The sequence below is a fragment of the Rhopalosiphum maidis genome, chromosome 1, assembly GCF_003676215.2.
Source record: "Rhopalosiphum maidis isolate BTI-1 chromosome 1, ASM367621v3, whole genome shotgun sequence".
NCBI classification, from domain to species: domain Eukaryota; kingdom Metazoa; phylum Arthropoda; class Insecta; order Hemiptera; family Aphididae; genus Rhopalosiphum; species Rhopalosiphum maidis.
In genome coordinates, this window is record NC_040877.1 from 73,921,394 (window position 1) to 73,984,130 (window position 62,737).

The 62,737-nt window shown below is 32.4% G+C and overlaps 1 protein-coding gene across 1 annotated transcript; it reads left to right on the forward strand.

Moving 5' to 3' along the window:
• The first annotated feature begins 6,021 nt into the window (after positions 1-6,021).
• Positions 6,022-43,464, forward strand: LOC113560279 (LIM/homeobox protein Lhx5-like). Its single transcript, XM_026966047.1, has 8 exons — positions 6,022-7,180; positions 13,277-13,475; positions 26,217-26,422; positions 36,432-36,662; positions 36,817-37,034; positions 39,942-40,224; positions 42,016-42,174; positions 43,200-43,464. Exons 1-8 carry the CDS (start codon positions 6,874-6,876, stop codon positions 43,259-43,261), a joined length of 1,665 nt encoding a protein of 554 aa, XP_026821848.1. The 5' UTR covers positions 6,022-6,873; the 3' UTR covers positions 43,262-43,464.
• Positions 43,465-62,737: the final 19,273 nt, after the last annotated feature.

Here is a 62,737-nt window from a genome sequence, read left to right on the forward strand (position 1 = left end):
TTTAAAACAATTCTAAAGAGTAAACTACTTTGCCAATCATTTAAATCAAATTTTATTTTTTTATTTTCTCTACTAAAAAATAAACATAAAAAAAAATGTAATTATACGAGTACATGTAGCGGTAGGGACTCTAAATAGTCTAAATTATAAATAAAAAAAAAATTGAAAATATTAATTAGAACAAAAGTTATTCCAAAAGTCAGTTCTATCTGTTACACTCTGTATATTATAAATACATTTAGAAGTCTATATAGGTTTCTGTTCATGTGTGTTCATTTTTTAAGGTAGTGCAAGTCGACCGCAGTGGTGGCATATAAAAGAACACCAAATCGGCAACCTAATGCCAACAAACATCCTGCAGACATTACTGACTAGAACCAGTCCATATCGCGGAGACAAGCTACAAACTTACATACGCGCTAATTAAACTATTATATATTATGAAAATGTGAAGAAGTATCAAGTAATATTTAAATTGATACATTTTGATACATTAAATAATATAATGCATATGAATTTTACCGACATGTATATTACAAAAAAAAAAAACAATCATAAAAATTATTCTTATATATATATAATAACACGATAACACTTTAATAACATATGTCGAATAAGGATGCTGGATGGCGATGTACTCAAAATAACTGAGTTTTTTTTTTAATAGAATTTAAAAATGGATTTAAACATTTTTAGAAACGAATCATCATCATTATTATATACATATAGGTGTATTGATAACAAATCATTTAACTTTTTTTCGCTTGTTTAACCGTTACCTGTGGTTACATAGTATAGGACGTCTGGACGTATCTAGATAATATATAGATGCGCTTATTATTATAAAACATTAAAACCTACTATCGCTTATGCTGTTGAATTTCGTGCACTCTATAAATTAACGTCTATTTCCATTCCTTATAAGCCAGCTAGCATTGCAATTTGCAGTTAACTTATATAATATTATATAATACGGAGTACGATGGTGATTGGTGACGTTTATCAATTTAACGTTCGCATCTTTTATACACCAAATTGACTATCTTACATTATATAATTAACAATTAACACCGTATTTAACACTAGCACTTTTTAGTCATAAATACGTATAAAGGTCGAACGTCAAACGATTGCAAGAAAAGTACAATATTATATAGTTTACAGGTAGGAAACACTTAAGTGTACAGAATTCTGTAATAGAAGTTTTGAATGTAATATTAAAAACAACACAAGATATTTCACTGAAGTCCGTATACGATAGCCGTTCGCATATCTGCAGTGTACGATCGTCAAACCTATTATATACACTCCTATGACAATAAATTTATATTTGACGCAGAAACAGTATTACTCTCTTCACCCACATAGGTGTGACGCACGATGGTGGAGTTAAATAACAAAATATCATGTCACTTCAGCACGATTTGTATCTCATATCAGTGACTTACGTACTAAAATATAATACATGATAATATCGTGCATTCGTGCCTCGACGCAAGTACGCAACATATTTTATAATTTATGTTATAATATTATAACGTCAATGGCCGTTTATTCTATATAATATATAGCATATACGTAAGTATAGAGTACAGCCAGTACATGTAAATTGGTATTGGATATATATAGCTATAATTATATGCTATACGTAAAACGGTACTCAATGTTTTTAGCATATAATAAATTGTCTACCATCTGATTATGACGGACTACGACAGATCAGATCGTTACTGTAAACAGCAGATATTTTATCACCGTTTATTTCATTCATAAATACATTAATAAATTGAAAAATAAATACATTATAAATATAAAAAATATTATTTAATGCTTTAATGCTTGTTTACCGTTTAGCTGTAGCGGGGAGAAATAAACGATAATTTTACTGTTTCGTGTTCAGTACTATTATTTAAATCAAATTTATAATGACTGTAACTTATAAACAATACTTTTTGTGGAACGGGTATGGAGTGACTGACGGAACAGTGTATTGTTAGCGATAAACATAAGACATGTTTTTTTATGTCACATTATTGCACAATCTAATAATATGAACCCCATAACAAGGGTGACATTCACCACATATAGCAGGCGAACATTATTGCTAAAATATCATAAAAAATATAAAATCCACCACTTTAATTTTTAGTTGTTTTATTTATAGTTGAGCCACAATAATTTGTCCCTTTTTTATTATATGTATAAATATGGCCACCTCTCAAGTTAGAAAACTATATTGTATTTTAGAGTTATAATTATAGTGAATAAGTACTATAGACAATATTAATATTTTATTATTATTTGTTTTGCTAATTTTTATCACGTTGCGGATGCAATATGTATAAGTGACATAACAATTACCTGCAGCATGTACGCGTCATAGGCGCAAATTATTATTATAAGTTATTGGTGCATGTAGACCGAACCGCTTGCGTCACCAACCCTACGCAGGTTATATAACCTCGGGCGAATTTAGCCGAGAGACCTTTGAAGATAAAATCGCGGGGCTCCTTCCCTGCGATGATTGATAAACTCTAAGGGTTATATTTTCGCGTCCTTTCCAATAGACCCGTATAATACGTATATAGGTAAAATGTGGCAATTATATATACAGAAGTTTAATGCATAAAACGTTTACGGTACGAACCCTATATTTATATGATTATAGTAGGTATCTAATCTATATAGTTTAGGTACGGTGGTTAAACATCATCCCATATTCACCCTTATTTTCACCTACACGCTACCGCAGCATTTGCAGAAATATATACCGGTTTATTATTTTAAACCGAAAATCAACCCAAATAATGCTGCTATACAGACTACGATACGATGATGTTAAAATTATATTCTTCTGACGGAAGAAAAAAATGTTTATAGCTACTTTGATTAATGTTGTATTTTATATTTATATTAAAATACCATGTATGGTATATTTAAATATACTGCTACAGTATTATAAGTAAATAATATGTTTAAAATATGGATCTATCGAGATTTTCAGCTATAATACCTATACGAGAATCATTTAAACTAAATTAAAAAAAAATATGTACCGTTAGCTATAGGTCCTAATGAAAACAATATTGCAATATTGTATACTTGTTAAGTTATTTAAAAAAATGTATTTTGTGTTTACCTATAGGTACCTTTATATAGTCTATGATAACTGCAGAAATGACATTATAGTATAGTAATATGCTCGACGCTCGTATATTATAAGTCGACATGAGTATTAGTTATTCACTATTATTACTATTACTTTATAACTATATACTGATCTATATGTAATATGACCAATGCACATACAAATATAATATTCATAATATTATATATTATATTATTATTAGTTGTCGTTCATGAATTGATGATAATATAAAAACAATTTATATAATTTTTATATGGGGACATATGTACATACAAATATATTATATAGTCTTAAGTTTATACAGGAACTTTACTCTATATATTACATTTATAGACTATAGTCATATAGATCGTATTATTAAAATATATTATTAAATAAATAAGTTGAAATATTGAAACAATAATTAAATCTTTTATTTAGAAAATGAATTTTCTTAAACACATGTGTTATTGGTCTTTAATTCCTAATTAGGTAAATAAATAAATAAATAAATATATATATATTCATATATACATATGAATCACAGAAACACGTGTTATATTTAAATAAATTATAAAATAATATATACGCTCTAGTAATATTATTGTTTACATATGTGTTATGTATATTTCTATATTTAATCAGCCAAAGATTAATTACATAATCAACAGTAACTTGTGAATATTAATAGTGTAAAATAAATACCTATAATATATTATTAATAATTCAAATACATTTCTGAATAGGAATTTACAATTTCGAGATAAATTACCCAATTTAATTTAACTGAATTTCACTTTTAACACCAGCGTGATATTTACAAATATATATCTATATAATAGTTAAAAATATATCAGCCACGCATATATATATATATATATATATATATATATATATATATATATATATATAAATAATATATAAAAGAGATTCTTTGAAGATTATAACCGACAACCACGTATACAATAAATTAGTCGAATAAATCAAATTCACGTTTGTATAATATTTGTGTAATACATTTTGTAAGTACCTACACTAAATATATATATATACTAAATACTCGCGATTACGCTTAATTCAAATATTTAAACTAGAAAAAAATCTTCGAATCCTTTATATTATATGTTATATTATACCACTACTCATCCACATACTGTAAAAGTGTTAACATCACACATTTGTGTAACTTATATAATATTTATTATCCATCGCATTATAAAAAATGGAACTCTTTTTCATGAAATAATTTTATTCGTATAAAATATTATAAAATAAAGTATACTTATAAAATGTAATATAATGATGGTTGTCCGGATAACAGGCAACGGACATCACACTGCACTGTTGCGATTAGGTAATATAATATAACATAATGTATCATATTATAAATTATATTTTATTTATTTATATACGACGTGTCTTTATAGTTTATACAAACGTAAACATTGGCGATGAACTTGTGAATATCTTGATTCCGCGAAATGTGTACCTATATGCGCTATGCTTACTCGCTACCGAATATCATAATATTATTCGTAATACGGATTCCGTATAAATGTTTAATTCATGTGTAGGAATATAAGTGATAATACACCTATATATTCTATACCAATATTAATAAATAAGTACAACAAGAATATTTAAAACGCACAATCGAGACGAACTATATAGCTGCAGTATACCTTGCTGGTGCACGTGTACGCCATCATTACGACGTAGTGTAATAGACTTTTTTTACTTATATTGTATAAGTTTAAATAAAGACAAACCCTAATATCAATAATAATGTAATGTTGGCACTTACTAAATTAGAAAGTGTGTACGACAATTCATAAAATATTATATTTATTATAAATAGCTCTATATTATTATAAAAAACCAATATTTTTATTTTATTTTTATTCTATATATATACCTATAATAATACATGATATAATTATACAAAAAATTTAATAGAACAATATTTTTGCAGAATATAAATGTATGATAGGTATTCTAATATAAATAATAAGCTACGCAGAGTGTGATAATTTATTATTTTGACAATATGTTGGAAAAGGGACAGCGGATACTGGAGGAAAATGCGGTGAAAATTCTTCCACTTTAAATATGCACATTTCATTTTCATAGAACAAAAAAAAAAAAATTAACAGTTAGCAACTTTATAACACTTATATAATATATACGCTGCAGGTATGTTAAACGATTATAGTATATTTGTTTATATCTAATAATATATACACAATAATACCCAATTAACATCAGTAATACTGCGATAGACATTGTCAATACTTGAAAAAAAATTACCGAAACAATAACACCAATATTATAATAAATATATTATATAGGTATGAGTACAAACGTAATCTTTGGTCGCGGTATAGAGAAAATATAAGAGACGGACGCGAACGGTCCGTCGGCGTTGCCGTCGTGGCGCAGAGTGGAACGGTCCGTCGTCTTTCGGGGAGGGGAGAAAAAAACGGTAACGAAACGGAGCGAAAAAAAAAACGGAACGAAGAAGACGGCGGCGACGACTACTAAGAAGAAGAAGGAGGAAAAGGAGTAGGAGCCAGTGTGGATAATGATGATGAGGCGGCGGCGGGAGGAGGTGGAGGAAAAAACTGCGGCGGCGATGGGGTCTTCGTCACCGGCCGCTGCCGTCGCCGTGACGACCGCGGCGGTGGCACCGCACGCCACTCCGTCTGGAGGAGAAGGCGGACCGACCGAGAGGCGTCGCGACGCCCGTGCCGACCAACGGCGGCCGCGCTACCTTGCCGCACGGCCGCGCCTCCCACCGTCCCACTGCTGCGGATGCCACCACCACCACCATAGACGCCGCGCCGCCGCGACTGAACCCAGGCGGCGACACGTACGCGCACAGGCAAACCGAGCACGGCACACCGCGACAGTGTTCGGTTTCCGGCTTTTCGCATCGGTCGATTGTTGCTGTTGTCCTCGCTGCCGTAACTGGTGTGCTACTGGCCGCTGCCGTTGAGTTCGGCGATCGCGCGCGCGCGCGATTATAATTTTTATAAAAACACGCATATCATTACTGTAAACCGGCTCGGTTATCTTATTTTTTACCGCGTACAATAATCGTATCGCTTTCTTACGTCGTCACGTCCAAACACGATATTATAATATTAATTTTTCGCGGTCGTGTCTTATATTGTTACTCGCAACCGCTTACATCACGTGTCCGCCGTCAGTATACATATACGCGTGGGTGTTTTCGTCGATAGTTTTACGTGCACGAGTGGCTTGTCCATCTACTGTAGTATAGTATTTACGAGACGGGTGGATAAGAAAAACGCTGCAAATCTGTTTGTGCGACAATTGCAGTTTGATTCAATACATATATAATAAGTATATACCTACGAGCGCTGTATTTTTACAAGAGTGCGTGCCGCGTATGAGACGTCGCATCGTCAGGTGGTCACAGTCATCGCAGCGCTATTACCGTGCTAGCAGTTCTACCGGCCGCCGCTGCTGCCGCCGCCGTTGCAGAGGATTGTGGTCGGCAGTCGCGGCGGACGGAAACACGTCTCGGCGGGCTGCATCACCGCCAACCGGTGTCCATCGTCGGACGGCCGCGCATTGATCATTCCCGGCACCGGTTGACCACAGCCATCACGACGCCAGTGGGTCAGGACGCCGCCGGGGCGGTGCACCAGCCGCCTTATGCCAGGGGTTGCCGGATCCGCACGACAGCTGTCGGCGGTCCACAGCACCACGGCGGTGGCCACATGGCCACGTCGTCGCTGGCCACCACGTTCGGCCTACAGTTCTACCCGGACGAGACGACCACCACCGCCACCTGCGCCACTACAGCAGGTGGTGGTGGCGCGGTGGACCCGCTGGCCGCCCGGCCGCCCGTGGCCGGTCTGCCCGTCCAGTCGTCGAACGCCACCGGAAACTCGTCGTCCGCGGCCGGCCAACAACAACCGATGTACGCGACGTCCGCTAACCGGAGCACGTCGCCGTTGAACCCGCAAAACCATTTGGCACATCCGTTTCACATGTCTTTTCCGGTCACGCAGACCCACAACATAAGTGAGTACCTTTGTAGAATATATAATACTTTTAATATTATCAATTATGCTGTACATACTATAATATGCGTTTATTAGAGTTGCTGTAGTCGAATCATTTTTCTCTCTCCGTGCGTATGTGAAATCGGTGGAAAAACATATTCATAATATATATATATATTATATATAGGTGCCTCTACCTACATCATTATAATTTGATAATATATTATTGTGATTATGCGTGCCATGTTCTTTACATAGAATTTTTATTTTTTATTTTATCCCACGATGTGTTGTCTGTATAGAAGACACGTCGTCGCGTATAAAGTCGTCGTCGCCGTTGTCGTCCCGGCAACCCGAAATCTTTATAGAATCATAATAAAATATAAGAGAGAGACGACCTCTAAAGAGAAGGAGAGATAGAGAGGACGTCATCGTCATAGGCACGATACGTCGAATTGTCAGTCATGCATGTCAAAAGAGAATCTCTTAACGTAAAGTGACGTTTATACCAACACGCACTATATATATGATACCCACAATACGTATATACCTCTGCTGCATTGCGTTCGTCGGACAGTATATATACGTATATTAGTATCTTGTATACTACCTAAGTATAGAGAGGTACCTATTACCTATCTATGTATTCTATGAGCCTGATGTTACGTTTTTGTTGTGTGTACGTATATATACATGTGTCCGAAGGACAGATATATAGACGGTGCGACACGACGAACGGCAACCGCATAACGTAATAATATACGTATACACATACGCACGTACGGCTCACGAAAACTCAGTGTCCCGCGTGTGTAGGCATATATATACGTATACTCACCTATATAGTATGTGTGTTTATGATACCTGAAAATAGGTTACACGTTCGTCGCGATTGGTTATGCACCTGCAGCATACGGTATAATAGAAGCTGATTTATTAAATTTATAAGTTGCACGAGGTTCCTCGCATTATGGCTATAGGTTGCTTCTCCCACATGTAAAATTGAAAATTTTCAAAATATGTCTAGGCCCTTATATCGTGCGAAATTATTCTTTAATATATTACAAAAGTATAACAAACTGCATATTTTACTATTAACAAATCTAACTATATGGATGACATATACTAACATCGACGGCTAAAGCAATAATAATTTAATTTGACTCGAAACAATATAAAAATGTATTTAAAACATATATATAAATAATAGGATTTTTATTCCAACCCCAAACCAATTCCAAATTTAAGCTATAATAGGGAAAATAAGTCTACAAACCCTGCGGTTGGTGCTCTTAAATAAGCCTCCAAAGCATCACTAATCAAAATCCGATTATTATTATTATTTTCTCGTATTTGATGATATAGCTATAGAGGAGTATAGAATATATATAAATATTATATTGAATTCAACAAGGTGGTATATATATATATTTCAATACCACGATTCACGCATTATTCAAAAAAAAAAAAATATTTTAAAAACAATAATAATTGCAGTGATGATGCTTACTATACTATATACAATAAAATGAATATTAATAACTATTTAAAACTAAATAAATTATGTAGATGAAGTTCAAACTTAAATCTATAACTTTAATTTATCTTGTAGGCATAAGGTAAATATTTTAAGCTTATTCTATATTTCGTCCATATAGGGTGTTTTCTGTAAACTGTGGTGAATTTCTATAGATGTATAGAGGAACCTATATAAATATATGTATTATTAAATTATAAACTTAAACCGATACCACTGAAATTACCAGTCAGTGTACACTATATTATATTGAAAGCGTTAATTTGAATTTCTGAAATTAATATATTAAAAGAAACTATACTTACTCTATTGAGAAAATATACTTATCTCATCATATTTTACCGAAAAACTTATCTCAGATATTGTATATGTATATATTTATTATATTTACCTATATAATTAAATTATTTTGTTTAAGTAGGTTCTCAGATAGGTCCTATATAGTATATGAATATGTATACATATGTATCGAAACGCAATTGAAATATTCTTCGTAATTTGTTTTTATAAATTCAATTTTATCTTTCACATATTATTGCTGAGAAATATATATTATATATTTTAGTCAGTTACTCAGTTCATACTGCATGTCATGTTCAATACATTTAAAATTTTTAAGCGTGTGATTTTTCCGTGTATTATTTACTATAAATTATACATTATACATATCTATATGGATGTAGGTACTCATGAGTTTAAAAATTAAATCTACTATAAATTATAAAAAGAAAACCCACCGTATATTTTTATTTTTTTTTAGATCATTATTTACACAATTAATGATCCAATAGAAGATAATTTTCAACCACATGTATAAAATATATATTGCTGTATTAGCTGTAGCTATGGATGTTATTATATTTTTTCGCTCATAAAAAAGAAAAACACGGTCATTAATACAGCTATAACTATCACTCAACAATCGCATTATATCGGTAAACCGCGCGCCGGAAATATAATATTTATACTATAACTACCAATTTATATTAATACATTCTCTAAATATCATACATATTATACAAGCTAGCTAATGTAAAATTAATATATTCAATTTATTTATAGCGTTTGAAATGTTTTCCGCGTTTTCTTGAGCCTTCCTTGTCCGGCGCGGCTTCTACAGTTTCGCGGTCACAAACATCACTCGAATCTCTCGCGCGTGTATGGACAATTTTTTTTCTCCGAACACGTTATATTATTATATTATAATATACAATCGGCGCATTCCAAAAGACACACCGTAACATGACGACGGATAATTTTCCGAGTATTTTTTCTTCCATCGTCCATTTTATTATACACATAGTATGTATGTATATATATATATACATTCGTTTTGTCTGTATGTGTGTATACGTTTTTCTGATTTTTGTCGCTGGCCAAGACTACGACGGCGGCGGGTTAACGACGGCAACTCGTGCGTAACTCGACTTATAGCGTACGGTGTCAAAAAATAGTGGTCATCGGGCAGCTGATGGCGACGGACAGTTTGTTTTTTCATTCTCGCGCGGTACGTCTATAACGATATGTCATGTATATAGACAGAGAAAAAAAAATATGTATAGTCTATCTGGCCGAAGCACGCGTAGCCCGGGCTCGTGGCGTCTTCGTTACGGATGATCGACTTATAACTCGACGCGTACAACAACAGGCACAGTCCTTCATGTACAACTACAAGCGTTTTTTTTCAACCACTACACCATCCACCCCTCTGCTAACGACTGCGGTATATAGGTAATAATCATAGGTATATAAGGTATATTACTATGTATATATAGCTAAGTACAAGTATATAAATATACTTATAAATTATGATGATGATACATATAATATTAGAATCCAAAAGCTGTAGGTACTCCCTACACAATTTTCAGTCATAACATAATAGTATGATAGTATAGCTGATATCTATATAATATATACGTAGGTATATATAAATAAAAAATAAAAATATTTATTTCTTTTATGCACACTGTATATTGTATTGAATTGTGTTTTGAAACCGTCTAAGTACGCCTTTTTACAGGTTATTGCTATTTATTTACGAAAATAATCATAATTTTTTGTTTTATTAGATTTATTTTATAATTATTATTGTATACTTACATCACAGTATACATATATTTTTTTCAATTTTAATAGTTTGCTTTATAATAATAATCTCTTTAATGTAAACAAATGCATATGTTTATATGTTTATATGTATTTAAAAATTAAATACATATAAACACTAAAATTCTAAAATACAGGAACTTATTTTTTATGTTCTCACGCCTATATAATCAAGATGCATTTAACCTTACCATTTATGGAACAAAAATTATCAATTTTTATTTTTATTTACACCTGTTCAATTGCGGTTGACATAATGTACCCTTATGTATTAGGTAACATCATAATAAATACAGTAGGTATATATTAAGCATATCATTAAAAAAGCGTATAAATATTAAGTATAATATGTGTGTATGATCTATATAGTAAAAGAAGGGGAGAATATTGTCGTATATTGAATTTTACGTTTACACCCAACATTTTCACATTGCGATAAGCACTTGATTACATAATGGGTGTTTATTGACACGACGATGTTCGATACATTCATTCGTGCGAATTAATTTCCCGCAATAACATATATATATATATAGGAATACTTATTTGTATATACTTATAATATGGTATGTACCTTCAACTTTTATTATAATACACGATTTCCGGAATGCGTTGAAAAATGCGCACGCAAAATATTAAACCAATTTTATTGTGTTATATATACCAGCTGCACGATAGTGTAATATGTGTCATATGTGGTTATTAAAATGCGGTATAAAATAGGGACGCAAGCATATAGGTATAGTTTACGTATATATATATACATATATTTATAATATGGTATCGAGTGTGCAATGTGTGCAGAATAGGAAATTATCGCCCGCGGTGATTATATACACTTTTTGCGCACGCGCATGCATGTAATTTGTGAATATATCTATACTTTAAACATACATACGTATATATGTATATAATATAATATTACTATAATGGCTGACATTAATAATATATATTTTTCTTAAAACACTCGTTTGTTTAATAGGCATCGCGAGTCGCAGCGGTTTTCTAATATATATATATATATAATACTAAATACATACGCGATCGTAAAACCGCCGATTCTTACAGGTATAGATATATATATATATAATTGAGTACTACAACGTAGTTCGTCTATACATAAACGACACCTATACAATACATATTATAATATATATATATATATATATTGATTTTCTGCTGTTTTTATAATATTTATATTTTATGAATACAACACATAATGATCGTATTTTCCGAATTGCCGATGTGTAACATACACAGGAAATTCATTTATACAGTATATATAATGTATCATCGCCGTGAGCACCATAAATATATAATCATATTATATTTCATGTGCATCATCGGTCGAGATTTTCGTTGTGCAACCGTCAAGCGGCGGTGCGTACATGATATGATAGCATGCTGCAAGAGGTTTTATGTTTATATTTTTTTTTGATAAAATTCCCCTCGATCCATGTCATTATGAACTGTTTTATCCCGCCATCACACTCTACTAATCGATATTGCAATATATATGATATATTATTATTATTATTATCGTACTTAGACAAAGCAGTGTCGGTATTATAGATATTATTCGGCACATTGCACAGCATCATATAAACAAAACGTCTAATATGTATACACTCGCTCGTGTGCGTGTGTGTCTGTACATAAATACATGTACTCACGCCAAAAAAGATTTCTCAGAAATAACGCATAAAATAATACATGATATATTATATATATATATATATATATTGGATCAAAAATTAGAGCATGACGAACGTGTCCCGGTCGCGTATGATGTATATACGCGTTATTGTATAATATTATACCTACATATTTCATTTGAGTGTTTTATTTTTTCTCGTATATTTATTGGAATACGTGTGAATCTCTTCGAGTGTTTAGTTTTTACACTTTCCGCATATTCTTGGACCAGCTAATCTCACACTTTTTTTAAAACTCAACCCCTGCAGTTCATACGCTTTTACGCATACAGCCAACTAACTATACTATTCGTATACAATATTTATTTATTTATCAATAAATTCAAAAGCATAATTATTTTATATTTTTACTCTTTTAAGTCATAGTTAATAATAATAACCTATCACCTGTGCTCAATAAACTCATATGTTATCATTATTTAATATAATTGTTTAAATGAGTTATGTAATATTATACATACTCTATTCATATTATACTCAAAAAAATTAATATACATATATTATTATATAGCGATCAAAAATTCTTGAAACCAAAAATACCGTCAGAAACTATTTGTATACCTTTAATATGCATAAAACGTGTGTCTATAATAGTCTGTAGTTTTGTACTTGCTTGGATTCTCTCTATTTGCACTCATATGATAATGATGAACACTGACCGGTGATAATATTTATAGTGATACTTAAGGTTTGGTTTGTGATGTGTATGTACCCATTTATAACACGTTTCTCAACATTTTATCTGTGTTTCCAGGCAGAGGCGGTGGCCGGTGCAGCAGTCTGATGATGAGTTGCGCGGGTTGCGACAAACCCATTATGGATAAGTTCCTTTTGAATGTGCTGGACAGGGCGTGGCACGCTGAATGCGTGAAATGTGCTGACTGTCACGGCACGCTGTCCGACAAATGCTACAGCAGGGACGGCAAGATACTGTGCAAGCCTGACTTTTACAGGTGAGAAGATTTTTCCGCTTTGCGGCTACCTTTATAACATAATAATAATAATACATAAATAATCAACTATTGAATAGATCATATTATATACCCACAATCGATACGTAATGTTTCATTATACTATAATGTGCTATGTGGGAGGAATTAAATCCAAAATATAAATGTATACAGTACATCATCATATTGACAATAAAAATAATTATTATATTATATAGTATTATTATGGGCGCGCGTTGACGACATCGTTTTATTAATTTTTTTTTTTTTTCATAACTATCATAAAAAAAAATACGCCTACGATTCGCGTACCCGGTAATTCATATCTTGCGAACTTTAGGGAGGGATATTATTCGTGAGTGGATATATATCTAGGTATATATTAGTAGTTATGATACATATAGCACCGTACGCGTGCCAAAAATGGTAGCATTACATAGGAGCGGTTATGTTATTGGCACGCGGCCAATAAATTTCTTGTACAAAAAGAATAAATGGTTAAAAAAAGAAACCCTCGGTGTGATTTATAATATATAACACATCCGTTTTTGTATTTTTTTTTTTTATAAAATTCTTTTTAATATTACTAAATATTAAATACCAAACTATATTATTATACAACCGGTATATATATATATGCATATTATATAACATACCATCAAATGAAATAGAGTACGATATGCTTATTTGGAGTAGCTATCTTATATATGTATATAATATACTCATGGGCATCTCGCTTACTTTTTTATACTATATATATATATATATATGCATATCTTTCTATTAAACAAAAAAGTTTTGAAAAATAGTTTCGTTGAATAATAATAATAATAATAATAATGGTATAGGTATCCAGGATTAGTGCTATTCTTTTATAAATTTTAAAATAGATAGAAAGAGGCTTCAGATATCAGATATACGAAGAGTGCGTGTTATGAAAATAAGAACAATACCAAAAAAATAAACGAAAACGGTGCGACTTACATTTGCCAGATATTAAGATGTTTACAAACCAATTATTATCCTAAAAAACTAACTTATTTAAATTTGTACAATCGTTATATATATTGGAATAAGTGTCATCTGACTATATTACCTATATTATTAGATAATATTTTTCCTCTAACCTAATATATATTATATTTTGATTTTTGATTTTTGATACCTAACTTTTAACTTATAGGTTCCTAGCTTAATTTTCTAAACATTATAACTTCATTAACTCAAGATAATTTTTTTATTTACTTGCCCACTTTTGACTAATAATTTTAATAAATATAATAATATACATATAATATTAAATTGTCGGGGATATATTATATTATGTATAATATACATCTATATAGCCAGGCGTTTGCGTCGTACAGTGGTAATATACTTTATATAACCGCATTCGGGTAATATACAATATGATAGAAAAAGCACGGTTATCTACTGGTAGATAACCGTGATAAAAACACAGTGGACGAGTGGAAGACATGGTATATACTTATATTATTACGACGAGCGTAAACGCGCGCGCAATCAATTCGGACGGAGGCACTCTCGACGGCGAGCGGCTCGGGACAAAATGGCGCCCGGCTGCGCGTATATAATAATAATATAATACAATATATCCGCCGTGTACGGCGGCTGTTTTCTCTTTCTCCCTCGCACGCGCTTCGTCGTCGTCGTCGAGAATCCGTGATCCGCAACCATAAAAACCCTATACACAATGCCGCTGCCGCTGTCGTTTCGGTTTTTATTACACTACGTTCAATTTTTCTGTACATGCGTACACCGCGTATCCGTATATATTAGGTATACATACATATACATATATATATTTGTATGTGTATTTGCTAGAAAATACAAAAGGGGGAAAATTCGCGTGTGTGTATGAGTATATCTATATATAATATGAATGGGCTCAATAAAAACAATCGCTATACATATACATAATATAACTATGGTTTGTACGGGCTGATACCATATATGTATATATATATATATATATTATTATTATATCGTATATTTAAAAAGTCGCGTGCTCGTCGACTTTTTAAATGTTGAGAATCTATTATTGCATATTATGATGTATATGATACGACTATTTTATTATTCGATCATTCGTGTCGATGAGACGCTTGGGTGTTAAAAACGAACAACACGCGTGTACATACAAATAGAAAAAAAGTGTATTTATATTTTATATTTATGCACACTGCTAGTGCAACATAACAAAATATACTATAGTTATTAAAATATATATTCCTCCTGATTACATTTTATTATAAGAACTTCAGTGATGTGATCGTTTTTTTTGAAAGGAGAGGGGGTTATGATTTTTTGACTTTTCTTGGACTCAACTATTATAAAATATATACATACTTAGGTTTATATCTGAATATCTGATCTAGTTAATTATAATAATATGTCATTAATCGTGTTAAGAATAATTTGTTTATAATACCCATGTAGTATGTAGGTATTATTACTTATTACTTATTAGTAACATCTTGACATAAATCATACCCCATGATGGCAGTAAATATATGATTTCATTAATTTTTAACCTATATATTATTAGTTATTACCTATATAATTTTTCTTAACCTATGGTTTATGTTGTTATAAATCGAAAAATGATATAAAAAATTAAAAATCGCATGAAACAAAAAAATAATATTAATCAATTTGTTTTAAACTACTGCAGGTTTTATTATCTGTATATAAGCCTATCTGATTTTAACTCGACATTTTATTTTTCAAATTAGTTGGAAAAATCTGAGTTGTTATAGTACGACTGATTCTTTAAATATATATATATATAATATACGAGTAGTAATTAAATTAGAAAATGAACTAAGTAGTAATAATGTCTCTAATAGTCTATAATCTTTGCATTTAGATAAAATACTATAAAATGTGCGTTGAAATGTACATTTTGTAGCGTATCTATGACCTCTGTATATAATAAAACTAATATTATAATATCGGTATACCCTTAGTCCCTTACCCATATAATAATAATAATAATAACTATAACCGACGTTTGTCACGTTGTTGCAGTGTAGGTATATCATTATATGATTATATTGTGTGGAACTGCGGAGTTGACGATTTGACGAGACCCCGTTTTTTGACATTAGTCTTTAGGTATATATATATTATATACTATATAATATTGTACAGGAGATCTACCGCGAGTTTACCAATACCGCGCATGTATATATATATATATATATCATATTATATATTATTATACCCTTCGCGATTTCTCATATGGGTATAAGCTCTCTTTCGATGTTATTTTAAAGAGGGCTCAGCTACACGTATCGGTTGCATCTGCCCCCAAACAATATACTACGACCGATACACTGACACTGTATAATAATAATAATACGTACACGTAAAAACCTCGTGTTTGTGTTCGCGCGCCTTTTCCATCCGACCGTCCATCCGTCAGTGGTTTTGTGTATACAAACGCCCGACGTTTTCGCGGGTTGTCGCTTCCCGTTCGCATACAATACGAACGATAGCCGATGATCCTTTTATTATTACCTACGCGCGCGTTTGTGTATGTGTGTGTGTGCGTGTAATAATAATATTGTGTACATAGTCGTTTTCATCGTAGACATTGTTAGGTATATATAACATATTATATATACCTATGTATTTATGTTATTATATTGTTATTTACTGCATATATGTATATATATATAAATGTATATTATTCATAGCACACGTAGAGAAAAAAAACGGAAAACTTCTCGGGATTGTTTTTTTTTTCGCCACACTACCCTCTGTATTGTGCGATGTACACACCGTTCGCGCTGCATATACATGTATTATATCTTCTCTGTATACATTCGTGCATATTGGTATTATGCGTGATGTGGTATATATATATATATATATAACATCGTTGAAAATTCGTTCTCCGCGTGTGGTAATATTTCACTAGCGCAGTATAGTGCTGCGTATTAAAATAGTATATATGCATATAGGTATGTTAAACCCGTCATCGACTTATATAATATATAATATATACCTATTGTATTAATGTTATTTTTTGTGCGCAAGGGATAAATATAGAGATCTAGCCTACGTCGGAAACGTTATAGCCGGTATAAATGCTGGAAAACTTAGAATCAGAACTTCAATTTTTAGACACATAAAGTATAAACTATCAGTCAAAAATTAGCCGCTATTGTGTTTATATGGTGAATCCTCATTGTTGGTCCGTTTCAACTAATTCGAATACGAAAATACAATTATAATCAACTTAAATTGCATATGCGGTACATTGTATACATTCAGTTGGTCATGATTATTCTTATTATTAACATTTCAATATGTTGTAAAGAAAAATAGCTTCTTGTGTTTTTGCAATCCAAAAGGAACTCTAACCTTTTAAAAATGTTTAAATGTTTTATATAATATATAATTATATAGATAAAAATTCAGTGTACCCCTTTTCACCAAGGGGTCACCACGACCTCGTAAATTCTATGAGCGCAGGTACTATAATAATAATAATAAATTTGTATTTTCTTCGCACGCATAAATACTTATTATTTATTCCGCAGCATACGCCGGCGAATCAATTTCAACGGATAAGCGTCGTGCTTTATCTGCGCTACAGCCGCAGTCGACGCACACAATGAGGGCGTAGTGAGCTATATATAGGGAGAACACACACACATACATAAATATATACAGGGAAATTCCGAGCTCGGCATTTTATGTATATACATATACCGACTGTGCATACTAATGCCGCGCTCTCGCATTTTAAACCGTTTTCCAAACATATATATTATAATATATATATATATATATATGTCTACTCTTTTTGCGCTTGCCGTCAGCCTAGAGACCGCTCTCTCCTCGCCGCCACTACGGTCCTAATATATACAAGCGCGTATCGTCTCGACGTTAAACTTTTTCCTGTACTCTTCTACAGACCCTTTCCACGTATTCAACCATCCAAGAATGGAAAAATAAAACAATAATAATATATATATATATATACGTACAATATTATACACAGTGTAGTAGGTATTATATTATATATACGGAGATAGTATTATTATAAATGGAAAAAATATATTAAACGAAAAAGTTTTTTTGTTTTTCGTCGACAGACTTTCATGGCGCTAATCCCATCCTAAATCATTAATAATTCAAATTTCCTATTCCGCCCGCTCACGTATACGCATCTATAATATACAGGGAGTTCTATAAGTTTGGAAATGGTCATTAAACTAATTGCAAGACTGATAAACGATAATGTGATATAATTAATGAGATTATTAAATAGTCTACATTATAAATTGGTATACAACAGCTACAAGCTATAGTGTTATCTGTAATTGCTACATGTAGGTATTAAAATATGCATACAGTCATTAAGTTTACACAATTAGGAGATATATTATAATATAATATACAAATTTAAATTTTATATATTATTTTTTTTCCTATATATGTAAAATTGTAACAATATTGTTTCGGACGACGATACATTAATATCAAAAACCGTATGAATCGGAAATATTACATAAAAATCATTGTAGACTAAAAAATATTATGGTTTTTCAATCATCAAGTATACAATATAATAATTGGCGTTTTTCACCACACTCACACACGCGATTATCATACATGAGCCACTATATAATACATAATGTAATTATTTTTTATTTTATTATTATTAATACACGCATAGGGAAAACAAAAGAACAACCGTAACGTTTAGTGTAGGACGTGAACGTCTATGTTTATATATTATATGAGTATATTATAAATGCAGCAGTGCACCGCGCGTGTTTGTGAAATAAAATGTGATAAAATCGATTTTTATAGGAAATAACAACGTTGTGGTAACTGATTAGTATATATTGTTCGACGTCAACAACAATGGTATTACAATATGTATCGCGGTAAATATACCTAATAGACATATATAAATATACTGTGCCAGAGAGAAAAGTCGTCGGGTATAATAGAGTAATGTAATATCGAGTCGTCAATAATAATCATATCCAACAACAATAATCGCTATTAAACATTGTACAATTCATTTTAACACTAATAAATACGTAACCATGTGACTGCAGAGAATATATCTACATGTACATGTAGACACTATAGGTGTATATAGGTGCTTATCTATAGTATTTAATATGAAACATCATGTCGTATGCATGATATGCGGTGCCACGCAATGATATAAAAATCGATTATATCATAATATGCACGTTACGTATACATGTGCGATCTATACATACGTTTAAAGCGAATTTTCCGTGGGCACAAAATAATAAAATATATAAATATGTTTAGGGACAGCGAACGTTTAATTTATATACATATTTTTATACTCGAGTATACCAATATGTACTATAATATGATGCATAAAACATATACTAGGTGCCTAATACTACAACACAAAAATAGCGACGGGAAGTCGTCATTATCGTATTATAACCCGCATGTATTAAAGTTGGGCAATCGAATCCGATTGATGAGCGCAATTTTTGTTTTATACCCATCACTCGAAAACTCCAGCTGAGGTCTGTCCCCGATTTATCACGTACGCGCGTACGCATACCTACACACAAACACACACATCGAGTGTATATACAGCGCGCACGTTTTTCGGCTCAAAGACGACCAGCTATAATTTTCCACCGTTGATGTCGCTCTGCGACAAACGATACGACAACGACACAAAAATGATTTTTTTTTATTATTATTATTGATTTTTTTCTTCTAATAATATCTCATCGTGCAACGGTCGCGGTTCGCGCACGTTCAAATATCCATCAGCAATGGTCCGTGAAGCGGATAGACGCGGGCAAATCGCTAAACACCCCCTGCAGGTTATTTTACCGCGCGACGAAAACGCCATTTCCTTTTTTTTAAACGTATACTTTAGATAGATATATACCTAATAATATATAATAATATACTGCAGCAATATATTATATACAGGCAGGTACGCCGTATTATCCGAAGCGTTGGAAATTTTTTTTCACTCCTACGACCGTGGCCGCCAATTTTTGTTTGTCATCGTCTTTAATATATATATATATATAAGTCCATTGTTTCTGATTCTCGTCCGGATATCGCGCGGCTTGCGCTTTTTTCTCTTCCTCTTCACGCTATAGACGCGCGTCCGTTATCTTTCCATCGTCTGTTCTCTTTTCGTCCGTATACTTTGGAAAATCATCCTCGCCCTTCATATGTAGTCGTATAATAATAGTTATAGAATATTTAGTGTGCTGCATAAAGTTTGAGTATAAAATATAGAAATTAGTTGCAATCTATGTAGGTTTTTTGGAGCTTTCCTAATGTGGATTTTTATTAATTCATCGAAACTCATAATGCGTATTATATATATTATATTGTTCACCATTATACATAGTAATGGCAGGGTTGAATTGTATTATTCATTATATCATGTATAGTCGAACAACGATGTTTCCACACATACAAATCAATTTCGATGGATAACCTGCATCATAAATATATATTATTATGTAACGTTTAATACCTATGCGTGTCTCCTGTACATGTAACAGGTATGATCACTATTTATAAATATAGGTATAGGAAATATACAAATCGAAGTATATACGTATACGTATACATATGTAAATTCATACTTTAAACTGTAATTTTCGAAAATAACGAAACTTCACGAAAAACAGCTTTGATACCAATATATAACCGCGTAGATATCGCGCGTCATCACTGTATATTTACGTGCGGTATACACCAGGGTCTCCAGAAGAGGTATATATGTGTAGGAAAGGGTCGTTCACTGTGACGGTGTGGTTGAAGGGAGGGCGGGTGGTTTCACATTATAATTATTAATCGGGTAAATACCCGAAACGACGTGTTAAGACATCGTATATTATAATAAACGTTAACAGAAACGTTAATGTTTATACCACGACGTGCATGTGTCAAACGCGAACTATAAGTTTATGTACGCGATTCGAGGTCATATTTTGCGATGAAGGGGGTATGAACCACCTACCTACGAATATATATATATATATACATTTATAAAACCCGAAGCTTATATTGCACCCAAACACGACGATGACGACTACGCGACATAATTTCATTTATTTATAATACTAAGTATTTATTTTTTGTTTTTCATTGTAATATTTTTGAGTGGGAAAACGATAAATATCTCGCCGAGTGACTAGGTATAACTAAGTATAACGAGAGGGAAATAACGACAGCGACGCGCGTGTTGCAGTAATTTGTTTATGCAGTGTGAATTTATGATTTAGGCCTTCTTCGCCGGCGCAAATAAACGCAATACTATTGTCATTAGGTACGTGTGTATGTATTATTATATGATACTGTAATAATAAAGGCCCGACGTATAACAGAAATCATTAGGTTTGGTTTCTTCTATGGAAGGTCCCTATCAATAGTGAATTATATCTAAGAAATTATAGATGTAGTACTGTAGTAGTTATTTTATTTTTTATTTTTCATTATTATCCAGCAGCTAGTGCTGATGAAAAGGATACTAAGATACTTCAATACAAATTGTAAATATACTATAATGCATTGTTTTGGTAATTTCAATTTTCAATCAAAATTCAAATAAAACAACATAAACATAAATATATTATAAATTTGTTATCAGGTCTTTGTAAAAAAGTTTATTAGATTAAAATATGCCAAGTCTTGTATTATAAATTTAATATATATATATATGAACATATGCATTTTTTTTCATCAATAAAATAAACTTAATTTTATTAAATTATAATTTTGTCCGACTAAATGATTAGGTAAATTATTCAATTAATTTGGTTGATTAACTAATTTATGTCTTTTAAATAATTTATTTACATTCAACACTCTGATTTATAACACGCAGAACGTGACAAACATTACATTTGAATCTATATAAAATTATTAGTAGATACAACTAAAAATTCATCCTGATATTTATAACTTATGATAAAGTGTTTATTTATTTCTTAATTTTGTCAAAAATCAGAGTCTAAAGATAAGACTAAAAATATGATTATCGCTCGTGGTTTGGACTGTTTAAATGTCATATGGATGATAAAAAGTGATAATCAGCTATAACTGCATGACAGACCAAACCAAAATCACTTGAGATTAATCACTCACTGGCAAATCGCGTTCAGAAATATTAAATGAAATCAGCGCAATTATTAAAAACCGCAACAGCTAGAGCTATTAATAACATTATTATTATACATTTAATATAAATACATATACACGATGTGGTTATTATTATTTAGACTCGTGTCAAAGACAAACGGTGTGAAAAAAATTGTAATTTCTACAACGAGTAGAACTACATACATTTTCGTGAGAAAAATCGTCGAGTGCGATTTATATTCGTATAAGTGACGGCGCTGTATCTGTATAGTATATAAAAAAAAATACTGTCATACTGTATGACGATGGGCACACCTCGTGTTGCGCTGCTGCGTGGTAAAGATATTACCCACGAAGGAGAAAAATTACGGAACATAATATTATACATAAAAATATTATAACTGCATAATATGGCGTATATACATAAATATAAATAATATAATATACACACACTATGACGACGACGGATAGTGTGTGAAAGGACCAAAAAAAAAAAAAAAAAACACACCCCGCGGGACGCCCGATAATTTACACGAAATTACCGAGTAAATACCAGTTCCATGTGATGTCATTATACGAGCACCTAAGCGTGTGTGCAGTGGGCTTTGATTAATTGTTATTAATATTATCGCATTGTCCGTACGATATTGAATATGTGACTTACGCCTTTTTCCCCGCTTCGTTTATCTTTCTTACCGACGTGATTTAAGAAGTGGTCTGTTGTTGTTATTGGTGTACGCACTCAAACGCGTATGCGTATATTAAATAATATTATTATATTTATTGGTAAAAACGCGTATCCATATTAAATGTAACTCGTGTCACCGTAGGTATGTGTGCGGGATATTATAATATTATTATATATTTTATAAATATACGATATACACGAATTCTTCCGTGTATATATGTATTTATATGTACTATACTATGTATGATAATAAAATTATTGTGCGTATCGTAAACTCGAAGATATCGATACGCGTGTCCGAACACGAATATTTGAACGAAATTTACCGCCTTTTTTTGATTGTTGTATAAATTATTGTTATTACATCTCGTGCTATACTCGCCTTGATAATTTTATGTACAATGCAGTCACTCATATTTTATAGGCACTTCTATACGGCCATACTTTAATGCGCGCGATAGATACTATATTATGTTGTATAATATTATGTGTTTCAGCTATAACACGCGCGAAGTCCTATTTTTATTTATAAACACGTACCTATTATATATACGTAGGTGGGTATGTAAGATAAATTATGATAATATTGTATGCGTGCACATATAAATCGTCCATTTAGTTTTCTTTCGACCTTTTTTTCTTTTTTCTTATATACTTATAAAAGTTGAATTCACGCTCGTGTTCGAGTAATTTAAAATTAATTAAAAGCAGTAACGCTCCGTTTGAACGTCAACGGACGGTGCATACTGTTTATATGTAGATAGACGTATAATAGTCACGTTGTTTCTGCTGCACCATACCTGTAACTATATATATATATATTATTTTTAATGTTAGTACCTACATACATCCGTCATAATATATTATTATAGTAAAAATAGCACTCGATTTACCTTATTATATAATTTACTACAACACTGCAACAACTTCGGAATAATATACTTCTGTGAGTCTTGAAATGGACGCTTCAAAATTGTTCTATATTACTTGTATTTACAAATGTGAATCCGTGGATAATTTACACGGGCTTTTGTCTTATAAAAAATCACGCGATATGTTTCTCTCCGTCAACAAAGTTTAATAATATACAAATAAAATATTATAGTCACAGGTGCTATTTATTATATTTTAATAATATACTTAACGTATATACCTATATTATAGGTATTATGTTTCCTGAACATGTTGTATATTGCGTGCTACCAGTTATTATTATGGGTTGTATACTTAAATGAAAGGTTATTCGTTTGACATGAATTTAAAAAATATTTACAAAATCTTGCCCGAAAAAATGTGTGTGGAACAATTATCAATTTGATTTAATCGTTTTCACGAAAACAAAATCTACAATTTATATTTGCGTTTATATATACGGTTTATATATATATATAAAGAGTTTGTGTGAATTATTTGTATGTCAACGGTTTTCTTTATTCAATATTCATTGCAGATACTTGAAACATGTAATAAATAAATAAATAAATATATATTGTATATAATATATATCCATAATATTTATATTTTTTCGTTATAAAAAAACCATTTGACGGATTGTTATTTGGATAGTCTTTCGCGAAATATGCAGTCGGAAATATTTTTCCTTTATTCAATACAATATAAGTCAATAATAAAATATATATATATATAACATATAATATTACACGGGTATACTCCTATTGTTATAGATACCTAATATATATTATATATTGTGTGGCGACAGACGTTATAACTGCGCGTATTTAGTCATCGTCACAAGTTTTTAAATAACTACTGCGCACCAAATGTACGCGCGGGTGCTACATTGTTCGTCTGAAATAATAATGTAATAACACCACGACGGCGGACGATTGGTGCAGTAGCAGTAGTCGCTAAAAAAAACTAACATAATACCTCGTATCATGCACGTGGCAGCGGCGAAAAACGCGTTTTTATAGTTTTTCGTTCGGTCAACCGATTCTACCGCACGCGAGACATATTATATAGTCTCGAGGTACCTATATAATATGTAAAATATTATAACGCGACCTACCTACATAATATTATACATGATTTGAGTGTGTTTTTTTTTATTACCCCGATTGTCGGCAATGACCGTTCTCAGAACGGGAAAAAAATATATAAAATAACCCTTTGAAAAAGTTTCGGAAGATTATAAAAAAACGAAACAAAACGGTGAAAAAATGTGTACATAAAGTTTTTTTTCCTAAACACATAATATTTATATATATTATAGGTACATACGTTTTTTAGACGCGTCGTAAACACGTCCTCGTCCGAAATATTAAACGTACGACCCGTGACCCCCGCGTGTCCTCGCGCTCGGCTTTTCGGCACGACCCGAGTGTGTGTGCTCGCGCGCCCGGACACCCTGCCGTTTCACGAACGTAGAGAGAAGAACGCATTTTTTACGTTATTGTTTCTCTCCTGTCTTGCTCTCTTTCAATCTCCCTATCTCTGTCACTCTCTCTCACTCTCTCTGTAGTACGTTTCGATCTGCCCCCCTTTACCTGTATACATACTCGCACTCTTTTCTCCTTTTGAACCCGACCGACTCGTTGCGTCGGCGGCGGAGAAGATGATGAATCGTTTCGGGGCACCACCCCTTATACACATTGGTATTGTAGGTATACGACTCGCACACACAAACATTATTTTATACATATCACATATTGTATATATATATATATATACACGCGAGTATATATAACCATAACCATAACAGTATATCGATAACCGATATATTACATAGGTAATATATATATATATATATTACCTATACATATGGTATAAGGTATTTTTTTCTGCAACGGTGGTGAGGTATACCTCATATAATATATTAAATATATATATACGTTGAAGTTGATGTGTAATTTATTGGATTTTTTTTTGTATTGTTACCACAGGCGGTATGGCAAAAAGTGCAATGGTTGCGCCCAGGGCATATCGCCCACTGACCTGGTGCGGAAAGCCCGGGACAAAGTTTTTCACCTAAACTGTTTCACGTGCATGATATGTCGGAAACAGCTGTCTACCGGCGAAGAACTTTATGTGCTTGAAGACAACAAATTCATATGCAAGGACGATTACATATCCGGCAAGAACGGGCAAGGTGCGTTATTATATTTTGTTATTTAACCGTAACGTACATTTTAAATCGTATTGGTAATACGTTTGATAATATGTTTTATTCTACGTATATGTTTTATAGTTAGAAAATATAAAACTAAACTATACCAACAAACATAAATACTATAAAGAAAAGAAGAAAGCGTTTAAAACAAATTTCAAGATAAGTCAGGCAATAAAAATATAAATAAGTAAAAATGAAAACTGAAAAAAAAAATCGTGTAAATCGATTAAGACCTATTTCGATATACATTTTTCCAATTCTCTTCCACGCCACTGAAACCCTTCCCCGTTATTTCTGCTTCCAAAGTTTGTTTCCTGTCTGAAAACGGGGGACATAACGTGGTTACCGGTTACTCGACGCGCAAAACTCCCATCGTATAGCTGTATATATATATATATATATATATTCACCTCTATCCCCTACCGATAATATATATATATATATATATACAGACGTACACAAACATGTATACTATATACACCCCCGGCACGCACGACAACCCTTCGCCATGACCCGTTTTGCACGCATAACTAGATTTCCGTTGATGAGTTTCAAATCGAGTTTCCCAACTATGGAAATGAAGTTCCGGCTGCCACCCCCTCTAGTCAACATCCGTCCGAAAACGTAGTATCCTATATATGTATACGCGCAATTCTATACCACACCGCACCGAGTGCGTTCGCGTGCAGCATTTCAATATTTCATAATATACAAAACTGCTCGGTTCGAGGGGAAACATACTAGCTGTAGCAGTGTACGTGAGATTCTTAAAACACGGTCGCGTATTATATGATATATTATATCGTAATACTGTTGGTCTCCACGCGACAAAGCTCGTTTAGCCAATGTTTATTGCATGTGTATGTGTTGTACACGTCAGAAAATTAAAAACTTATTCTATCGCGCGTATTTCGGTTTATACTATCAAGCATATATAATATATACATATCAAATTATAAGGCATGAACCAACGCGCGGCCGTATAAATATTATGAACGTCAACGTACTTGGTACATAAATTATTTCTATAGGTTTACCTGGGAGAGAAAAAATATGCGTTTAACCGCAAAAGTCGCGAGTAATTGGATTTAAATACTATATATATTATCATGCGTATGACTGTACTAACTGTAAACCGGTTGTATGAGTTGAGTGTCAAGGTCTGCTGCGGCGCTAATGATACAAATGAAAATACATAATAGTTGAGCGCGTTGTACTTATACTCTATAGATATACATATATGTATAGTACGTGCAAACCGGTTAAATCGCAGCTATACACTATCCAAAGTATGGGTATAGGCATACTTGCACGCGTACATAACATACAATATATTAATATATAGTCTAGTGAGACGTGGAATCGTTTTTCCGACCCAGACATGAACGTGCCCGGTGCATAGAACATTGCGGAGTTAAAAAAAAACCCGAAGGAAATTAGACGGCGGTTGTACATACGAGGTTTTCACGCGCTAAAAAAAAACCAAGTACTACCTGGTAATAAGTTGAAAAAATATAATGATGGATGTTCCTAGACGTGATCTTAGCCACAGATATTAAGTAGGTATATACAAGTAGTGAAAATGAAAAAAAGTAAAAGTAAAAAAAAAAAAAACAATAATTACCGTCGACTCGAAATAGAATAATAATGAAGTTACAAAATATCGCGGGTTTAAAATAACCGGTTATAAAATATAGATACCTACAATACCTATAATATATGCGGCCGATGGATGGTGTACATAAATATTAAAAACAACCGACTTACCCATATTTAATCCCTCGGAGTTTCATCAAGAGGTGTCGACGTGAAAAAGAAAAACACAGCACTTATTTGTAGAACAAGTGAGACGCATGTTAAACTTTCAACGGCGGCTTTTGTGCGTCTATATTATGACATCGTCCTTAAAAAAAAACAAAAGGAAAACACTACCAAATGCATACCTATACGTCATACATAAAGCGTTGTTTATTAAAAAAAGAAAAAAACATTTTTACACCAAAGCGCACGTAATGGCATTGTGAGTCGAAATATTGGAATTTTCTTCCTTTCACGTTACACGCTACACACACACACACACACACACACATACGCATACGACACACACGCACAATGTACTCGGTGGTACACGGTGAGTTAAATAGGCGCCAGAAATTTCGTTACAGTCTGCGGCAAGTACCTATACATTATATATATATATATATATATATATATATATGTAAAACGCAGTGTAGTAGCGGTATACATAATAATAATAATAATAATACGGTAGTAGAGCATGTGTATGTATAATATGCGTGTACAGGAGAGAAAAATAGAAAGAGAGAGAAATAGACCATCGCGCCCGTACACACGCATTCCCCGCGGGTCATTTTTCCCGTGTCTCCTTCGGGGCCGTCCTCGCACTATCGACAGACTATTATTATACCTATATATATATATATATATTATTTGTGTGTGTGTGTGTGTGACCGCGGTAGCGAACGTACATAATATATAGGCATATACAGTCGCAACCACACACTATATACGTTGATGTATATAGTACCTACAACTATTGTTCCATTGTTGGTCCACGTCGCGCTGCGCACGGGAGGGAGAAAAAAATAAAGAAAATATAATGTCGAAACTATAATAATATACAATATATTATCGTGTGTATACCTCTATATATACACGACCGTCGTCCGTGTCGCGTTCGCTATGTTATATATATATATATTAGGTATCCACCTGTTTGTCGTTACGGATATTTCGTGTTAATTTGAACCAGCGCGGTGTATCGATCGTGTTGTATATATGTCTGGGTCTCACCGAACACGACGCCCGGTCGTATACATTAATACACACGCAGACACACATACATATACTCGCTGTTCTCATGTAATATATATATTATAATAAATATTAACAATACGTAGTCCGAAGTCCGACGGCGGTATGCTAGGACTTGGAAAAAACAATATAATTGGAAGAATACTATCTTATGACATATTAAAGTTTGAGTTCCTTGGCATATTATACGTTAGTAGCTACATACGTCCACCAACCCACTAATCATTTTGAATGTGTTATCGTTAACCATCGACAAATTTAATAATATTATTACAAATAAGTATTTATACAAAATAATATAAAATTAACTAAGTGGGTACTTTTAAATTTTAATACCGCAACACTTAACAACTAGAGCCATTTCTCTTCTCACCTTTTAATATAATACCGTGTAATATGAAAAACTTTTCGCAACATTCCTCATCATATCAAATCATAAATATAAAGACAAGTCCATATGGACATTGAACACCCCCTTCCCTTGAATATTTTTGGTTGTGCAACTGATTTAAGTGATTTAAAGTCTTATTAACTCTATACTTTTAACTAGGAACTTTTGTGTCCTCACCTATCGCCTATCGGTTACCGGAATCATCCCATACGTCATCTCAGGCTTTTCGCTAACTCGTATAATATAATTATAATTATATTAATACAATCGGTCTTTTTTTACAATCTACGCATCACGATGTATTATATTCATACTATATACATTTTACTATGATATTCGTTTGACGTGATTATGGCCTATAGTCTACAGATACGTCCATGTAATAATCGTATTATTTGTATGTAAGACTTCGCAAAACGTCGAGCAGTGTGCCGGCGGCCGCCAAAAATCATCATGGCGTACGGCGGCGGCAGCTTTCTCGGAGGCTGCGATGGCCGCACCGCGAGCGATGTACGCGCGCCACTGTAATATTCACCAGCCAGTCGCCCGTGGGTGGAGAATCCACACGCATACGATATCACATATATACGTATACGGTATACATTAAAATAATATATATACCTACACAATGTTTTGCACGCATGCGCCCTCGACGTCGTGTACAATATTATGCAATGTTGTTCACAATAGGCGTTTTCGCTTAAGTCGATGATGATATAACTGCAGGCAATACTCTGACAACGTTTTCCCTCTGCACACGCATTAAATAACGAATATTTGTTGTAATATAATTATGTATTCGACACCTGCTGTAATAGAATACCTATCTAAAAAGGATGCGACGTTTAGACTTAACAACATATTATAATATACCCTTAAATGCGTCCATTAGTAATCTGTATCGAAATGTACGATTATATAAACCCAACGTCGCAGTAATAGTGCAGTTGTATACGTCTTATACCTATTATTGTGTACAATGTACCTTTACATAGATAAACTTGCGTTATATATATATATATTAAAAGAAACCATTCAAGGAAGTATTTTTTATTTCCATCGTCAAAAGTTCAAAACCCGTTATATCCTTTGACACGAAAAGAGGTCAATCGCATAAAAACTGCAAAATACATTTGTTTTTTTCCTTATTTTTTGTTTCGTTTCTCCGAGCGCGTTCCGTCCCGTTTCGCCGACGATAATGACTATACGGCGACGCCATTTTTATAACGATTTTCTCGCGTCGGGTCCCGCGCGTATAATAGGTACCTACAAATAGTATGTATATTATTATATACTATTTGGCGCGACGGAAAAAGCCACCGCTCGGTCTAAATGAACCGTAGCTATTGCAATGGCGGACGCGCGCGTGTGATTTCCCCGTCGTGGTTTTTTTTTCGTTTTAATTTTCGATGTTCACGCTTCCCCGATTTACCTGCACACCGACACCAATGTAGCGTCATCAACGTCAATAAGTATCGTCCGCTTGGTTGTGCCCACAAGATGATAAACCAAAAAAAAAAAAAAACTCTTCCAATCGAGTCTGGTAGATTACTTTTAAAACGTATATACTTGGATAGAAGCCCGCGCGCGATACGACGACGACGGCTAGTCGTTATACATATACCCAATATAGGTAACCCACCTTATATTTATATTATGTCGACGCTTATAAACGCGCGCGCCTATTGCTTGCTCCGATAGTGATTTATAACCGATTGTCAAACTTTTCCCATACATGTATTCCATCGCCACCGCCGACGGTCGAAAAATCAACAAATGAAAAATGCGTTTTATCACTACACGACGACGTCTAGACACACCACCGCGGACGATAATTAATTATCTCTCGCGTGAGTGAGTGTACGAAATCTTTCGTGGTGCCGCCGTCGATGTATATAAAACTATCGTTTATTCCCGTAACCTCGAAAATTAAACGAAAGTCCTTTATTTTATATGAAATACATTAAACTTAATAATGTGATATGATTGTGTACAACTAAATTCGTGTTTAGACATCGAAAAACGTAGTGCGAGTGATAACTACGGATATCATAAATACCTATATATTTTTCAATACATTACGATGCTCTTATACTATAATACTATATATATACTATTCAGAGTGTACTTCTTCGCGAATCCGATGAATATACCGTTTTTAATTTACAATTTGTAACTCAAAATACAGGTTATACCTACTTGTAACCGCGTGTAATGTATATGTATGGGATAATAATATTATATTATTTATATTCGCACACGAGTATCATGTACGTGAGTATACGTCGGATGAGACGTGATTGGCGACGACGTCGGCGATATGACGTTTAATATTATATAAAATAATAATAATAATAATGATAATGATAATATACGCTCGCGGTGTAACGACGACGGGGACGAGATGACCTCAGCGACGGCGGCGGCCGGTTCTTTTGCGTCTGACGGGCGACGTCGAAATCGCGAAACGCCCCGCGGGCAATACGTCGCCGCCGCCCGCCGATGTTATACACTGCAGCCGACGGCACACAGAGGAGTCGTGCGGCGGCCGCTCTCAGCGGGGGGCCCGTTTGCCTTTTTACCGCGTCGCCGCGGGGGGAAATACGCCGTCGACGCCGCCGACACGACCCTCCGCCGCTCAGCTCTGGGACTGTGTGCACCTCCTTCCAACGCCGCACGACCGATGTCCCTATATATAAGTAATGTACAATAGGTACAAACATTGAAACACGTGATATATTAGAGACACTGTAATATATAATAACAATAATAATAATAATAATAATCATATACGATACGATTATAACGGCCCAAAATATAGTTTATTATTGTTATTTAATATAATAATATAATATTGTATATTGTGTAGTGTCCGTCGCCGAGTTTTCCAGATACCCAAATGTCCCCGAATTATAGTACGCTCTAATGCGTAATATATTATGCACATATTATCATTAAGGCTTTAACAGTCTGCTGCAGTGTCATATTTCAAAGTTTATACTCGCTTACAATTATTGTAGATCGTAGATGAGTGTATATGTCATACGCATTAGGATATAGAATATTGTAGGTATAAAAATGTTATGTATTTAATATTGATATTATTGTATGTATAGGTACACGTGTGTATATAGTGTGGTGTTAATGCGTTATTGTTTTTTTTATTTTTCTATTCTTTATTCACGTGTATATATATTATTTCTCCGACACGCGTTTCGGCCGAGCCGAAGGAATCGTAAATCGGCTTCAGGCTAAAGAGATGATAAAAAAATTACACTACGTGACGTCCGCGGCGTAAATTAGACGACGAGCGGGTAGGAAAGAAAATAAAATAACGTAAAATAAAATAATAACGACGATAAACAATGACATGTCTTCGGGCACGAGTGATTTAGTGGCCGCTTCGTCGTTAGATGTACATGTCTATGTATAGTGTTATTTTTTTTTATATAGGTACCTACTTTTTTTATAATTATTATTCCGTCCGCGGTATACCGAGCCCGAGAGAAGGTGTGAAACAGCGGACGCTCGAGAAGTTTTATGGATATAATACAGCCGCGTACGACCAAAGCGCATTCACACACACACACACACACACACACACACACAGGTGTGCGCCCAGCACGCGCGCCGTTGCTGCTGATACTTAAGAAATCCAATAATGAGACTACGATCTATCTCGTCACGACGTATGTGGCACTAATCAATGCGCGCATGTCGCAGACCGTGGAAAAACCTTAATTTCCACATGAAATCCTCTGTGGTTTTCGATATTCTGATACATGGATATCTATTTGATTTTTATAGCTCTACATTCCATCTTTATAAATGGTGATTGGTGCGATTTCCTCCGTACATAATAATATTATAATACCTTTATACTGCTAATTCAGTGGTAAAATATGATTGTTCTCGACTGTCCACGCCAAATTTAAATTCGGTTGGAACATTTACAAGATAAAAAGCAATACACCAAACGCATGTAATAAGCACGTTAATTATGAGTAAAATATCTATCATAAATTCATAACACATGTAGTATTATTAGAATATTGTATAGTTATTCTAAGCGGTATACGTGGCATATCGTAAATTCGTCAAAGACCGCGTATGCTGCAGTTCGTGTTTTTCTTTTTAAATACTGTATTGAGATATAGTATATATTTATATTTCAAAGACGTGAAGTTCCATTGAAATTAGAAAAAGAAAAAATAAGAGACCATAATAACGGAGTTTGAAAAAAGTTGTAATTCATAAGCGTTATGTGTATTTTTCACACGTTCTCGAGGTTCGAACGAAACAGGCTGGCGGTGGATCGTAAATTTGACGTTCCGATGGCTCGAAACAAATCTGACGTCTGTTCGGGACACGGTGATAATGTCATTATATTTCATATATATGTATACATTTATATATTATGTGTGCGTGTATAAGTGCGTACGGGAGCGTTTCAAGGGGACCGACAGAGAAGTTAAGAAAAAATAATAATAATAAAATAAAAAATTATGAATATCGTACATATGTATAATAATATGTATACATATATATATTTTATAAAAAAAAAAAAATCATAAAAGAACCGAACACCTAAGACGGGTCGTAAAAATTGACAGGTATTCTGGTGGTTTTCTGGTCACTTTTTTTCTACGTCCCTCGAGCATAAATTATGTAAAAAATTCGTGTTATATGTAAATATGAGCGCCTGCGATCGTTTTGACGGCCCAAAGACTCCGGTCGGTCTGGGTTGATCATAAAAAAAATCCTTCAAAACTATATTTATATACATAATATCCTTTATACTGAACTGTGACTTGGGCGTATAATACTATACATAACGCCGAAAACCTACTCGGTTATTATACGGCAGCTTGTAAAATAACCCGAAAAGACAGTAATGACCCAGCTCCCAGTATCTTACACATTTATTATTGTATATACTATATATTCGTTTTTTTATTTTACGATTGTTACATTATATTATTTTTTTACCTAGCTAATTTACCGTACAAAAACTTCCGAAAGAAACGATTTTATGCGGTTCAGGTATATATATATAAATGTGTACACACGTGTACCTTTACCTATATATGCGTGCAATGCAACAAAAAGACCGTAACTTTTTATTAATTTCTATGTCACTTATTACGACATACCAAAGCCAACTTTTGGCGATAAAAATCCGAGTTCATTTTGGCGCGATTCTAATTACCTCCCGTATGCATAGTTTTTGAAATAAAATAAAACGATATAAGAATAGGTACAAACGAAAAGTGCTCGTAGTATAGGATAAACTAGTAGCCTGTTTTCGATTTTTAGTTACAATTTGTGTATACATGACAAATTTACAACTAGTAATATCTATATATCTCGGCTTAAAGCTCACGAATCACGCGCTTATGTATTTATAGTTTATACGCCTGTACACGTATAGGATTGCAAATTAAGACTAGATCACTGCCCGAAATAACCTTTACATATTACATATATATTTGTATTTAAAATATCTGTATTTCGACGTAGCACGCGTGTGGACCATAAAGCCTTTTGCGTGACATGCGTACATAATATATGTATATATATATATATATACACAATAATATAATATCATATTATACTACCATTGAGAGGGACTAAAGCAAAAAGCGCCAAACAGGCGATTGAATTCGTGATGGGATTTTTGTCATCGATACACCCCCAAAACACTCGGCGGCGAATATCCTTCTCCTTCTCCTCCTATCTGTCGACCACATTGTTTGTACAGGATACTAACCACTACCAGCAGTATTAGTGTGTGTATATATATATATATATATGTGCGTATGTTTGTATACTGAGTATTTGTATACGTGTTTTTATACGTATATATATATATATATATGTGTGTGTGTATTATTATATCTCTGGAACGGTGAGCCGACAATATGCACGCGCATTCCTATCATCCCCGTCGACAGACGCGGGTTTAATACTCCCGAGCGTGGCAGTGCAGCATCAGCGTGTTCCTAGGGCGCGCGTGCAGTACACCCCGCGGGCGCGAATGGGTAATCGAGTTTGATTCCTGAACAAATATTGTCGTAAGCCCTTCTCCACGCGCACCCGTTCTTCCCGTTTCCATCGTGTCGTCCTTCTCCTGCCCACGAAGTCCCGAATCTATTCCACCCCAACCCCACCACTATCTACTCCTCATCCATAACCAATCGCACCACAGTCAACCCAAAGGGAAATATATTATATACCCAGAACGCGCTGCCAGTGCTGCACCCTCCGAGGGATGTGTATACATATTATATATACATATGCACCGTGTGTATACAATGGTGTTGTTGTGTGTGTGTATATTATTCGCCAAGCTCTGACGCCTCCGCCTCTGGATATTTATACGTGTTTGTTCAAAACGTCTGCCAATTATGTATATTATATTTTTTAACAAAACGTGCGCCGACCCGTGTTTTTCTTACCCCATTTTTTTTGTTTTCTTTTTTTCTCTACGCCGCCCCTATGTGTCTATTTGTGGTATTTTATATACTGTTTCGCTCTCACGCGTCACACACACGTGATCCGTATAAGCATAATAATATATATGTGCTTATCTAACCCCTCCTCTTATTATGTAGACCACCGACGTTCAACTCATAATCTGTTTGTAGTTATTCAATACAATAAAATACAGAATATTAAATAAACGCACGTTTTACAAACATATAATATGCTTGTTTACATGTGACGATAGTTTTCTAACAGTTTTCTACGTTTATTTTTCAGGTATCGACTCGTTGACGTACTCGGGATCAGAGGACGAAGATGATGACGAGACCACCTCGAACAGCATATCGTCTACCAAACACCATCTCATCACGGGACTCCACGGAGTAGGCGGCCCGGGTTCGATATTACCACCGACCACGCCAGAAGCCAACAATAATTCGCTGTCGGCCGGTGACTTGCAAGCACCTCACTCGGGATTGGACCTCAAGGAGGATTCCGAGGACCAAGGTTAGAACCCATTTACAACTAAATAAATTTTAGTATATTTTTTTATCAAAACTGGGACAAGGACTGCGGAAATATTACTTCTACATTGCACTTGACTCAGAGTTATTGCAAGTTCGAACAATAATATATATATTTTCGTATTTTTTTGATAAAGGTTCTTTGGATGGCGACCCAGAGACAAGGGACAGTCAAACAGAGAACAAATCACCTGACGACGGGAACTCCGGATCCAAGAGACGAGGTCCCAGAACTACCATCAAGGCCAAACAACTAGAAATACTTAAAACGGCCTTTTCGCAAACGCCCAAACCTACCAGGCACATCCGCGAACAATTAGCCAAAGAGACAAGCCTGCCTATGAGAGTCATACAGGTAGATACTTTATAGTTTTTAAAATATGTAGAGCATATTATGTTTAATAGGTATAATAAAAAATAATACCAACCAGTCCGTTGCTTCGAGTACAATGTATAGTATAATTTGTTGTACATTTTTATATGGTAAATAAAATTATATATATATATATATGTATATATATGTAAAAACACGTGCTTTTTCGGCACACACGCCGCGATAATGAATTGAAAACGACTGTGCGCGTCAAAGATTTATATTATTACACACGACGGTATACCGTATGGATACGGTATGGTACGGACGGACGAAAGTCGTAAATTCACTTCTCTAAATTAACTGTCACTATACGCACACAACGCCCGTGCAGTGTGACTGCAGCGATTCATATTATATTATTTTATATTATATACATATGTATTTGTTTCGGGATGGTGTCGATAAAAATATTATATATTTTCTCTGAAAGACAATAATAATTTACCAAGTGCATCATCACGCGTTTCGAATATTTTCCATCGTCCGGTGCATATTATGTAAGTTTAACATTTATTACATACACGTGCTATATAGGTATACCACAGCAGCAGAAATTATAGTAATAATAATAATAATAATAAATATATGTTACGGGTTAACGCATGCGAGACGCGCCGCCGCCAACGCCGACGCCTGCATTATAGCAATAATGACAAGCGCCAGACTTTTGACACGTCGACGCCGACGGTAATGGACTTTGATGACATTTTGATAAACCGAGTAAAACGACACTCGTTCCGACGCGTTTACCCGAACGTTTACTCTACCGCGATCCGTTGGATGTACAAACGCGCTGGGTCTCCTCTATAATATTATATTATTATTTATATAGGTACAACACTCTAGATTAACACGTATAGTCGGCGGCAATGCGTTCCGCGTCAGATCCCTCGTCAAAATACCGTGCGATTTTAATTATTTTTCGTCTTTATACGGTCTATACTAATTTTTTTTCTTTATTTTTTTCCCTCCTCCTCCGACTGTTGCTTTGTTTATGATTCTCACGTTTGCCCCGGTCGGAAGGCTAACGACTTTATTTATATAAATATAAATATATAATATGCACATGATATTATAAGTATATGTATTTTTTCCTCATAATATATACTCGCGCACCGCCAGTACGAATTATGAACAGAATAACAAATTATACAGTAGATATAAATAATAAATACATATATAAACATAGATATACGCATTGGTACGCAATGCTGTACAAAACGCGAAATAACCTTATGGAAATTCGAATAATTTTTCGTACCACACACAATTTAGTTTTTTTTTCGTTCTGCGATACGCCATACAAAATGCCGACACTCACGCGATTCATGTATACGGCGATGATAATAATGTTAATTCAATGATTGATAATTCATAAAGGAATTGCATAAAATACTATAATAATGTATTATAAAATACGCACAAACGGACGTATCAAAGTATTTCTAAAATTATGTAAGTTTGATTTTTGAATACGATTATTATTTATATATATAATACAAGTACATCATAGATAACCACAATACCAAGAATCGAGTAAAAAATATCTTTGACTACGTTTTAATTATAAATCGTATTATAAATAAAATATAATACATTTTTATTCACTTATGTTTGCAGCATGCAGGAATTTCTGCTTGCAATTGTCCAACGTTGGTTTGCGCGAGTTGCAAAAATTGTACGTTTTAATCGTTTTCTTGTCGTGTAGTTTTACAGTTGTTATATTTACTATGTTATTTTATGTAAACCTATAATATATTATATATCATACGATTTTGCGTGTGGCATGACGTTTATCGTGTGGTTTTTCTGTGCCCTGTGGTCAACAATGCGTGTTTTCGTCTTTACGAGCTGCGGTCATTATCGCGCGTGTGCTTGTGCATATAAGAAAACGACGACGTGTGTACTTGATTGTTTTTTTCTTTTTGTCTCTCCGTCGGTTTAACCGCAGCCAGGGAGGTCCAGTAGTGAGTGACGGCGGTTTCCCGACTCTGGACCAGGGTTGTGGTTGGTTTACAAAAAAAAAAACCCAAAGTCTTAGTGAGGTCACACACAACGTGCGCGCGCTTTTATTTTATTTTTTCCACTAGTCTTTACGATTGGCCATCAATCAATGTTTAACGTTCCTTTCCCCGCTTGGTAACCAAAAGAAAATCATTAAAAATACATTAGGTAAAAATTGAGTCTTCTGTTTTTTATTTTTATTTCTCTCTCGCTATAGTGTATCGAAAAACAGTATATCTAATGACGAACGTTATCGATCGCAAAAGAATTCACATTGCTGTTAATTGATTGATTATTTATATTACCTAAATTATTTTTGACGAAAACTAGCGCAAACGCGCAACAAAATAATTTTATTGATTTAATTTTTATAAAAATAGTAACGTAACTTTTTGTTTTATGGTATATCAAAAACATGACTTATATAATTTATGTATATGTACAATCTATACGTATGATATTGTAAATAGGTAAGGTATACAGGCGATTTGATATTGTTTATTATAATGTAATGCGCACGGCGTGAATAATAAATTATACACAAACATTATTTATTATTATTTATCAAATATTACGAATTATGAGAGTCAAATAGTGTTCGATAGAAAAAATTACCACTGTGGAAAAAAAGTGTGTATAGAAACCGGTTTTCAATAAATTTGTTATTTCTTTTCACATTGAAGCACTGCTACATCATTGTAAAGTTGGCATTGTTTAATAGCACATGATTATCCATTTAAAATAATAGCGAAATTTCATAAATAAACATATTATATAATATATATTTGCGGCGGCTGTGGCAGTTGTTTAGATCGTGTAAACGATTATCGATGATCGATATCATAGTTTACATAATATTTACGTTTTTTATCGTTTCCGTAGGTGTGGTTCCAGAACAAAAGGAGCAAGGAGCGGCGGTTGAAACAGCTGACGTCTATGGGCCGAGGGCCGTTTTACGGTGGTGCGCGGAAAATGCGCGGTTTCCCGTTAAACATGAGCCCTGGTTCGCTGGATGACCAGCAACCCGGTTTCCCGTACTTCGCTGGCTCGGCCGAGGTCAAGTTTGAGTTTGGTTACGGGCCCGGATCGTTCCATCCAGACTTCTTCGGCCATCACGGCGGTCCGCATGCCGGCGCCGGACCCGGAGGACCCTTCGGACACCCAGGTAAGCATTTCCTATATACATATGGCAAACAACGTAATGAAAATGACATAACACAAATACAACACATATATAGAATATAATATAATATAGGTACTAAACACTTATAATTATGGTAGGTATATACCGCGTCTTAAACGATTTAACCAAATGTATCAAGTACAAAATATCATGATAGAAAGTGTCTTATATATACTGGTTTTATTTTCGTAACTAAAGTAATAATAGGTATATCCGATTACAAAATTTTCAATTTAATAGCGATTTTTTCAATGACCAATTATTGCGCATTGTATACTGCAGCTACTGTATTTTTTAATTAATTATGCAGAAATAGTTAGCTTTAAATTTTTCAAATCGTTCTTGTTTTTTTTGCCTGGTTTTCGATTATAGTTATAAGATAGTATTTTCGGTACCTATAACAAGTAGGTACTTATATTATATATTTTTATAAATTTAAATTAATAAAACAATAACATTGAATTTACTATTTAATTTAATTTTAAATTTATAACATTTAATTCTCATGCTAATATATAATATTTATTTATTTAATTATTTAAAATAAAGCTCAATAAAGGACTAAGATAATACTAAACGGTAAAAATAATTAATTAATTTCAACTAAATAATACAACACGGTTTAAGAATTGACAACAATAAAATAAAAAAATAAATAAATATGAATCAATAATATTAATTTATAGTATTTATGTATGTAATAAATTTAAAAGAAGCTTAGATTGTCATTCAACAGAAACATCGTATGGAAAATAGAGCAAGTGGTTCTTACTATAAATAGTGTTGTAAAATGGAACAGTAAAAGCTAATCGAATGAGAAGGAAATTTAAAATTTTATTAGGAAAAGAAAGAGGGAGCATTATCGATACGTCCATTAATTAACTAAAAACACCAAATTGACTTTCGCAATTCTGTTTGCTTGATAAGTCAGTCCAAAACTTTTCATGACTGGACTGGAAAAATATTCTAAAAGAGACCATATAAAAGAGCTGTATATGGTTTTAAGAGAACCTGATAGATAGAATTCTTTTGAATTATACTGACATTGTATAATACACAGAGAGATTTTCTAGGCATTTAATTTTTAAGTAACTGCCAACACTCGGTTGAACTTAAAATAGATGAGAATGACAAATTATTTAATTATATATGGTTATTAGAGAGGGCTTTGACGAAAAATTAAATTACATTTGGTAGAAATGTCGCATTCTATAAAGCAAGGATTCACGGTATAAAAATACTTCCGAAACCACTTTTTAATTAATTTCTAAAATATTAAATGTATAAAAAAATATGGACGACGATATTTAATGAGCAACGCATACTTCACTAATACTATTTCTGAAAAAAAAAATGACAAATGGTCAAATATTATTATTATATCTTCGAAACCGATGATGGTCGAATATACATGTCTAATAATTACGCCTTTACCCGCCCGTAAAACCACAATCATGCAAAAATAACGCTATTTAGACAAACGGCATAATATTATATTAGTATAATAATATTATAGCCGTTTTGAGCACGGATGATGATGTATAATATAGGGAACAAAAACAAACTTCTATTAAACACAACGACGTGACGACCTTTTTGCGAGGATAACGACTAACGATGTTGTTGTTAAAATGTTAACGTTGGACACGTTTTAAATATTATATTATATATAGATTATACGCACCCATATGATCGAAAGGCGTTATTATATAACTTTGTTGGCATTTGTAGGCATGTTCATTAACCACTCCTTTCTTATTGGTTTTTTTGTAGGTGGCATGGATTCCAATCCGATGTCTGGAATGGGGCCTGATTATCCGGGAATGGGTCAAGACGCTCCGCCCGGCTTCATTGCGCAGCAGCAACAGGCAAACGACCAGCAGCTTGTGTCACAAAGGCCGGGCAGTCCGTCAGAATTCATGGGCTCCCAAGGCAAGTAAATTTACAAATAATATTATTAATTCATTCATCGTTTTTTTTCGTCAGACAAAACGTTCTGTAAACACGTTTCGTTGTACAAATGTGCACATGCACTATTCTCTTGTGATGTTAGTGGGTTTTTGACTGTCGTCAAATTGTCAAATTACACGTGTACAATATAATTATAATTGTTATTGTTTTTAAAAACAAGTAGCTATAAATGATTCATATTTATAAATAATGTGTATTATAGTGGTAGATGACACGCATTTCTTAATATATATTATATTATCTCTAATAGGCACAACATTAAAATGAATTGAAAACGTTTAGGCACCTACGTATATAATTTATATATATATATACATATGGCATTTATAATGTATATAATACATTCTTAGAATATATGTATATACATTTTAAAATCTATATTGCTGTAAAATATGGATTTTATTATCGTACAGTAATATTTATCTCCAAATATTATACACGTAAAATTATACAATAGTCGTATAAACGTTTTATGACTGTCAAAGCATATTATTAGAATAATAATATTGTGCCGGACACATTACAAAGCAAAGAAAAATTGTTTATGAAGCTTATATTATATAACTGGTATAGAATAAAAATAAGCGTTTGTTAAAAATATTTCATATATATTACATTATTGTCTCTTATTCATATATAATATGTATACCGCATGCAGACTCCGTAAAAAATCGATCGAACAAACAAAACAAGTTAAACTTCTCTATATACAAGAATATCGAGTATTTATTGTCTGTGTGTTCATATACACGGCGGACTTGCCAATTATAAGGTATAAATTGATGAAATCCGTTATTGTAATGTATCTACTCGGATATTCTGAAAAGGAGTGTTGAGAATATACATTGTGAATGTTTACATAATGTATACCTATAGGATAGGTCCTATACACGTCATATATAATTTTTTTTATTATCATTAAATCGTTGTGCGAGCAAAAATTTATATATCATTTATGTATAATCTGTGAATTTGTTTTTTTACAGGTGGTAGTAGCAGTGGGTTTTCGGACGGGCCAAACTTACAGAACGAAGGCATCGTATGGTGAAATAATGTATTCGCATACATCGATCGCAACCGTCTCCGCAGATTTATGCCCTAACACTTACAGTATAACATAAGAATATTGTTCAATCGAACGGAGGTAAAATTATTAGAACCGTGCCATAATGTTATTAATATTATTATTATTATTATTATTATAAATCACTATATTATATTATTATAGCGCAAAACATCTTTACGCAAAATAACTATAAATACTAAAAATTAAAAAAATATATTAAAACTGCGCACACAATACGCGTTATTATATTTTTTGAAAATAAAATGTTATTATGTATGAAATAGAGAATATTTATAATTTGTGTAACGGATTTAAAATATACATAAACGTTTATAATTATTTCGTGCATCATTAAAATATGTGTATATACATAACGCGAGTGTAGGCAAATAAAACGCAGTATTTGTAGGCTAGAGTAAATTGATATTGTAAAAAATTTTGCTTTTTCGATGTACATAAAGTATATGTAAAAAAAAATCCTGAATTGGGCAAAGTTTTTTTTCCTCGAATAACACTAAATACATCCGTCGTAATTCGGTCATGGAAATCAGCGGTCATGAGTTATTTTGATTAAAGCTAATAAAATGTAAACGGCTAGATGTATCCTAGAGTATAAATATACGATTGTATAAGTATATTTGTACGATATAAAACACCTCTAACTATGTATAATATTTACGATTATTTGTAATATGCCCCGTGTGTTTTGTGTCCTAAAAACCCCAAAAATCGTAAACTATATTACTGCGCTGCAGTGGATGTGAATATAATTTGTACCGTATATATAAATATATATATATATATATATTATATTATAGAGAAAAGTCCCTTTTGTCTGTGAACGGTTTTAACAGAAAACCGTGTATTATTATTATTATTATTATTATTATATTATTATGAAAAATTAGATTTACGATAAAAAATGTTATTGTTTTACTATTGTCCCAAAGTTGAAAATATTTTTCTTTTTTTTTTGTTGTTATTGTATACGTTCCCTATGATCATCAAACCTGTCTATTGTAAAAAAAAAAAAAAAAAATAATAATATATATAACTCTGTTGTCATTATCACATCAAACACTGACGTATATTTATTGTCTTCTCCCCTATATAACAAAAATAGTAAGTAGTACAATGTTTGTCCTCGGACTTGCAAAACGCGTAAATATGATTTATATACACTTTTATACATAAATATATACTTGTGTATATATAATACACGATACCGACGACAATATCCCGGTTTTCGACGTAATTATGTCGTTTATAATAATATCATACGTAGGTATAGGTATAGTAATATTAAACATTACGAGCCACCGACGTGTCGTTGCGAGCGTCCCGACTCTAAACCTCGGCGGCCACACGTCATTACGTACACGCAATAATGATATACAACACGTAATGTAATATATAATGAAGTTTCGAAAACAATTGTCTGCGGTGTATAAATATATAAATCGGCGATCCCCAATGACGAAGAGGGTCGGAAAAAGTAGAAAAAATAAAAACCATTATTCGATTGTAATCGAATTATGTGCGGAATTGACTGGATGTGCCTCTTCCACCACCGCCGCGGCTGCGTTTTTGATGGTCTTACGGTGAGTGAATGCGAGCGGCGCGCGTGTGTGTGTGTGTGTGTGCAAGCGCGCGCGCGCGCTCTTTATTTGCCGTCGCCGCCGGGCGGGGTTAGAGGGCGTCAAGTGCCCCCGCCGCCCGTCCCCTCGATAATAACCGTAATTATGGTCAATTTGTGTAAATAAATAATTGCCCCAAAGCCCCGCAGGGACACACGCTGCAGTATAATATAATATGAGCACACACACACAAATGTGTAATACGACAATAACGTAATTGATTACGTGTGTGCGTGAGATGCCTTGCGTGCATGTGTGTGTGTGTGTGCGTGTGGGTTTGTGACAAGTCGTTGTCCGTCGCACACACATAATATTGGTATAACATAGGTAATATAAAAAATATATAGTAGCACCGGTGACATTTCTCTTCTTCCCTAAATATAATACTACCATCGTTATTATTATTTTTTTATTTTGTTATTCGCTATATAATAATAATATGCGCGCATGTCCGTCTAAAAATCGTTCTTCTATCGCGTGCGAGTACCTGCATTTTATTATTATATGAAATATAATAGGTAATAGGTACCATGTGCACGATGCATATATGAGTATATCATATTATATAATAGGAACCGTTGTCTACAACTAAATTGTCGTTGTAGCACGACACCAATAAAAGCGCGTGCGAGATCCGTCGCATCTGCCGACGATTATAGTTTATGCGCCACGGACATATATGAATAAAATATTAACAATTTTATGATTAATATTCGTGATTTTATTTTATTTTGTTGCCATTGTGTTGTCACACAAACCACTTAACCGTGATACGCTACGTACCTACTTAGTATTTTCCTATTTCAACTATTATCAGCTACCTATATACATTATATTTTTGTTTCGTTGACGATTTATATACATAATACATTTTGATAGTATATGCCCAATCTAAAACGGGGTACAAAATAAAAAAATAGCGGTTTGGACCGCGTATTTTTAAATTTGTGCATACGAATCGAATTGAAATTGCAACTAATTGCAAATCAAGAACATAATATTTTCGTTCCACTCGCGTTCTGTCCTTGCAGTATGATGTGGGTCTGTGCAGTCGCGGTATATGCATAAAGTGTGACGTGTCATCATCAAGGGAAAGACTGTAGTGGGTTGATGTCGATGGCCGTAAGATGAAAATATTAGTTATTTCGATATTTAGAGGTATACAACAGTCAACAATACATTTCATTTGTTTTGCGTTCATCAAAATTTCGTATAATCATATGATAATAGCAACGTCCAAGCATCCAAGGTAAAAATTACGCTATTATTCCTATTACGATGATTGACGTACTCCGTCAATTATATTTATATAGTCGTTAAATATATTATTATTTTCCGGGGTTGCTGCAGAAACGATGTTTTCGAAAACCACGACGACAATACTATAAGTATATATATATATATATCTATATACCTACATATCATAGGTTTATGATGTTACTTCAGTTACTTGTATCTTATATACGTAGGTTTCGTGGTATATGTATATGCCAAATAGCTTTGCGGTGACATTACTCATTGTTACGATGTGTTTTTAGCTTCGTGTTATTATAGAATTGGCCTATTTCCATTGTCCATTGTTGGCGGCCACGCGATATCTTGCAAACGACTGGACTGCGTAATACAATAATAATGCTTCAAACAAAATACGCATTGATAATTTTCAATTCATATATAATATTTATATTATTTTATTCACCACTCGTGTCACTCGTACATAGGATACAAATCGATTTTCATTACAAGTATTCAATGTTTGTAGTTTTGCAGTTTATATAATAGATCCAATATTAATTCATTGTCGTACGTCATATGACAGTTGGTAATCCCAACTAAATAATTCAGTTTCAATTATTGAAAAAGTCATTTTTTTTTTTTATTTGAAACTGAATTTGTATCAATGATATAATAATTCGTGCATTTTGACGTGCTGTTTTTCCAGTGAACTTTGACGGATAACGCATCAAACACGGCTTACTGTTATACATATAGAGCCCCTCACATACAATATCGGGCCTTTGTACTAAATATTTCATATAACTTTATAAAAATTACAAATAAATTTCAATGGGCCCACGGGCACTTAAAATAGCCGAGCCCCTGTACTTAAGGTCCATTAGCCCCTCCCCCACTTGTGGGGGCCCTGTATATATATCATATTAAATGACAAAACAAATATTTTGCTAACAAGCGTCAAGTTTAGACTGCTTTGTGAGATGATACTGTGATGGGTATTAATATATTATATGACTGTAATATGATAATAGAGTATTTTATTGCTCGTGTACAGTGCCAACTTAACGGTAACAGGTAGCTAAATGGAACTTCATTCAAACATTCAGTGTATTAGAAAGAAAATATTTGAAGTACTTATAATTTCGTACGAGTATCGGAAAATTATTTAATTGTAATCGATAGGATGCGGAATTGTATGTATTTATATATTTGTCGCGAATGATAATATTCGAATGATTCCTTTATAGAAATATGTTATAGGACTATCTGATTATTTTAAGCTATGGTTGATATTACATATTTTTATATATTTGATCTTAAGTACATATTTTTACATAATTTACTTACATTACATATTTTTGTTAAATATTCAGTTATTTACAAAAATAGTACTATATCGCCCATTTATATTTTGTGTTTTTATCTTCTCCAGTCCGTGTATGTGTGCTAATAATAATCGTGAGTTTCAACTCTCCATAGTCCACACCACGCGATAATAAAACTAAACTAACCTTGCGATACGCAAACTTCTTTTGAATTTAGTCTTACTGATTTAGGGTCTTTTAAATTTGCTCCTATAACTTCTGTTGACGTAAAAAATATATTGTATCCTAATCAACGTTGATTTACTTTTGACAACTTAAAAAAGTATATGATTGTCAATTGTTTTGTTGACAATAAACAATGTCATGACTCCAATGAATAATTACTTAATTTTCATATATTTATACTTAACATAGTATATACTATAACCGAGATATTAAATTGCAATAAAATAATAATATATTAGAACACCAAATAACTTAAATCATGCTTTATCTACGGATGATAATACACTGTAGCACAATAACAATCATATAATGAAACAATGTTTAATTGAATAACTTATAATATTATAATATTATGTGTTTATATATTTTTTACGCCTATAAATATATTTACGAAAAATCATTATCAAAGGAAAGAATGACCATGCGAAAAATTGATTGAAAACATTCAGACAGCAAAAACACCTATTACATAAATCGAATAAAATAATATTTCCGAGGGCACATTTTTTATTATATTGAATTTAACGATCAGTATTAAATTATAAAGACTTTGTAAAGAAAATTAAATGCATTATTCTTATTTTATGTATTAGTCATAAGCGAAGGATAAATCAAATTGTCAAAACATTTTAAAATTTTTTTTTTTTATTAGATTAAAAGTTATATTAATAAGAAGTATTACTAGATAATGACAAGTAGAAGTAAAGCTACAAATATGTTATTTTCAAAATTATTTATATTCATTACAAGAGCATAGAATAATTGTTGATTGAAAAATATTATTTTTATGAAACATTTATTACGTATATATATATTACAGTATAATAGTACGCAAAAAGGTTATTGGTATAAGAAATATTCAAAATAAATTATAAGATGATAAATTAAAATGCAACACTAAACCTATGTATTCTCGAATGAGTTCACGAACTCGTGTTTTCATAAAACTCTATGCTTATGAAGCTCTGGACTATAAGACGTATTTAAAATTATATTATTATAAATAATTCACGAGTTTTCCGAGATCTGGTAGTACTACAATAGCAGTAATAGTAGTAGTAGTAGTAGTAGTAGTAGTAGTAGTAGTTGTACAACAGTAGTATAATTATATATATTTATATAAGTATATATTATATAGTAACGGGACGCGCGGGCGTGGAACCCGGCCGGCGGTTAGTTGTCGCGGTGGGAGGGGTTGTGTGAGGCGGTGTTGATCTCTTGTACGTGCGGCGAGGTAGAGGCGGGGGCGGCAGCGGTTGATTACCTCGTCGGCAAAACAAATCGCCACTGCCGCCGGAACGAAACGGACGGCAATAAACGCGCCCCAGGCAGTGCTATTGTTGTCCGCGAATGCGCGCGCGCGCGCGCGCGTGTGTGTGTGTATGTGTGTGTGTGTGTGTGTGAAACGCGTCGACGACGGACGGACGACGGATGAACGTCGGTCGGTTCGCGCGATACCGAACCCGAAAGTGATGGGACCGTGGGGACGGCGGCTCGCGTGATCGCCCAGAGACCACGCACGGCATCACCACCTGACGCGTTTCTCACGTCAACACTACCGACGTGCTTTTGGGGAGGTTTGCTCAGAAAAAATACAAATACAAATTACTATCGTTATTATTATTGTTATTATTGTCGTTGCACGCGCGTTTCCCGTCGACAGGTTTTCACATGCCCTTACCAACAGCAGTTTATAATATATTATAATATACAGGCGTGTTGCAGAAGCAGTAAGGATCATCGTAGTATTATTATAAACCTGTCATGTCGTTACACGCATACGAGTAACGCACTGAGATACGAGAGTATAATATAATAATAATATTGCGCTCTTAATGTGTATTTAATATTATACAGCCATATATTATAATTTATAATATACGTCAGATGACGATCGATTAGAATAGTAATACTAGTACTATTAGAGACACTCATTTATTCGATAAATATTGAGTTACGTATATTTTGTTATATTATAACTAGTGATAGATAACGGTGTTACTCGGTCTTCGCTTAATTTGTGATTTAATTATGTTTTTTGTTTCTTTTTATTCAGTAGATAAAAATTTCACTAAAAATTTTTTCATTTTTAAAATTTTTTTTTTCAGGGAAATACTTGAATTTTCCTATAGTTTGTTGAAGTAAATTCAAACAATTTGATTCAATACCAAGATTTCAAAAAATAATAGTTTTGTATCATTGATCATAAGTTTGCCGTGTTAAGAAATACTTGCACGCACATTAAAATAGCATGTATAAAATATCAATTGAAATGAACCATATATATGAAACTATGAAACCCCATAAAATTAAAAAAAAACAATAAAAAAAAAAACAGAAGGTATCATTGGAAAGATGCTTTTGAGTATTTCAAAATAGTTTACATTATATCCCTGTTTGGAAAAATCCATAACGACTACAGAGAGAAATGAAATCCCATGGGGTTTTCCAGAACTCTTGGTGATCTAGGAAGCCATCTGAGTGTGGTGTAAAATGATACGGTCTCAGCTAAGATCTGGCCGAATGACTATGTTAAATTTCTAATGAATATGGATGGGTAATTTAAGAGAATATTATAGTTTTCATATAAAAACGAACATAAAATTGTGTATCGTTTAGATAATATTCACGAATTCAAGTTAAAGTTTATTAAGTTTTAAAATGTATAAATATTAATCGAACAAAAATAGATTTTGACTTGACTATTTGGTTTTTTTAGGCGTTTTAATTATTTTTATGTTTTATCTACAGCCTGGTTGATAAGAATTATAACATGAATATTATTTTGATATAAACACTGAATCCTACATGTACGCCTAATACATAAGACAACTGTAATAATTATTATTCACATATGTGAAAAATGACGAACGTGTATGTTATGGGGTAAGAAAATTGTGTAAACGTTCATGCAATATTTATGTGCTGTAATGATTTCTAAGAACACTGAATAATAATACGGCAAGCATAACGTGATGTGTTTAATATGCGTACAATCATTTTGACTGTCTCTGTATTATGTCTGTAGCTAATATAAAAAAAAAGCCCGTCGTAGTATAGAAAAACCGGTTGTGAACACTGTATGTTTACGCATATACATATCAATCAACGCGTTGAACTTTACAAGTCGACGTACACTTATAATATTATGAACGATACTTATTTTATTATATATTCAAATGTATACTGTACTAATCTCTACCAAGCGTCATGGGTATGTTATTGAGAGCTGAATTCTTGCAAAATAATTGATAAACAACTAGTGCCCACGACAGTCGTAACAATATATAGAACGCGCGGAATCGATGTACACACCATACTGTAGCGGAATGGAAATTTGAGTATGCGAATGCGACATATTATTATTATTTTAATAATTATTATAATTCCATAATAATCGTAAATATTACTTACATAAGGCATTTATATTATTATTTTATCATGTATAATATGCATATGTATAACCGTACGTTGGTGTGTGAAAGAAGAGATTAGTTTGACAAAAATGAAGAAGAATATAATAATTATAAGAATGGAATACAAATAATAAAATGTATTATGTGCGCTGGAGTTATAAACCAATTAAATCAAAGTTATAACTCAAGTCACCATGAGCTTAATTCCTCGCGGAGAGGGGTTGTCGGGGATTTGTATTGTATCCGCTCTGCGCTGGCGAAATCCTCGTGGCTTAAGTACGCGTAGATGGCAGTGACTGTGGGTCGTGAGAGGAGGATAAGGGGCAGCCGCATATTATACGCACATATTACGTCGTGGTGTGGCAATTTCGACGTTCGTCTGCAGCGCACGTTTAATGCCAACCGCCACCATAGCTTGTATTCATATTACTGCTGTGATATAGTTAATATTTTCGTTCGGGAAATAATGTAAAAAAAAGCTCAGTCGGATGAAAATTATATCGAAAGCGTGTGAGCATCGCACAGCAATTTTTTTGGCGTATGTCGGAGAACTCAATAATGCAAAATTTGCATTTTTTAATTGTATAAATGGCATTATATTGCTATTTATGTATTAAAATTATGAGAAACGTAATTTTGTTATTGTCTTTTCTATAGTAGTTGTAGTTAATAGCTAAGTCATAAACTGATATATAACAATATAAATGGCTAATAATAGTATGTATAAATAAAAATGCAATACTTCTCAGAAATTTGATGGATACATGCAATACATGTGTAGTTTGGATTTGTCCGGAAGTACAACAAAAGTAGAGCACAAGTTTTAGATAATGTGAACGATGACCGGCGCGACTACGGTAAGTAATACTATAATAACGAATATTAAGTTTGTTATTACTATCAGTTACACAGTTTTTTGTATAGTAATCAACTATCGTATAAATACTGTCCGTACAATTATAATAATAATATGAATCTTTCGTAACCTTTTCATTTAGGATAACCTAAACCCCGTCGTCTAGCGACTAGCCACATAGACTAAATAATTACATATATATTATACACATTAATACATTATATCGTACATATCGTGTATTTGAAACTTGATAATCTAACTCTAACTTAACTTCTGTAAGCTGTTCATTGCTGAAAAACGTGATCTAAACGAAATATAAGTTTACGAATAAATAGTTTGAATCATTTAAAATAGCGAATACTCTGATAATATTTAATATAATCATTTACAGTGTAATTGAATTAGTATTATAATCTTTTGACAGACATTTCAAAATTGTATTAATTATAATGTAGTATTATCAGTGGAGTGAACTACTTGAACTAGTCTCGTCGTGTAGAGTGTGTATATTTTGTGTTGATAAATTGTATAATAATATGTGTTTAGTATTTTAGTGTATAATATAATATGTAGATTACAGGATGAAACTTACAATGAATTCAAGTAATAATAAAGCACTAATATATAAACTAATAGTCGTTACAATATTATAATATTTTTCGTCTACTACCTAACTACTATTAAGTCGAGAATTACGTAAAATATTTCAAAGAATATTATACTCAAACATATACCTAATGTTAAAACTAACTTATAAATAACAACAGGTACCTACATTTCAAAATATAATGTTTGAGTATAGTTTGCAGATTTTTTTATATAAACAATATAATATTATATTGTATTCTTATGTAAGTTAACGGAAAAGTGATTTTGTTAATACAATCCTGTTGAACACGTTTTGTATAAGTTTGAATGAAAAATGGTAATAACTAATAATATTACTGTTCACACAAATCACGCCCAGGAGATTCGGTGTTACTTTTTTTTATCATAACGTTTTATTATACACCAACTCTGGAATCGTAATTGCCACGTTACACATTAATTTTAATAATATAATTCGACATTACTTTTTACTATAATATTATTTTATAAAATATGTGGTTGTTACGGAAATACGTGTCAGCATAAAATTGATGTATTTAATTAGTTTTAAACGAAATGTTTTGTATGTTACTCAAGTTGAGCGTACAAAACCCACAGTTGTATTTAATATTTTTAGATTCACTCATGAACATAAATGTATAAATAAACTTACATGTTAAAAATGAAGACAGCATTTATTTGTTTTCTTTTTAATTTCGTGTTTCATTAAATGTTTGTAATCGACGGGATAGTTTCGATGGTGTACAGCCAAATTTTTCCATACTAAAACATTCCAAATATTATTAGTACCGTGAAATAATTTACATTTATAGAAATGTGAAATTTATTTTTATCATATCGATTTGTGTAATGAATTATAAATCATAACCTGTATAGTAATCAGGCTATATGAGTGAATTAAAAACAATTTTTAATTTTTAATAGGGCATAATTTATACAGTGGTGATTTTTTAACTGAGAGCTGCTAGATTTTGATCAAAAATATTAAAAAAAAAAAAACAAAAAGTCCATAACAATTGTGATAATATAAGGAAAAAAATTATATTAAAAATAAAAAAATAAATTTTAATTATCTAATTTAGTGTTATATAAATAATGTAAAAAATTAAAGAATGACCAAAAATATATGGTCATGAAAAGTTATTGACGTGCCGTGAAATTTTTGTACAGAGCAAATTTTGCAGTATTTGAGTATCATTGATATAGAGTTAAGTATATATTTATACTTAAATCAATTAAATAAGTTAATTGGTTATTTTAAAATCGTTATATACAACTTAAAACTATCCATATGCTTCTAAATTATATTTTCATTTTTCATTTTAAATCGAAAGAATATTATAGTTGCTATATTAGTATATTACTATAGGAGGCGTGAAACTTTTTGAAGAAATATGCGCTAAAATGTTCTAATCAAAGTTTATAAAAAACGTACCAGTAATATATTATTTATATTAAAACATTTTCTTCTTAGAAGTAGTGTTAAAAAAAAATCTATTACATTTTTTAATATCTTAATGAAATACAATAAGAACATTAACTTCATCGATCATGTTTAAATTTGACCGAACTCATTGTGGATAATAATCTTCCGCTACTGGATATTTTGACATAAATACTAAATGTATTTTGAATAAGACAGTTTTTTAAGTTCAAAATATTTGCTAGTATCAAAAGTTCAACATTTTATAGTTGGTAATTTAATTATTTAGAAATTACAAAGAATTTTATTCATTAAATGTAATAATTATTGAAAAATGAAATAAAAATATTTTTGAGTGCTGTAAACATTTTCCCAATGTCACCCCATTATCACAGGTTCACCACCCTTTATATACAATATACCTACATTATAATACCAGTAAGCCATGACCTATGTGGTAATGATGTTATATTCAATAAAAGGAAGCATTTTAATAATCTACAGTTGAATCAGAAGAAAACCATAATATCTCACTAACGGAATTGTGCGATGATTTATTTTTTTTTTTTCAAAACATGTTTACACACTAGTATAAATGGATATTGTATGAAACATATAAACCATCTGAACGCGCGTATACCTATGGAAGAAGTCTAATATACTTTTTTCTCTATACATTATTATTACTATAACATCGTGTATTTATGTAAGTGTATTGTGTATACCGCACGTAATATTATATTATAGAAGTACGCACGATGATTATTGCAATACGCAGATAACGTGGTTTTCAATACGGTCATTTATTGGTATACCATTCCCGCAATGGAAATGTAAAAAAAAAAAACAATTTGTTCTCCAGATCATCACAGACTTTCTTCATAGTAGTCACTAATCACGGTGGATACATATAGATACAAATAGAAATGTGGTTTCTTTAACGTCGCTGGTTAATTAGGTTTTATTTTTTCCTCACGACACGCGTCGTCGTCGATACCGTTGTATTTCCTGTTCGTTTGCTGCAGCTACATCATTTCATATTTTTTTCTCCCTCAGCAAAACACATATAATGTGTCATGTCTACTTCATCTATATACACAATATAGATATAATGTATATGCTAGTCAGCATGTTATAGGTAGTATACAATATATACACAGCTTGTACATGCTTAACTATATAGTCCTAAAACGTCTTTTCGACTTCAACTTGTTTTCCCCCTTTGTATTTTGATTAACAGGAAATTATTTATACATGATACCACTTTACACTCGCTTTGTTTTTCAACCTCGGACGCTGTCAATGTGATTTTTAAATTTTTTTGTAAAAAAAAAATAGTCTTCTCTGCACATAGAAAATATTATGATAAAAAATAAACCGTTCGAAATTATTAAATAAATGTATTATACAGTAATATTTTATAATAATATATTGTATAAGAGTAAGATAGTTATATACTGTAATTTCACTAATTGATTAAATTAGCCTGGAACTTGATACATGTGCATTATACAATAAATTACACTACATTATAATAAACATGATGTACTCAAACTTAAGACAAAAACATTTTTGACATTAAATTACATGCACATAGGTTATATATGAATAGGTTCATAATTTCTCTTATTAAATAGGTAGAATATATTTAATCAGTTTCCTGATAAAATATAATTGCATATTATATAGACTTGTTTACATTAATGTATAAGTATTTCACTGTCGTTATTAAACTAAATATCTATATAATATATTATTTATATCAACTGTTTGCTTGATAGTTGATTATAATTTATAATTAAATTAAAAAAAATATTTAAAAAAAAAATAGTAATGTTTTATTCATCTGTAAGTAAAAACCTATGTCCTATTAAGTATCTATGCATATAAACGCATACACCTTAACTTAAAAATTTTATTTTATTACAACGCAATTAAAAACATGTTGACTAATGATATTATTGAATATCATAAAAGTATTAATTTACTATTGATATTCATTAATCATTATGCAGATATTACTGACATTAGTGTAGCTATAGGTAGGTTACTATATGTATAGACACATCGACTGCACAGTAAGTGTAAATAAAGTTATATTGTTTATAAAAATTATATTTATTTTTATACATTCGTAATCAATACCTATGATTTGTTAATTTATCTAAACTAAATAATTATCGAAATTGTCTTACAATGTAGATAGAAGATACTAATATATATATATGCTTCTATTCGGTATCCTTACTGGCGATATAATAAATTATTAATGATTTATATTATTATATAATATTGGGGTGAAAAAACCCTCGAAAATAATGTATATTATATATCATCTGCAGTTGTGCTCAATACATTGGCGGCGGTCAAACAATCTTAATGCCGCCGGTATTTGTGTGTCAGCATATAAAAAGACCTTTGTGGGAGCTCGAGAGCTCGACATGGGTCCTTCGCCACTGATTATTGATGCAACTATACAACAATAGTTTTTCTTTGTAGGATTCGGTAACAAATCGTTTTATCGGTACTATACAATACAGAATCCTTTTTGCCGAACACTATTAACGCGCAACTGATGAAATATAATGGTTTTCAACCTGCGTAGTCTCAGCACCGCCGCTGATGACCTCTTCCAATGTATTTATCAGCAAACGTATCGTACAGCCGTGTTTTTCATGATACCTCTCGAGAGCATAATATAAAAACCATATTTTATCGTAATATTATTATTGTTCCAACAAAATAATGGTTAAAAAAACCATATATCATAAAACATGATAAATAGGCACACATTATAAACGAGGCGGTATTCGAAAGCGCATTTAAAATTATATTAAGAACCATATTTTAAGCGATAAAAATATATACCTAACCTATCATATTTTTTTGCATTAAAAAAAAACTGAATTTACTAAAGATATCTACAATTAAATTATTTTAGGTAAAAATTTAATTTCTCGAAAATTGTATTATAAGTAACATTTAAAACGTTTTTTTTTTGGCAAAAATTATCGTTAACATTGTTTATCAAAAAATATTATTTTTATTTACTACCTATATACTTACTATTTTTATCGTTTGAATATATATATAGAGTAAAAAAAATACAACTAGATTTTCAGTATTCCTAAGTAAATTTGTAGGTATTTTGGAATAAGCCACAAGAATCGATTAGGAATCAAAACCCGTGTGATTCAAGAACTGCAATTTTATTTCCATTTTGCTATATAATTCTAATAAACAAAATATTATACACTTGTGTTCCTCCAAACGACACGTTTCCTATTATGTACACAGATTGCATTGATGACTGACTGCACATCTGTTATTATTTATTATTATTGTTGTAAACTTTTGCGGAAATCTCGCGTCGTCCTATATATAGTATATTGCTGTATGCGAGTTCTTTTTGCGCGCAGTACGTCCCGCTGTGTGTGTGTGCGCGCGTTCCGAAAATAATATTTAGGGCGTTTGCGCGTGTAGATCATTATGAACATATACGTGTATATAGTCGCAGTCGAACATGTGTCCCATTGTCGTGAACGTCGATAATTTGTACCTAATAACGGCGTTAATGGCCCGTGTACACGATAGACGCGCGGAGAGCTGGTATATATAATACATATATGTATATATATATATATATATATAAAAACCGGTCGTTTTAAAATCCAATTTGTGTACTCTCCTCCTATCCACCTCATCCACTATACTCTGGACACGCACAATACGATACATCGTACATGGAGGCGCTGACAAAATTTTTTTTTTTTGATTTACGCGCCGGCGTTAACCCTTTGTGCGCGGAACCTTTCTTTGCCCGAGGCTCAGAGGCCGCCTCGGCGGGGGGGCTCTCGCGCGCGTCCGATTTTGAGTGCGCTTCGCCCCTCACGCTGTCTTCGTCGTCATCGTCATCGTCATCGTTCAACTTAACACGCGGCGGTGGGTGACCGTACACAGACGATGGTGCATTACATATTGTAATAAAATATATATATACTTTTTATACCCGTGTACAAATGTTTTTGCCGCTCTCACACCACGTGTGACGTGCGCCGCTGCGGTCCTACGAAGGGGGGTCTCGTCGGTGATTCTTCTCTACCTCCACTGCGGCCTCTTCTATATACACGCGCCGTTTCCCCTCTCGTCCATCCACCGATTGCTCCGGGCACCCATCGAGTTTGTGTTGTTTTTTCCCCTCTTCCACAGACCTCTCTCAGTCGAGTATATGATGTGTGCGCGCACACCAAGTCTCTCGGCGGGCGGCCTGATAGACTTTTGACAACAACAACAAAACAGAAAAACACTACAGAACTAAAGATACGTTTGGACAGAGGGTGGGAGAGTAAGAGAGAGAAAACAGAAACAATCGGACAGTATATACACATATTATATGAATATATAATATACGTGTCTATACAGAATATCCATTATTATATTTTAATAATATGATTACATTAATTTGAGACGTGATAGAATAATATAATGTTATTATTCCCTTTTTCCATTCACTGACGTCTTGTAAAAAAAATGTTCACAACCCGTGGACAAATGTATATATTGTCCATGGCAAACCCAAGGAACCGTAATAAAAAATGCCGGTAATGGAACCGGAACCTTCTAACAATCTCGGAAGCGGAACCTCTAATTAGTATTTTGAGTTTTTTTTAGGGTGCTGGTGCATACAACTAAGAGGTATAGATTATTTTGGTCATAATAAATTTGAATTTTTATTATTAGTAAGGAAGTTATAGGTAATTATTTATAGAAACAGAAATAGTATCTTATTATGTAGATAAAAATATTTTAATAATATCGTATATCAATACAAAGAAATTTTTTTATATAGATAATATTACATAGTTATGATGCTAAAAGTAAGATATTACGTAATTTTGTATTTCTATAAAGTTTGTAGCAGTAACATCCATGATAATTTATAGTTTTATATTTATTTTTCTTTCTTCTATGAATATCTAATTCAAACTTTAAAATATAACGATATTCTATAAAACTAAATAAGGTACTAATTTTATCAGACAAAACTGAAATCAGAACCCAAAATATTATGTTTTTAACGTAAACGGAGCAGAAAAATTATTAGTATAGCCAATAACCCAATAGTATTTCATGACTTTATGTATACCAACTACGTATTATTAAAGTCAAAGTGGTCGCAAATACTTGTTTCACTTTAGCAAAGACCTAAAACAGCCGTTACTAAAATAAAAAATAAATAGCTTAACACTCGTAGAAGGCGTAACAGTTTTTGTATGCTTTTTTAAAATACAAAATATACTCAAGAGTGCACGTGTGCAAGGCGATGGTCGTCATATTGGTGCGTGTATATAATATATTTTTATATATATATAAGAACGTAAAGTTAATAGGTATGAACGTATAAGTGGATTTGTTCAAGAGGGATCTTATGTGGAGTGCGTGTAGAGACTGTGAGTTAAGTATATATACACTATTTGAAGAGAGCGACCGGTCCGACCCTATGTATAAAAGCGTTTTGTGTGTGTGTTGACGATAACGATGTACAATATCCGCGGAAAGGGCGTAGAATAACTGTATATGAGATTAAATATAGTATATATGTATATTATTTGTTTATCGAGTGCGTGCGTAAACTTTAATACTGTAGTGGTACGTTGTTTACGAGACGCGCCGATGACGTTGAAACGTGACAATATAGCTATGAACAATAATCGAGTTGCAATTCCGAAATTGATATCAGAAAAGTTTTTGTTTTTTTTTTTTCAATTTATTAGTTTTTTCTCTTTTTTCTATCGTAATGTCAACTATATTTCATTAACTACCCATTTATCTTGTACATTTTGACACTTCCATAACGTTCTTAGCTTTATTCCCCGCGGTAGGTGTGAGATTGTATCACATCATTACGGACCTTTGTGAAATATCGTGTTTACAAAAAATATGATACAATTGTGACAAATTATTGGTATAACTTCTATAGTACTATCCACACCGAATCACCACTAACATCCGTCTTGAACTAAGTATATCTGTAATGATAATTTTTTACAGTTGCCCTTATGTGGACATAACTACTATATATTATTACTTATGATTTTTTTTTTTTAACATAAAAACCTACTTATATTACGTAAGTATACACTACTACACAACCTACACGTAAATTGTATAGAATATTAAATGTACTTAATGTTGATATGTCATCGATAGATTTTTAATTTTCAGTATCGATATAATTAAACTCGAATTTTTAAGAAATTCTTAGGGTTTCACAACAAGTATCGACGTAAAAAATAAAAATACTAATACAGACTAAATACAGATTATTGAAACTTAAGTCGATATGTGTAAATCCAAACATGCGTCGATTTCCGTTTAAATGTTCAATAGAATAGGAAAAAGTAAAATCTGTAAATAAATTGTGATACCCGTCTAGAGAAATCTCATTGGGTGGCAACTGGAATATTGATTGTCACGATATAAGAACCCACAAAAACCACAAAAATATATAAAATATGTATCATAAGGATTTCTGGATATTGCACGAAGCTAAAATAAATACCGTTATAGAAATATTTTTAAATAATGTTGGGCGCAGTTCCTGCATAATATAGTAACTTATAAGTTATAATATTACGACTGTTTTGCTATCAAGTCCAAATAATAATGACTAAATAATGCTTACGTTGTACAATATACTGTGAAGCGGTACAGCCCGGAACAATTTCCCTTTAAAATCTTTACAGCTTAGATCTACATTGGCCTCGATCGAGCGTTTTTGTTTAGGCAGAATGAGGTCGATGGATTAATCTTACGGAAGAACGTCATTATAATAATATAGTCGAAACGTCGGTATAAAAATATAATATGATACGTAATACATACATGCATACATACATACATACATACATACATACATACATACATACATACATACATACATACATACATATATATAAACATAGCTGGCACCTTAGTGAATTTATAGTTATAATTTATAACTTAGTATAAATATGGGAGTTAATGATTTCTAATAGCGATAACTTAGCGCAAAATACAATACAAGTCATAAAATATGATTATTAGAAAACAGTAAAACATGAAGTTTCGTTGTTATTAATTTTTTTGAGAGTTTTAAAGTATGAAAATAATTAACACATCCAAATTAAAAAAACAAAGACAATTCTAATTTATTGTAGTATACTAGAAATATCATATTCCGGGAAAAAGTGCACTTACGATATATTATTTATTTATGGATGAATACGTGCACACTAAGGAATCAATATGCGCAGTGACTCGGAGAAGAAAAATGTACCAACGGGCAGTGTTTAAAAATAATAATTCGAATAATACGGTGACGTGTATACGATTCAATTCGGCGCGTTGACAGTACAGACCACACATAACTGGAATGCGTGTGTGTGTAAGCGCCACATAAGATTGTGTGCTATTGTATATTATAATATTACATTCTGCGTTTTTCAGATTTATTATATTACATATACGTATAAATGCAAAGGGTGCGACTCAATGCGTTTCTGCCCAAAACATCATATTATTTCTTTACCGGGAATAGAAATATGTTTTTTTTTGTGCTTCGCACGACATTTCTTTGCGTTAAAATATTTACAACAAACGTGTTATAAAAACATTCACACGTACATTGTATTTTCGGCATATTTTTTGAAATCCTTCGTCCCCTGTATAATTTAATATTATTTTATGTATATACATATTATATAAGCCATATTCCCATTTATACGTAGTATTATAATAATAATATGTACTTTTTAAATTTTACCTACTTACCGTTAAAATAAAATCAACTTTGAAACGACACTCATCATAAACAAAATTATTATCAAATAAAAAGTAAATAAAACCTATTCGGTTATTCTAAGGAAACACCGAAGAATTAGGTGAAATTTTAATTGTTTTTTACTTATCCGTCAATTTGGATATATAACACAATGTTAATAAATAAAATATGTTAACAATAAAAATATAATATATTGATAAATTATTTTATTCTTATTTTTTATTTTCGAAGAAAAAATAGGACGGTGAACTAAATTCTTTCTACATAATATGATGACTCTAAAACCGGCTTGAAAAAAATTTCTTAGAATAAAAAAATGTTTATGCTTTGGTTTGCTAAAATGTGCATGGTGTGTATTTATTCTTATTTATTTATGCATGCATTTTTTTATTATCCCCCTAGGGCCTAATTTATGTTTTAATACCTATAAAATATATACATAAATATTTAATTCGTCATTATTTACTTATGCATAATTTCATTTTTCACAGACCTCATTTTTACAAGATAAGAACTTAATAGGTTATATCGAATATTAAATGCGTGTAATTGATTCCTTATTTATTTATTATACGTTTTGAATACGACACGCGCATATAATATTTTATCTGCATACTAGATGTATAAAATATGATTTATTGCAATTAAATATCATCCCGACTAATTAATATTTTATATATTATTTTAAGTATAGAAAATATAAAAGTAAAAAAAAATGATTTAATTTCGTTTTTTTTTTTTAATTACTTGGTAAAGTCATGATAAAACATGTGCAATCAAAATCAATCGTCAATGTCAACACGTCAACATATTCTAAACGTATTGCAGGTGTTTATATTAAAGCCTTGAACGATCGTTAAGACATCGAAATAAGGGATAACGATAATGTCTACCTAACATTTTAATATG

What these genes read in the sequence shown, in the direction of transcription:
- LOC113560279 (XM_026966047.1), top strand. Translation starts at nt 6,874, where the DNA reads ATGGCCACGTCGTCGCTGGCCACCACGTTCGGCCTACAGTTCTACCCG. An exon ending in CACGCAGACCCACAACATAA is followed by an intron (nt 7,181 to 13,276) that starts GTGAGTACCTTT and finishes CTGTGTTTCCAG; the next exon opens with GCAGAGGCGGTGGCCGGTGC. An exon ending in AGAATTCATGGGCTCCCAAG is followed by an intron (nt 42,175 to 43,199) that starts GCAAGTAAATTT and finishes GTTTTTTTACAG; the next exon opens with GTGGTAGTAGCAGTGGGTTT.